The sequence below is a fragment of the Periplaneta americana genome, chromosome 15 (assembly GCF_040183065.1).
Source record: "Periplaneta americana isolate PAMFEO1 chromosome 15, P.americana_PAMFEO1_priV1, whole genome shotgun sequence".
Taxonomy (NCBI): Eukaryota; Metazoa; Arthropoda; class Insecta; order Blattodea; family Blattidae; genus Periplaneta; species Periplaneta americana.
Window position 1 is genome coordinate 65,569,992 of NC_091131.1, and position 72,089 is coordinate 65,642,080.

General features: G+C 36.5%; 2 protein-coding genes across 2 annotated transcripts in view; both read right to left on the minus strand.

The window, feature by feature from the left end:
- Positions 1 to 23,334: 23,334 nt before the first annotated feature.
- On the minus strand, positions 23,335 to 49,908 carry LOC138715041 (uncharacterized). Its single transcript, XM_069847477.1, has 3 exons — positions 49,539 to 49,908; positions 36,937 to 37,118; positions 23,335 to 23,534 (listed from the first exon to the last, which is right to left on the minus strand). The coding sequence occupies exons 1-3, from the start codon at positions 49,795 to 49,797 to the stop codon at positions 23,403 to 23,405; spliced, it is 573 nt and encodes a 190-aa protein (XP_069703578.1). The 5' UTR covers positions 49,798 to 49,908; the 3' UTR covers positions 23,335 to 23,402.
- Positions 49,909 to 63,245: 13,337 nt separating this feature from the next.
- Cht2 (Chitinase 2) overlaps positions 63,246 to 72,089 on the minus strand; it is a 27,006-nt gene continuing 18,162 nt past the window's right edge. Inside the window, exons 4-7 of the mRNA XM_069847478.1 lie at positions 70,779 to 70,994; positions 67,636 to 67,824; positions 64,045 to 64,164; positions 63,246 to 63,976 (exon numbers count right to left, since the gene is read on the minus strand). Coding sequence (XP_069703579.1) covers positions 63,689 to 63,976; positions 64,045 to 64,164; positions 67,636 to 67,824; positions 70,779 to 70,994 — 813 coding nt within the window. The 3' untranslated portion in view covers positions 63,246 to 63,688. The remainder of the gene's footprint in view (positions 63,977 to 64,044; positions 64,165 to 67,635; positions 67,825 to 70,778; positions 70,995 to 72,089) is intronic.

The window sequence follows — 72,089 nt, forward strand, 5'->3', positions numbered from 1 at the left end:
GCCTCTGCTGATGATGATATGTGCGAATATTCGAATTAGTAAACTTGCGAATCCTCATTTTAAACACTTCTTTGAAAAGTAAATCAATTATACGTCTAGAAAATTGCCGTCTCAAACAACCATGCATACATAGGCCCTAATACTTACCATCGTATTAAGAAATAACTTTAAATTCTATACGACCAGCTGTTGATAACAATAAAAGGATTGAACTAAAATTGAAGAGGATTCTTGAAAAACAAATCCTGCATATTCGAAACTGTGTGAAGTGCAATATGAATTGAATAGTCAACAAGCATAAGATAATACACATCATTATAATAAATATAAATTATTTCTAAAAGTTGCACTAATAACATTGTGTAATTTCGAAAGAACATTTCCTTATTTGAGTGACAATTGACGAATATACATAGAGGTACATTGCAACAAAATTAGTGACACTTAAAGTACATAATTTATTTTTATTTAAAATGTATTACCATTTTCTGCTAAATGTGCGTTATACTCTATTTGTTTTAGTTGCCTGAATATACCGAGCAATGTTTCGATTCAAGCACAGCAGCTCTCTGTAGAAGCCCTTGCACTACTCTGAGTTGATGTAAACAACACGACTTGTTTAACGCGCGACGTAGTTAACTTCATAGGTTCGGTGTCCAAACATCCATCCCTAATAACATCCGGTTTGTTTGGAGTCGAACCAGGCGTTGGGACCGGAACCTTAAAAAAAAAAAATCTGTTGTTTGTAGGCAACTGTCCAGCACACCCTGTGCTTGAAGACCTTGAACATTAATATCGTGTTTCTTCTTTTACACATTACAAGCATATCGCAGCACATAGATCAAGGAGTAATAATAAGCCTCAAATGTCACCACAGCAAACTCGTTTTATTAAGAATGATTGAGTATATCGAGAAGAAGAAAGCTCACATTGTAACTCTGGCGGCAGCAATCCAATGCATTGAAAAATCATGGAGACGAGTAACTACCAAAATGTTCCTAAACTTTTCTGCGACATGGGACTTTTTTTATCAATTCAAAGAATAAATGTCACAAAGAATGAAGATGACTTCGGTGATTATGACAATGATAATCTGCCTTTATTTGAATGGCTCTGAAAAATCTATCGTGTCACCATGATTAGGAAGCGTAGCATTATGCAATAATATAAGATGATATTGTTACAATGGAGGTACAGGTAGAGAACGGTGTTATAGAGAAGTAAGATACAAATCACGAGGATTTTAAGAAGAAGAAGAAGAAGAAGAAGAAGTGTCAATCATCACTGCGAGAAAACTAGAATTTATCAGACTTGTGAACCTGTTCTACGAAATCATGGACGGGAGTAGCGACATTATGAGCAAATTATGGACAGAGAAGTTAATATAGAAAATGCTTATTGGGCAAGCAGCATAATTTCATTCTGTAGACCACTGCTGTGGAGTAACGATTAAATTTAAAAGAAATCAATGCAAAAATAATAATAAATATTCACGCGAATAGCCCAAAGAACAAGAATAAATACCAAAATAATAAATACCCTGTTGACTATAAGAATATAAATATAAAGTATAAGCAGCACTAAAAAAGACAGAAAAATTGAAGTGTATATAGTTAATCCAGACCAACCCATGCCTGACTGTGAAACGAGCGGACCCGCGTTTAAATCCTGGTTGGGACAAGTTATCTGGTTCAGGTTTTTCACGGGTTTTCCCTCAACCCATTAAGAGTAAATACTGGGTAACTTTCGGCGCTGGATCCAGGACTGATTTCGCCTGCATTATCACCTTCATCTCACTCAGAAGCTAGATAACCATAGCAGTTGATAAAGAGTCATAAAATAACCAACTGAGGAAATTATTTTGTAATCAAATGTGCATTAACATTCTGAACTAACTCATCTGCAGTTAAATAATATAAATATTTGTTTTGCAAACGAAAGATGTAAGGATGACAGGTGTACATAAAAGGACATCATATAGTAGTAGTATGCGTTACAAGAGCGGTATGTTGAAGTTTTCATGTTCGAGGAAAAGTTTGAAAAAGCGAAACGTAGTTGAGTTTTTTAATTTCCGAGAATTGAAAGAAAACATACCGCTCGTGTATCGTACATTGTTTTGTGCGAAGATCGTTTATTACACACCTGAAAGAGGAATTTCTAATTAGTTGCAATGAACTCTCCATCTTGCTTTCTGTTCAATGACGGCAAATTTGCAAAACAAAAATATCTATCTTCAACATTGTTGCTTTAAAATGTTTTCTGTGTTTACTATACTCCAGCAGGCCGTGATATACGTCTGTCTTTCCCCCCCCCCCCCAGTATATGATGAGTCTGGAATCTTGTTGATTTTTTCACGGATTCCTTAATGTTACTTGCATCACGAATGCAGTAACTTTAGTGGAGTTGTAGAGTTTACTTAATTTTTGCAAATATTTAAAAACAATAATTAACAGTGCAATTTAGGTGACATTGCAGTGGTAAGTTTCCAATTTATAATTATTACTATATTGAACGTCTCTAAAAATAATGTATTAAAAGCCTAAAGCAGTAAAATCAATATGTCACTTAAGCGGTAAGAAGAGGGAAATTGTTATGTGTGTTAGGTTGGGAATACTGAATGTGGAATTTTTTGTGCGGAAACCAAGCAAATATGCACGATCTCGCACAAAAATATTTTTCAACATTTCGAAATTTTGACTTTATCTTATGAATGTACATTCTTTTTCCGATTATGTTTTATGTTAAAAATCAATAGGCCCATACTTTTACTACTGATCAGAACATTCATAAGTTTAATACAAGACACAAATCACATCTCCATCTATCTTCTGTTAGTCTCAGCTGTTACAAAAAAAAATAAGTTCGTTGTTTATGTATTACAATCTTCAATGCATTGTCTAAATATCTTAGAGCTTTGAAGAGCTAAGAGGAAAGGTTTAGAACAGAATTAACAAAATTTCTTTATATTCACAGCTTCTACTCAACTGATGAATTGTTCAATGTTCATGCTTGTAAATTAAATCAAACTTCTTACTACCATGTATTTTGTATAATACTTTACTTGTGCCACATCTCAAAGGTACAATGCTGATTTAAGATCTATGGAAAACAACAAATGAAATGAAAAGAAAAAATAACATTATTTTACTTCTAACAACATACAACAAATATTTAAAAATAAACTAAAAAAAATCGAATTGTTTCATAAAAACAGAACAAAAATTTTTAAATGATCTCAATAAGAACACACACATTTTACCCATTTCTCAACAATAAGTCGTTTGTCATGTTGCATAATATGATAGACTATTTCTGATAGTCAATTTTCTTGAACTATTTATTCGAAAGACTTCCACATAGCCTACACAGTGCCGCCACGGTGGTCTAGTGGCTAGAGCGCTGGACTTATAGTCTAATCCTGTGGGCCTAGGTTCGATCTTCGGCGTACCCCGATTTATAACGTGTTTGGCAAGCTTGTGGTCCAGGTAAGACAAAGGTTTTCTCCGATAACTCTGGTTCCCCTGTGGCATCCCAATTGACTTCATTTGTGCATTGTACGGTTTAAGATAAGGTAAATGTACTATACATGCCATGATGCACATAGGAGCACGGAGATAGAAATCCACTCATTCTTTGACCTCAGCATTTGAATTAGGTGATTTAGTCGGCACCATTCATTTGTCTATTGTGAGTACCATTCTCTGACCACCTTTTTACCACCCGCAAAGACTCGGTACTCGATTTAATAGGAAGCTGATTGAACCTCGGCGCCGTTGGTCGCGAGGAAATCCCGTCATCCACCCGGATCGAACCGCGAATCTTCCAGTCTACAGCCAGCTGCTCTACCAACTGAGTTACCCAGCTTGTACGATTTAAGCAAATGTAATATGTATTGCTCAAATTTACATAAATAGCTACACGTATAAACAAATGACATAATTTTACTTTCGATTTACGAAAATATGAATGTAAAAGTTATTATACATGATATGAAAGTTACAGCATGCTTGACCTTGCTCCATTGGTTCACTCATGCGTTACAAATGCATTTGCAATCGAGACGGTTCGAGCAATGAGGTCGCGAAAACGAGACGTACAGTACAAATAATACATTTTACATGTAATAATTAATTTCTGTTAGAAAACCATCTGCTCATCGATCTCCTCCATTATTAGTGATCCAACGTATTAAAAATGACGAAGACTAAATGATCTGAATATGTTTTAGAGAATTAGAGTAAAATATCGTCGTTGTGTGTTTTTATTTCAAATAAAGATTCATTACTTTTATATTAAAACTGTTATATTTTATTAATTCCCGAATGAATTGATTCAGAGAAACTGAATGAACAAAATCGGTACAATACTTTGTGTAGAAGTAGTCACAGTCTACAGACAGACAGATGGATAGATAGACGGCATACCCAAAGCACTTTTTCGGTATCAAAGGTGCTGAAAAAGTGTATTTTCACAAACGTTTCGAAATCGATTTTCGCAGCATTACAATAGAACCTTTTTTAATACTTTGTATAATGGGAAAGTGAAAATGTCTTTATCCCAGTGTCTGCACACTTAGAGTATTTAATACAAATATCTTACGAAATGTAATAGGCTGTAGTAAGTAAGACGAACTGACAAATATACAGATTTCAGTGTCACAATTTTCAGAAAGATACAGTGCTGCCTTCTTCCGGTAAGAATGCGACTGATTCTCCAAGGTAACACATCGCCGTGGGAACATAACTGCATCACATGTTTGATGGTCCGATAGTAAACAAACTGCACATGCGCACGGCCTCTCACCTTGAGACCTCATTGGCACGTCTGTAATGCTACTCGCCCACCTCTTATTAAATTAATTTGTGTGTAAAAAAAAAACACCGCAAAGTTAATGTAATTTGAGAAGGACAATGCTATAATGTGAACTAAATTCCATTTTGAACGCAACCTTAACCAAACGGCTAGAGCATAGGTTTTCCACACTGGAGACACGAGTTAAAATCCTGCGAACACAACTAGAATTTCCGGTGGACAAAGATTATTATGCCCTTTCCTTTCTCAAGGCACCAGCTTCAAATACCGAACGTTCTATTATTATTATTATTATTATTATTATTATTATTATTATTATTATTATTATTAGAGTCTATTACTTAGAGGGGGAAGGGTGAACCCTAGCGTTACATCGGAGTGAACTTTACGCTGAACTCTAATTAAGAGAATTTCCAACGCACACCAACTCACTGTGCTTAGGTTCATTAAGTGTCTAAATTTCGAAGTAGGTAATTCTATTCGATATGTTAATGTCTATTAGACGCATGACAGTGATAAGCCTAATAAGATTAGGTGGAGTTTAATAAATTAATGACAATTAGACGCACTGTCGATTTCAACGATATTCCCTGGATCACATCACAGTTCTCCTTCATTTCACTGAGATAACGTGTTATGATATCTTCGAAAACGTGTAATTTCTTTCAGTGCATTAAAAAAAACCGCCGTTATACTTCGTAAATCTTGAACTTAATGCAGTGTATTATTAAAAAAATACAGTTACGAATTTTACTAGCAATATTTCGAGTCTCTTTTGTTTCACATGGCTCGGTGCGGCCCAGGCATTAGTGGCGAAAGCAATCTGTGCTACTATACGGTCCGCATTATCCAGTTGTTCCATAATTTAATATACACACAAATTGAGTGAACGCTCGTTTTCTGAATTTGTGTGCATGTTAAATTATGGAACAACTGGATAATGCGGACCGTGAGCTGTTCACTTATGCGTTACAAATGTGTATATATGACAAGGTAATCCTAAAACAATGATGCAATCTTCACTTAAGCTAGTGACTATACATGGGTTGGCCTAGTGGTGAAGCCTAGAAACTTCGGTACTGTGACAAAATTCGCAACAAGAAGTATAGATAACTATTTTCTCCGAAAAATAGAGATATGAGCTCATATTACCCATCTCATTATCTCTTCATTTTACACAAAAAACGAAATTGCGTTTAATTTCTGTATAAGGTTTTTTTTTCAACAATAGGGTGCGCGGCTTATTCGAGGGCGCGGGGTATTCGAGAAAATACGGTAGATTCCAAATAGAAATATTTCAATAGAGCTCTTGCTGTAACTATTTTGATATGTGGAGTTCAGATCCGTCTGAGATCGGGGTGATAGGCAGATAGGTTATTTCGCTGACTAGGCTCGCAAAAATTTTGCCCAAAAATTATAAGTTATGTAGCGAATTTGGATAGATTGACATTTTATAACCACGGCCAGAGTTTTGAGAACATTGATTTTTATGTGTCATTTATGTAGCGAGTACTGTACAGACAGGAAAAACGCGTCGCAATCGTTGGATAGCATTCTGCAGAATTGCTGCTCTGGAGGCCAACGCTGTGTCTTCTGCATACTAAAAAACGCGAATATGTAGAATCGCAGGAAGTCGACATTGCAGACGTTGCATAAGAGCTTTGCAAGAGTTGATTTCTCCGAAACATCTGCGTGTACTTATTTCCTTTGTTGTGCAAAATATGCCGTCAGATTTAACTCTGTATATTTTCACGTTCATTGGTTGACTTTCAAGATCACAGATGTCGACGTAGTGGGAATTCGTACCATAATGGCTAAGGCCAATAAAAAAGTAAATACGTACTTATAAAGAGTTATAAGTAATACATACCCCTCACATGGCTGCGTGGTCTAGACCATTAAACTATCAAGCAGAAGATCCGGTTTCAATTGCCGGTTAAGCCTAGGATTTTTCATTGAGAAATAGTGTTCACAGCGCAGCGAGGCCAATACAGGCACCGACAGCATTTCGTCAGTATTTATAAATATCATCAGCATTTGTCCGATCACTGGTCGGCGATCTGCGGAGGAGGCTGGTGCAGGGGGCCATGTAGGAATCTGGATAAACAGCGGACCTTAGCGCAGTCGTCCAGAATGCGTGAAAATGCGCTTAGCTTAGGAGATCAAGCGCAATATGTCAGCGTTGGCAGGCATCCAAGCCAGAATAGCAGGCTCACCCCCCCCCCCATTTGTAAAAAAATACTTTTCAATATGTGTTCCTATTAGTATACGAAATAATTTTGAGTGAATAAAAGATTGCATTTACTTGTGTTTTATTGAGAAAATCCAGTAAATACTTAACTTTTGTAGATTCATATAGTAGCCCATGTTACCTATACAGAATTAAATTTATAGTAGCTACGTAATGGGTGATATTTACTCGTTCAAACATATGAAGTACCAGTGTGAATATCGCAAATGTTTATTTATTTATTTGTTTACTTACTTAATCATCTATCTATCTATCTATCTATCTATCTATCTATCTATCTATCTATCTATCTATCTATCTATCTATCTATCTATCTATCTATCTATCTATCTATCTATCTATCTATCTATCTATCTATCTATCTATCTATCTATCTATCTATCTATCTATCTATCTATCTATCTATCTATCTATCTATCTATCTATCTATCTATCTATCTATCTATCTATCTATCTATCTATCTATCTATCTATCTATCTATCTATCTATCTATCTATCTATCTATCTATCTATCTATCTATCTATCTATCTATCTATCTATCTATCTATCTATCTATCTATCTATCTATCTATCTATCTATCTATCTATCTATCTATCTATCTATCTATCTATCTATCTATCTATCTATCTATCTATCTATCTATCTATCTATCTATCTATCTATCTATCTATCTATCTATCTATCTATCTATCTATCTATCTATCTATCTATCTATCTATCTATCTATCTATCTATCTATCTATCTATCTATCTATCTATCTATCTATCTATCTATCTATCTATCTATCTATCTATCTATCTATCTATCTATCTATCTATCTATCTATCTATCTATCTATCTATCTATCTATCTATCTATCTATCTATCTATCTATCTATCTATCTATCTATCTATCTATCTATCTATCTATCTATCTATCTATCTATCTATCTATCTATCTATCTATCTATCTATCTATCTATCTATCTATCTATCTATCTATCTATCTATCTATCTATCTATCTATCTATCTATCTATCTATCTATCTATCTATCTATCTATCTATCTATCTATCTATCTATCTATCTATCTATCTATCTATCTATCTATCTATCTATCTATCTATCTATCTATCTATCTATCTATCTATCTATCTATCTATCTATCTATCTATCTATCTATCTATCTATCTATCTATCTATCTATCTATCTATCTATCTATCTATCTATCTATCTATCTATCTATCTATCTATCTATCTATCTATCTATCTATCTATCTATCTATCTATCTATCTATCTATCTATCTATCTATCTATCTATCTATCTATCTATCTATCTATCTATCTATCTATCTATCTATCTATCTATCTATCTATCTATCTATCTATCTATCTATCTATCTATCTATCTATCTATCTATCTATCTATCTATCTATCTATCTATCTATCTATCTATCTATCTATCTATCTATCTATCTATCTATCTATCTATCTATCTATCTATCTATCTATCTATCTATCTATCTATCTATCTATCTATCTATCTATCTATCTATCCATCCATCCATCCATCCATCCATCCATCCATCCGTCCGTCCGTCCATCCATCCATCCATCCATCCATCCATCCATCCATCCATCCATCCATCCATCCATCTATCTATCTATACTAACGAAGTTAAGGTCACAGAGCATTCTCTTATATTTCATAGAAATACACAGTACAATATAAGATATTTAAGCAGTGAAATGAAACGAAAAGTTAAAAGAACAAAAATATTGATATTTTACCAACTAATAACAAAGTTGGTTTAATACAAAATGAAAATTATGGCATAATAAACAAAAAGTAAAATATAGATCTGTAGATTGGAATACTGTAGCCTGTGCACTGTACAACATAGTTAGATTAACTGAATCATTACAAATAGTGCAGAAGGAAAACATAGTAGGGAAGAATACAAACAATGGAATGGAATAAAATAATCAAAACTAAATATAAATAAAAATCACAACGGAAAAAGCTATGATGATAAATTAATCTGGTGTTCAAAGGACTGTAGTGTTGGTGAAAAAAAAAAAATATATATATATATATATCCAGCATCCAAATTAGGGCCTACTACCTATATTAACACCGGTATGACCTTTATAATATGTAATTAATATGATTGTCTCCATAATATGTTTTCGGTCACTACTTCTAATAAGTATGAGTGCAATCTAAACTACTTGTCCAGTATTCTATTTTCTCTTTGCTTCGTCAACTTCTTCCAGCCACTTATGGACTTTCTCTCTTAGTTGAGTGGAAGAGAAGGGATCATTGCCTTAACTCTACCAGGCAAAATAAAACTACTACCACTACCACTACTACCTTATCAATAATAATTTTAGAATATGTCATGTGGTGAATACCAAAATTTTCAGTGACACTAATCTGCAAACATGGATTTTGCATTGAGTTGAGTGACCCACCTCTTGTTTCATTTCCTTCAGACAGAAAATAATGTTTAATGAATTCAATGCTTTCTCTTTCAAATGTTACAAGCACTTCATACCTAATATTACCGTAATGCCATCAAGTCATATTTAAATTATGAATATGGACAAAACTTTCTATTTTACATATTGAGTTATTTTAAGCAAGATCAAACTCAAACTGATAAAACACATGATTTACTTGATATTATTAGTAATGACATAAAATGAATAGAACATTAGAATTTTTAATTACCTTTTTTTAATGTTTATTGGGAAAATAAGTATTTACTTGAAATACATTAGTAGTTTATTCATTTTTCTACTAGTAGTCCCACTGCTTTGAGACAGTGTAAGTGAAAGGTTTCAATATTTATGGACTTCACCCAGTGCGTTCATACCAGTTTTGTATGTAGGCCTAGTCACTATAACTCTGCGATGGCTAAGTGGTTAGGTCTTCAGCCTGTAATGCAGGCGGCCTGGGTTCGAGTCCCGTAGATGCCTGGAATTTTTCATTGAAAAAATCCATAGTGATACTTGAGTGGACAAGATCGCAGTTCGGGATTTTCTCGGTATTCTCCCGTTTTCCCACATTAGGCATCTACATCATTCCGTCAATATTTCTCCATTTCATCATCATTCCATAGCATTCCCCGATCGCCGGCTTACGACGCATGGAGGGGGTCACTCTAGGGATGAGTGGGGTTGCCTGCTCGAAACCTGGCTACGCAGTGAACCTTAGTGTAGTCAGCTGGTGTGGCTTTGAGAATGCTCCTAGTTTGAGGATTAGCGCAATAGATTTTGAAAGATCGCAGTGCCCCTCTGTAGAAATTCCATTTCATTCCATGTAGTTATCATCAATGTCATAGTCGCTGTTAAACAACACTATATATTTTGTGCGAGATCGTGCGTATTTGCTTGGTTTCCGCACAAAACCAATCCGCGGTAAGTCTAAAATTCCACATTCAGTATTCCCAACCTAACACACACAACAATTTCTCTCTTCTTACCGCTTAAGTGACATATTGATTTTACTGCTTTAGGCTTTTAACATAGTATTTTTAGAGACGTTCAATATAGTAATAATTATAAATTGGAAACTTACCACTGCAATTTCACCTAAATTGCACTGTTAATAATTATTGTTTTTAAATATTTGCAAAAATTAAGTAAACTCTACAACTCCACTAAAGTTACTGCATTCGTGATGCATGTAACATTAAGGAAGCCGTTTGTTTTAAATTCACATTTATAGACTGGGGGGAAAAAAAAGACAGACGTATATCACGGCCTGCTGGAGTATAGTAAACACAGAAAACATTTTAAAGCAACAATGTTAAAGATAGATATTTTTGTTTTGCAAATTTGCCGTCATTGAACAGAAACCAAGATGGAGATTTCATTGCAACTGATTAGAAATTCCTCTTTCAGGTATGTAATAAACGATCTTTGCACAAAATAATGTACGATACACGAGCGGTATGTTCTCTTTCAATTTTCGGAAATTAAAAAAGCTCAACTACGTTTCGCTTTTTCAAACTTTTCCTCGAACATGAAAACTTCAATATACCGCTCTTGTAACGCATATTACTATTATTTACCAAAATACGTCATTACAGGACGAAACTAGAAACTAACAACATCCTATATGTTTCTGAAGAATCAATAGTTAGATATCTCGGAATAACATTTGACTAACATAGAAATTGGTCCCTGCGGTAGCTGCGTGTTCTGGAAAATCGTCCTGTCACGCAGAGGTCCGGTTTCGAGTTCCGGTGACGCCCGAGATTTACATTCACAGCGACACTTGTCACAACAAGGACGAAGTTCACTATGATGGACGTGGTGTCATGAGTTCACTCGTTATTCCTTCAAGACATCAACATGGAAACTGCATATCATTAGTATCACAACAAAATGTCACAGTTGATTTCACTCCCTTCATCCTTTCACACGTGCCGCGTCTATGAATCTGCATAGCGCACTTATTTTCCATCCGGGAGGCTCTGACCAGGTATGTCGGAACTTGTGGTGAACAAAGTATGCATTGCAGAGGGTTTTTCTCGGGATACTCCCGTTTCCGTCTATCATTCCAGCAACATTATTCCACTTCCTCCTCACTTTATCTATCATTTGTAATAAATTATTAAAAATGTGCTTGGGTGAAGTCTGTAGGGTAGTACGGATCTCCGATACCGATATAAGATGAAAGGGCTTGTGGCTCAGGGCCCTGGGTCTTTTCAGATATTCCTCTGGGATGGTACTAGAGTTGGGTCGATTCGTGAACGAATCGTTCATTCGAACGTCTAATAATAAAGAATCGTAAGAATCGATTCGTGGTATCAACGAATCTTCGTTCAAAAGAATCGTAATGAATCGGCGTGGTATCGTAAGCCACGATTCTATTTACTTGTTTGATGTAACCTGTCAGCGGACATTTCCGAATCGTGCCGAATGCTCCCGAGCGAGAGTGAAATCAAAATACTGCATTTGTTATGTGTGAAAAATAATGAACACGAACCTGAAATTTGCATGGTTAAATAGAGATGTAATGCAAAAAATGTACTTGATAATAAGGTTCAGTTGATAAATTATAATTAAGTTTTGGATAACTTTGTAGACTAATGGAGGTCATGATGAATGGTTCTAGCCAATGAGAAAGAGACAATTCAATATCTCGCTTCTTATGCCATCTATGCGAGAGATGTAGAACGTTTTTGTTCTACCCGCGGTTTGCAAAGAAGTGTCCTGTGAGTCGTTCGTTGACGATTCAAAAGAATAGTTGGAATCGCAGACTGGGGAGAATCGTAAACGAAACGTTCGAATCGATTCGTAATGTATGATTGAATCGTTGGAATCGACTTCTGAAAAAGAATCGTGTTGTCCAACTCTAGATGGTACTAGTACAGCTCGCGCAAGGAAGGATTAGCGAAAAACAGTGGTGGCGTTGCTGTCTGTTTTGACGTGTGTATGTAGGCACGCCGAGGGAGCGAGAGATGCGGGCGGATGGAAGTATTGCCTCCTCCAAGAAGATGAATAGATGGGGACATCGCCTGTGGAAATGAAGAGCATAGCAAGAGAAAAATTCGAAGCGAACTAAATGCACAGCATTATATTTACGAATAAAATAATGATACTCTGCGAGGGGAACGCTCTATCACTACATAATAAAATAAACGCACTTGGAACAAGACACGTATTCACATGCAGTGGAACTGAAACTAAAACCATAATGTAACAATCACAATGCAAGACTGATTCTATCGATGTCGTTTCTCTTCCGAATGTACTCTTGAATATCATTCAAGTTATCTCGTGACCTTTCCTGTCGCCCCCTCTTCCTTTTCGAATTGTTTCGTTCGCATTCCTGTCGTCGGTAATCCCTGCTTGCGAGGCCTATAGTAATCAAGTTATGTTACCGGCACGGAGTTCAAGCGGGAAGTGACAATGTGACAACAGCGTACAGTGACAAAGCGTAGAATATTGATGTGATTCGAGGGATCTCCCAACACCTCACATCCACGTGATATTACGCATGCGCTTTGGAAGAATCAGGTATATCTTCCCAAGCTACAATTAATTACATGATGCTGTACACCAGGCATGTCAAGGACACGGGCAAGGTTACGAAATGTTGTCTATCAGAGTGCACTTTGCGAGCTCTCTAGTTTGAGTGAGCTTAAGAGAAACCCTCAGTGAGGGGTGTACGTTCTACAGAAAATAAGTTACTACAGTAATGTAAAGTTATTAGTAGGCTATACATAGCCCTACTAGAATAATTTATTTAGGAAATATGTTTCGACAATAATGTTAAATATTTCTTGACAATAACTATCAATAAAAATAATTTCACATTATAACACAAACAATAAGAAATATCACTATATTGTGAATGGCACTATCCAGCCATGAATAAATGCGAAGTATGCCATAACCTCACATCTTTTGAAATTGTTATTTATTGGCGAATTTTTTAAATATTTTAAATTAAAACTGAAATAATTCAAATCTCTTTTGTTTTTACACACATATACAAACATCCGGGTTTGTCATTATTCGTTAAATTTTCAATCTTTTAAATTTTTGTGATGTTCTCTAGCAATAATTCTTCCAATGTTAGTCTTGCTGGAAACTACCCTCATAATGAACTCTATGTGAAAATCTGTCAAATATGGTCTTCGCCTAGTTTTGTTGAGATTAATTTGTGAAAAAACTGTTGGCGCCTATAAGTGATCCTAAATATTCGCATTACTTCTGCTGCAAACTAACGAGTGGGATGAAATTTAAACAAATAAATAATAATCACAGTAAAGGTTTTTAAATTCTTTAAAAAAAACGCGATATAACTTCCAGTTAGATTTAGTAAAATTGTTTACTAATAGTTTCAAATGTTTACATATAATCAATCAATTTCATTCTATCATTTTCCACTACGTTCTTGTATTCATAAGAATTCCATACATCGTAATGTTGCTGAACATTAAATTTCTTACAGATACAGTAATGTGATTGCGGCATGAAAGTTTAAGTAGCCATTCTTCACGCTAAGATTGAATAATAGCTACTGTTGATTACAGAAGTACGTATATAACAGTGCGATTTAAGTGTCAATTAATAGTCTTCATAATTACACTGATATCCCTAACGTAATTTAATCTTATAATAAACACAACTGGACCATCTTCCCATAAATAAACGTATAAATATAAAAAAGAATTGGTTAATTTTATTCTTCTCATTACCCCAACAAAATAAATTATACAAGCCATCGTGTTGTATTCAGTAGGTATTGTAAAGCATGCAATCGTATGTTTCTTATTAACAGTGTACTTATTCACTCCTGCCACCCCGCTTGTGGGGCAGAAGAGAGGTAGAGTACAGGCGCCCGAGTGCACGAGTGCTTGCACTGCGGGCGAAGTATACACGGCGTGTTGATGCTGACATGACTGCTGTACACCGATTCTCAACCGAGGCCTCACAGACCAGTTGATGGGAGAGCCGCGAACAAAATATCTAATAATAATAATATTTTATTTTTTTATTTTTTTTTTATTTTGGTAGGTTATTTTACGACGCTTTATCAACATCTCAGGTTATTTAGCGTCTGAATGAGATGAAGGTGATAATGCCGGTGAAATGAGTCCGGGGTCCAGCACCGAAAGTTACCCAGCATTTGCTCACATTGGGTTGAGGGAAAACCCCGGAAAAAACATCAACCAGGTAACTTGCCCCAACCGGGAATCGAACCCGGGCCACCCAGTTTCGCGGCTAGACGCGCTAACCGTTACTCCACAGGTGTGGACTAATAATAATAATAATAATAATAATAATAATAATAATACAATTGTTTGGGGAGGGAGTCTGTAGTATTTGGTTTGTACGACAATCTGTTGTTGTTATTATTATTATTATTATTATTATTATTATTATTATTATTATTATTATTATTAGTATTATTATTATTATTATTATTTATTTATTTTTTAATTTTTCTATGAATATTTAAACATACGACTATTTTGTATACATATAGACATAGGTAATTGAATTTGTTTATTTTTAAATTGATAGAGAATTTCAAAATATTCTGTTCTAAATTCTGCTCCAGTGTGTTTCTCAGCCTTTTGGATGAAGTCTGTCCCATTTCCTCTAATTAGTTTTCGTATGAAATTTGGTTTATTAAAAAAAATAACATTACAACGATCTAAATGGATTAGGATTAGGTCATTAGGATATTGTTAATGAATGTGGGTCTGGAGTAACCTGCAATGTAATTGTCTTTTGCCAAATACTAATACCCAAACATATAACATGTGGTGCTTCTTGAAGAAATTGAAATAACATCACACAATTCTGACAAAATTAATTTTCCGTATTAAAATTACAGAGTGTAAATTTCACTTGGACGACGTTGACTTAGGGAAATTAAAGGGGTTCCGAAACAAAACATCTGAAATTCGAAAATGGTTAAAAACTTTTGTTTTTTGGTCTTTTCTATTTACCAGCATCATAGGTATCACATACTCCTTCAGGAGTACGGGTAGTTACGTAAGAGTTGCCATTATTTTGAACAGATTGTGTATTACTGGAAGTAAGTCACTTTTACAATGTTGCAGAGCTTAAACGGCGTTTCGTTTTTTTTTCTGTGGGGCTTTGGCGGGAAGTTTACCCCCAAAATCCCGTTCGTTGTGCCAGTGAATATTACACTAAATTTAAAACATTGTTATTATTATTATTATTATTATTATTATTATTATTATTATTATTATTATTATTATTATTATTATTATTATAACTTTGGTGATTTTTCGAGAAAAAAATAACAACTATCGACCTTTATTTTATATAAGCCTATTGGCCGGTATTATCAACGTAATAATCTTCAAAATTCATGCTTTACTTACCTATATTTCGCAATTACAAGCAAGCTCCCGTGATGGAAAATCGGCATATTAAGAGTCATTTTTGTACATCTTAATTTTTGCTGCATTTACTCACATTCAAATACTATAGGCTTGCAACAAATTTCATGCTAAGAAGATGAAATCTTTACTGCATGTTCTGAAAAGTATGGTTCACAAAGCTACAGAGCCTTCTTCCCTTTTATATATATATATATATATATATATATATATATATATATATATATATATATATATATAAAATGAATACCATATCTTTAAAAAAATAATAATAAAGTATATTATACGGACACTAAAGAAATTAATTTTTTAAGCTGACTTTCAGATCACTTATATATTCAAAATTCAAATTATGACTCTGCTGTTAAATTATTATATGCATATCAAAGATGCCGTACTTTTTTTTTCAGTTTTTATGTAACTTATATTTTGTGCGAGTAGGCACACTTAGAAAAAGCAAAAAATTAAAAAAATAGTGTGTGTATATATATATATATATATATGTATGTATGTATGTAATAACTCAGAACGTATTAAATTGATACCAATGAAGTTTGAGACATTAATACTAATAACAAGATATTATTGTATAGAAAAAATTAGGGTCTATGTCTCTAGCTTAAAAATGTGGAATTTCACCCATTTCATCTCTTAGGACCTAACTGATCTTTGGTCTCCCACATCTTGGGCCAGGATAACGCACTAAAGTAGCCGATTGTTCACAGAATAGGAGTGGTAAGCACAATAAGCCTCAGGCTGCAGTGCAAGCCTTCGGGTCCCTCCTCCGTACAAGAGGAAAAAAAATAGGAAAAGTGGGCCTCATCGTCATCATCAAAAGGTCGAGAACATTGCTCTACACTATATTTACTTGCCAGGCATGTGTCGCCATCTATTGCAGATCAGTAGCACTACTTTCACCACAATCGTTGCTCGCAGTGTACCCTCGTGAGGAAGTTGTGAAGTTCAAATCGAGTTGTGTTCTTTGTTTTGTTAATTTTTCATTATACCAAGTATAAATAAAATAATGTGACGTAGAATATACTATCAGAATTCTACATGGAAATACATGTTCCCATCATCTCTAACATCGACCAATTCATTTTGGGCTTGTCTTCTAAATGCTTGCGTACGACGGTTTCTTCTACCAAAAAAAAAAAAAAAAAAAAAAAAACCACATCGGACCGATTCAGCATCTATGAGTGAATTCAACTGAACTATTCGAATGAAATGCAATCATTTTTAGGCACACATTAAAGGGTCTTTATTCGAAATAAAACTCGCAATAACGATCTAGTCGGAACAACAGCCTTTAACGGTTTTTTTTCTTTTTTACTTTGATTCTTTACATAAGATGAAGTGATAAGCGAAATTATGCAGTCGGTATAATATTCTAAAAAGAAATTGTCTCAGAAAAATGTAGGCCTTTTGTTCTCTGATACAAAAATTGTCCTGATAGAAAACTTCTGGCTTTGAAATATCTATCGGAATTGCTTTGCAAAATTAATCTATTAACCTCAACGGAGTTAGAATGAACAACATACTTAGCTTTTCTTTCAAAATTACTGTCTCTATAATTATACGTCCAATTGAGGATTTCGTCATACACAACTTTTAGGGTTTTAAGATATCTACCAACAGTATTCTATTGCAGCACTAGTGCGGGAAGGCCTTCATTGCAAAACAAGTATGAAATTTGGAGCGCGAGCGCAAGCGAGTGCTCCAATCATACGAGTTTTGCAATGGCTCTTTCCGCAAGTGTTCTACACGCTATTTTTCTACGAAAATATTGCAATTAATTAATTACAATTGGAAAAGTATTTTTAAAAACGTTAACTGACATTGGAAGTACGATTTCCTATACTCAGTGCGGAAAAATAGGCTACAGTCTTCTCTCCTAAATGAAATATGAAACGCTTCACACGTATATGAAGGAGTGAGAACTAGAATAGATTAGCCACCAATTTAAATAAAATGAGAAAACATAATAATTTCAACCCTTCATACTTAAGAAAGGAGAGTTGGGGAACACTCTGACATTAGTTTATGAGTTACGAATACGGTACTTCTTTCATTATGTCTAGTTTTCTCTTTTTAGTCCAGCCGTAGTTCAGTTATATGTCCCTGTTTCAATCCCCAGTCAGGTGAGGGGCAACTCGGTTGCCAACAGGTCTGTCTCAGAACTGATTTCCACTATTATTTATTGATGTTTGTTTCTAGTCGCTCGGCAAGTCACGACACTGAAAACCACATATTCCTTTCTTTTACCTTTAAACTTTAGTAAGCCAATAACTTGTCACGCATGAGTGAATAGAAGCATAGGAGGTTTAAGGGAGGATTTATTTATTTATTTAACTATTTATTTATTTATTTATTTAAGTTAGTACCTATAAAGTCATCTGGCCGGAGTGGGTGAAAAATTATATGAATTCACAATGAAACGTGTAAATATTTACCTATGCATATAAAACTGTATTTATCTTAGAAAATAGTTCCTTGTTTAAAACCAACTAGACCGTTTCTTTTGTCAGTTTACTGCATTAAGTAGGCCTACTACAAATATCTAACAAAATAAATTGTCTGATGTTTCTCACAGTGAATCGCCATTGTTTGTTTTTCATTCCATATAATTAGGACTAACCATTCAGTTTTCACTAAAATTATTACGATTCATGGGTATAACTCGTATATACCTAATCGAGTGAATAATCTCCCATCCGAAACGTGGCCACATTGTCATCGGCAAGCGACAGCGTAAAATACAACGCAGGCCACTCGGAGTCTCGGTCGTGACTCACGTGACTTTTGAGTACAACCCAAGACGATACTAGTTGTACACTCCTGTGTTCGTGATTATAGTTTTAGCTTGAAATGGCACACATACAGTATTGCACAGCGAGTGTTTATGTACGGTAATGATGTAGTCTATGTGTTAAAAAATTTTACCCGTAGAATTCAAAGACGCTAGCAGAAAAATTATCTGGTGTTAGCTTTTCAAAGCGTTTAACGACCTATAATTTTGTGAATAAATTCCGGGAGACGAGAAATATTATACGTTAAGGGCCAGACAAATAAAATCGTACGAAATTAATATTGTTTAGAAAATTAATAAGAAAATTAAAATTCGATGAAATTAAAACTGAAGAGGTAAAAATTGACAATGGCTTTGTGTGTATGGAGGGAAAAGGCAAAGGTCCTTCTGCATGTAAACGGTTTATGTAAGGTGCTTTATGCATACATCTTCCAGGAGGAAAGGATGAAATGAATTAGGAAACAAAGGATAACTTTTCATCTCTGGAGATATAGCAGAGCTGATTGCAGGTCCATAACGTTCACCAGATATTTCAGACCACTCTCAAATACCAGCCGGGCGCTACTTAGATGGCCTCTGTCTAGCACCATGGCCATACCTCGCGTGCTAGTGACGCCCGTAAGTTTTTTAATCGCAGGAAATTATACCAAATCAAACGTCTTGTAAAATGGCGTAAGTTAAATGAAAATTTGAATGTTGAAGGAAATAGGGGAAACTCGTGGGAAACCTTCATCCTCCGATATTATCACTAGTAATTACTCCAGTCAGTTCCGGGGATCGAATCCAAATTAACGTAATGAAAGACCAGTAGGCCTATTCTGTGTGTCAATGAACAATCAGAGGCACGCTACAACTGCTCAGTCGACCTGACTCGGGATGTTGCCGATTCCACGTGCATCGGCAAATATCTCAGAAATACGTAGTTTTTTTTTAATTTGCAACGCGCTAAGTTTCTTTGGCTAGCAAAATCGACGTACTTAAGTGAATGGGCCATTTACCATAAGACGAAGCAGAGTTAAGGATTTTCTTGTTGTCTAATGACAAGACCCTTAACTTGCCGTTATTCGCCCCGACTATACGAGCGTATTCATTAAAGTAGCTAGCGAAGCGTAGATCACTTAGTTCGTCGGAGACTAGCCAGAGTGCATCACAGGCGGTGGGTCCACACAAAGACGTTATATAGTATAGTATAGGCCTAGTATAGTGTAGTATAGTATAGTATAGTATAGTATAGTATAGTATAGTATAGTATAGTATAGTATAGTATAGTATAGTATAGTATAGTATAGTATAGTATTAGACCACATAGCACTTGAGTAATTATGGAGAAATGTTGGGATGTCAAAAGGAAACCGAAGTACTCGGAGAAACCCCTGTGATGTCTGGACCACGGGTTTGCCCAACACAAGTTATAAATTCAGGGTGGATCGGGATTTGAACCCGGGGTCCCCGACTTATAAGCCCAGCGCTCTAACACTGAGCTTAAGGATAATATACAGACTATTATTTTTTAGAGTTGGAATATGACATAGGCCTACTTTAAATGGGCTGAGCTCGGAACTGCAACAAATTTCTATTGTGGCCTACGTAAATGCAGGATCACCAACATTTGGGAAACAATAACATTTGGCATTTTATAAAGAAAAGTACATTAATAATTGTATAGAATGAGAATTGTATAACTATATAACGAGTTCACCGGGGAGCCCGGTGCTTTAGGGATCAGATGTGCTGAACCTGTTGACAGTATTACCGTTTCTTCCTCGTCGTTTAAAGTGTTTCCTTTACAGTATGGCAATGCTTACTGCTAACTACTAACTAATTTAAAAAAAAACTACAAATAATGCTCAAGGCTTGTCAGTATATTTTTTTCATTAATAATCTTCCTCGTATGTAATCGTGAAAACTTTGTAACTACAGTAATTCAACAGTTCATAGCATAAATACACGTCAAAAATGACTTTCATACTCCATCGGCAAGTCTATCGTGCTATCAAAAAGGACTGCGTTATATGGCAGTAAAAATTTTTAATAGCCTCCCTATCGATATAAAAAATGAAACTCAAAACATAAGATTATTTAGGGCCAAATTAAAGAGGTACCTAATTTCTCACGCCTTCTATTCTGTAGGTGAATTCATGACATTCAACAACGCTTTGTGAAATTGATAATAAAACTTTGTGTTTACAGTAGACTATATTGTAAACCTCGTCGTATATATTTCATCTAGACTGTGATTATAAATTAAGACTTTATAATAGTATTAAGTTTTTTGACTTGTTCCATATTCTAGCTGTGAAGCAATGTATGAATGCCATGGAATGTTAATAAATACAATACAATACTAGAACTCAGATTTTGAAGGCCAAAATAGACTCATGAGTGAAATAGTATTAAAGTGGAAACAAGGTACTCAAGTCCTGTGCTTATAGTAAAAAAAAATGTTATAACATTGACAATTGACCTGTTGTTACAGTAGCAACATGCTGCAATGTGATATTTAGTTTTTTTTTTTCCAATCACAGCTCTAATGTCATATTCAAACACACTAAAATAGGTCTACTGCATCATGAAACTATCAGAGACATTCCCTGCTTGGTTGATCTATGAAAATGAGAATACGTGTTCAAACATATCATTTACATAATGGATAACCCTTAAATTTTATTCAGTGATCTTCAAACACTAACATTCTATAGCATATTATAGTTAAATTAATCTAACCCAGATCAACCCAACCCATTTTAGGAAGGTTATTGAACTTATAGCAACAATTATGGATAACGAAACAAATTTCCGTATCATCGAAAAAAAAAATCGGAGTAGTTTCTATTGGAGAAACAGCCGCAAGTTTTATGCGCTGATAGGATTGCTGCTAAGGTATAAACTTCAGCAGTGACAATCAACATCTCCTCTTTCCAGTATCTTGAAAACCCGTTATATCTTCGCTATGCTGGGACTGCTGGAAGTAGCCATTTGTATGCACTGAGAATAAACATATCGGTTGCTATAGTAATCATTGTGCTCTATCGCTTTATACCCGTTGCTTAAACACTCCATATGTCTCAGTAATGTGAAATTTCTCTCTTCATTCAGCTTCACTTGCAAATTGCTCCAGTTCAACTTGTCGACTTCTGATTGCTGCTCAATTGAGATTGTAGCCTAGTTCGTTACGAATCGTTTGACACCTCTGCAAACGTTCTATCGCTTTGCATTCTCGAGTTACACTGCCTCTACTGTCGTGCGACCCGCCAATTCGTGTCTCAATTTCCCCCTTTTGTGTATCGCTAGATGATGCTACTTGCTCCAACTCTAGGTCACGTTGGATACATTGATCCTTCGTCTGTTCATCGCCATTTACTTCATTGAAATGTGTTGTGTAGTTTAGTAATTATAGCCGTGACAAAACTGGGCTGAAATTGTGTCAGTTGACTTTCTGGAATGGCACACTAGTATTTGACCGAACTTATAGACGTATTCACGTCAAAAAATTATATATGTAATTTATTTACTTACTTACTTACTTACTTATATCTTCAATATAAAAAGTTTTCCAATAGAAAACTTGGGGCTTTGAAATATCTATAGAAATTTATATGCAAAATTAACGTAACCATTAACCGCAACGCAATTAGAGCAAACAACATGCTTCGCTTTCCTCTAAAAATCACTAAGTATCTCCAATGGAAAATTTCTTTAGACATAAATTTTAGGGTTTTAAGATAGCCGATCTACATAAATTAATTTTCAGATCTAACGTACAGTAAGTTAATTCTAAAGGTTGCGGAATTAACAAAACGAAGAAGAAAATAAAACAAAAGTATAATTTGAGGTTTGAGAGATACATATGCGGTATATGTCTAACAAATATAAAATATTATATGTACGTTAATATTGGTTACTTTCTCGAACAAGATGGTGGTGCGTTGTTATTGATAACGAAAGAATTCGAAATTGTGGTGGAAACCTAAGCCCAGTAACTAAACAAAACTCTGCAATGGGATGGATCAAGTCACAGACCTTTCTCTACTTTACGTTTACGGGAACTGTCGAAATTCGTATGGAAATTGTGCCCATTTACCATCACTCTCAGGTCTGAACTACGTTTGTCAGAATCATGTCAATGGATATGGACAGTTCTATAAACCTTAATACTTAGTCCAGTTAGAATAATTTGGCTCTTGCTCGAGTTACCTTGGTCAAAGATTCCATCACGCAGTAATATTCACATCATTAAGAAAATTGCGAAAACATAATTATATTATTCAGCAAACATCATACTGTAGATCTATATCTGTTATTCCTGCTGAAGTCTGGAGGTTTTTCTTCTTTTCTTTACTACCATACCTAAATGGAGAAAGTGAAGAAGTGCAACATCCTCTCGTGAAAACCAGAACACAAGATGGCGAACGAGTCACGCGTCTCACTCACCTGACGACTGCATTGCGACAGAAGCTTGCGCCATCTCGGGACCGTAATTAAAATAATCGCAGCTTGCAAAACGCGGGCGCCTGTCTGCACTCGTTTGTTTGTTCGCTCGTAACAATCGACGAGCGCTACAAGGACGAAAAAGAGCTTGTGTGACAGAGAAGAGTATTTATTGCTAGTTTCATGTTATAAATAAATTAAACAAGTAGCGCGGGTCTACAGGTCCTCCAGGGGCACTCCGCAGCGGACGTTGTAGAACTGATCGCACACCTTGAACTGCTGGTGGAACAGCGTTCCATTCGGACAAAGGAAGCTGCGCACCAGGTGGCCCTGGCACAGGTGGAACGCCTGCAAAACAGAATGTAGCAATGAATGTTCCAGTTATTATTTAATACGCACGTGACTTGTGAGTTGCGAAGACAGATTTGTTTATAGCCACATTACGATTTGAACTCAGCAGCCAAGAGTTTGTAGCACTTGTAAGGAATAATAATAATAATAATAATAATAATAATAATAATAATAATAATAATAATAATAATAATAATAATAATAATAAAATATAATATAATAATACAATAATAATAAAATAATATAACAATACAATCATAATAATAAAATAATAATAATATAATAATAATAATAATAATAATAATAATAATAATAATAATAATAATAATAATAATAATAATAATTCTCATTCTACCTCGCTTCGATTATTGCGACGTTTTGTTCAGTGATCTCAGGATTGATTCCGCTCAGAAACTACAGCGTGTTCATAACGCGTGCGTCCGCTTCATTTGTAATGTTCGATACTATGATCATATCTCACCTTCTTTCGAGAAGTTATCATGGCTTAGGTTACATGAGAGGAGAAATCTGCACTCACTTTCTCTCTTATATCGAATTATGCACACTTCATCCCCCTATTATTTATTCGCTCGTTTTCATACTCTCTCTCACTATCATAATATTAATACTCGATCACAACGCGATAACACGCTAGAAATTCCACTTCACACATCATCTCTGTATTCCTCATCTTTCATGTTGCTACCTCTCGTCACTGGAACTCTCTGCCGCCTGAAGTCAAAGGCTGCCGAACATTGAAATCTTTCAAATCCAAGTTAGAAAATTATCTTATGACGAGTTGTCAAACTAACTTACTATTATGACAAGTGTTGTATTGCATGTTTCCACGTATTCACATTTTTTTATGTTCTAGTGATATTTAACTTATTTTATATTTGTTTTCATATTTTCCGATAATGGTATATCTCTAATGTGATAAGTTGAGCTATATATAATCATAATTTTCCTTACTGTGTGTACTTAAAAATATTGTATTCATTGTATGCTTTGTACTGCACTATTTTATTACTACTATTATTATTATTATTATTATTATTATTATTATTACTATTAGGCCTGTTATTATTATTGTTATTATCATTATTATTATTATTCTTATTTATTATTATTATTATTATTATTATTATTATTATTATTATTATTATTATTATCAATAATTGTCTTATTTTTTTATACTTTGTATGCCTCATTTATTTTTGACCTGCTGTTCACATTTTATTATGCTTTTTTCTTTCTTTCTTTCTCTATGTTATATATTATGTCTGATTTCTTCTTACTTCTTGTTTACATTTTATTATTATTATCTTATTCAGTTTTGTGTGTAAAATTGTAGTGTACTTTATAAATTTGTAGTGTTTTTGTAATGCAGTTTTTACTCCTGGTTGAGTGTAAGAGAAGGCCGTATGGCCTTAACTCTGCCAGGTTAAATAAATAATAATAATAATCATCATCATCATCATCAACAATAGCTCGTCATTAGATGAAGTTCCTGTGCTTGAAACCAGCACGTCCATTCAGGAAAATGTCCACTGCTGAATGTTCATGAACAAAAATATCCAACATTTTCCAATACATTGTTCATTCATTACAAACCCAGCATTCTCCAGTTTTTGTAGAGCTTGTGAGGAATAATAATAATAATAATAATAATAATAATAATAATAATAATAATAATAAAAATAGCTCGTCATTAGATGAAGTTCCTGCCTTCCTCTTAAGGTATAGTTTATTTGCTCATTAATTTTAACACTGCATTAGATATGTTTATAAAGCGATCGTATCGTTTACTTGAGATAATCACTCTTGTATCATATGCAAATAATACAATGTTAAAATTGAAATATACCGTCTATACTTATCTAGTTTTTATATAATTGATTATAACATAAACGTTTTCGGCACTAATGTGCCATTTTCAAATGTATGAAAATTTGCCTAATTACATATTCAAATAGATGCACATGAACTGTGTGAATGAAACATATAATGTGTACCCTTGATGATCTCATATCACATATTAAACAATCTATATGTAGATAATTAAATAATTAAAAATTAAAAACACACACTTTTTACTAACATTTAAAATCTGTTTCGATTTTCTGCTGCAATTATCCATCATTTGGTGGAACACTGGGGTTATCTTGACGTATTATGTAGTCAAATGCAGTTATTCAATTACTTAAAATGTTATAAACTTACACCGAGATACTAACTGTTAAAATATTAAAATCCTTTATGTTAATTCATTGTTATTGCACCAAGGTTCCTTGTTTTTTGTTCACTTTCACATATTGGAGCACTTTACCATGATCGAATGTGGTGCGTAATATAAGTTACATTGATACCTGGCTATTGTTTTCCTTCGGTTTGCCGTGGTTGGATTATTACATATTTATGGTTGTCACCGTCCGATTATCAGTCAAGCCTTTACACTGCGAACATAAAATATTGTTGTTACGTATTTGAATATGCTGATGGTTAAATGCATTGAATTGGGCTAGTGACTTACGTACAATGGCTGGACATGTTGCGTGCTCGACGTTGGCCAGGCTACGACTGAGAGTCGTTCGATGCTCACAATGGTTCTTATCTTAATGAACATCTGGCGGAACCGGAAGTAATGTGGGGATGGGGGGATGTGATGTAATAAGCTGAGATGATGTAGTCTGATTTTTCGAAACTAATTTAAATAAATTGAATAGTGGGTTCTTGGGATTAACTATTTGCTCGTTAGAAGTTGGTTCCCTTTATTAAAACTCTTAGCGTTGTAATATTGTTCTGCCATGTCTATTATGGGGCTGTTAGTGACTTTAATAATTTTTAGTGCATCTTTTATATTACATAATTCATGGCCTTCTTCAATAAGGTGATGAGCATATTTCGACTTGTTTCTATTGTATTTGAAATCTGTGGCGTGTTCTTTGTATCTTATTTTGAAATTACGGCGAGTTTGACCGATATACTGTTTGGTGCAGTTCTTGCATTGCAATTGGTATATACCACTATTTAGGAGAGGTTCATTGGTGTTGATTTTATTGGGGATTATGTTACGAAGCATGTTATTGGTTTTGAAGGCTATGTTAATATTTTGTTTTCTGAAAAAATTATTAATTTGATTTGAAATTTTTCCGAAATAAGTCATGGTTTGCCATTTTTTATTAGATTTTGCATTTTCTGGTTCCAATGTAGTGCATTTTTCTTAAATAATTTGGCTTTTCTATTTTTCAGTAATTTATGAATTAAATGTTTTTCATAGCCATTTTCTGTTGCAAGGTTTTGAATATAATTGAATTCTTTTTTGTAATTATTCCTATTCATTGGAGTCGTGAGTAACCGGTCAATTAGGTACCTAAATTTGCTGACTTTATGTGTTGTGGGATGGGTGGAATTATTATTGATAGAGTGTGTGGTAGCCGTTTGTTTTCTATGTATATTGAAGTCTATTTTAGGGGGTCTTACAGTAATATTTAGGTCTAGGAAATTTATACTCTTGTTAACACTTGTTTCCAATGTGAATTTTAAATTTTGATGAAGGTTATTAAATTCTTCTAATATCAATGTATCCTGATTTTTGTTATCCTCGTAAATAATTAAAGTGTCATCAACATATCTAGTGTATGTGACGAAATGAAATTTATTAGTTAGGGTGTTGAAATGTTCTTTTTCAATATGCTGTAAAAATATATTAGCTAAGAAACCCGATAAGGGATCTCCCATTGCCAGTCCTATTGGTTGGGCGTAGAATTTGTTTTGAAATTTGAAGTAATTTTGTTTTAATGAAATTTGTAAAAGATTTATTACTTGTTAGATTATATTATTATTTAATTGGAGTTCATTTAATTTAGAGATTATGACATCTAAAGTTTCATTGATGGGGATATTTGTATATAGGTTGGTTATGTCAAGTGATAATAATTTCGTGAATTTTGTGGTTTTCTTTTTTTTTTATTGGGTTATTTTACGACGCTGTATCAACATCTAGGTCATGTAGCGTCTGAATGAAATGAAGGTGATAATGCCGGTGAAATGAGTCTGGGGTCCAGCACCGAAAGTTACCCAGCATTTGCTCGTATTAGGTTGAGGGAAAACCCCGGAAAAAACCTCACCCAGGTAACTTGCCCCGACCAGGATTCGAACCCGGGCCACCTGGTTTCGCGGCCAGACGCGCTGACCGTTACTCCACAGGTGTGGACGCGTTGTGGTTTTCAGTTTTCGTAATTTATTTATCAATTGCCTTGTGTTTTTGGTGGTGTGTTGGCTTTCTTGTATAATGGTTGTTTTCAAGAAATTGTATAGAAATTTGTTAAGTTTATGGTTAGGTGCATTTCTGCAGTTTACTATTGGTCTCATGGTTAGTTCCGCTTTGTGTGTTTTAGGTAGTGTTTTCAGTGTGGGGGCTTTGGGGTTTTTCATTATTATTGTATGGCTATTATTTGTTGGGATTATGTCTGGTGCATTTTTGATAGCTGCTTTAATTTGTTTCTGATATGTTTCAGTTGGGTCGGTTTTTAGTTCAGTTATCTGATTATTGTTGAAGAAAGTGTTGGTTTTGTCAATACCATTGTGAGCATCGAACGACTCTCAGTCGTAGCCTGGCCAACGTCGAGCACGCAACATGTCCAGCCATTGTACGTAAGTCACTAGCCCAATTCAATGCATTTAACCATCAGCATATTCAAATACGTAACAACAATATTTTATGTTCGCAGTGTAAAGGCTTGACTGATAATCGGACGGTGACAACCATAAATATGTAATAATCCAACCACGGCAAACCGAAGGAAAACAATAGCCAGGTATCAATGTAACTTATATTACGCACCACATTCGATCATGGTAAAGTGCTCCAATATGTGAAAGTGAACAAAAAAACAAGGAACCTTGGTGCAATAACAATGAATTAACATAAAGGATTTTAATATTTTAACAGTTAGTATCTCGGTGTAAGTTTATAACATTTTAAGTAATTGAATAACTGCATTTGACTACATAATACGTCAAGATAACCCCAGTGTTCCACCAAATGATGGATAATTGCAGCAGAAAATCGAAACAGATTTTAAATGTTAGTAAAAAGTGTGTGTTTTTAATTTTTAATTATTTAATTATCTACATATAGATTGTTTTATATGTGATATGAGATCATCAAGGGTACACATTATATGTTTCATTCACACAGTTCATGTGCATCTATTTGAATATGTAATTAGGCAAATTTTCATACATTTGAAAATGGCACATTAGTGCCGAAACCATTTATGTTATAATCAATTATATAAAAACTAGATAAGTATAGACGGTATATTTCAATTTTAACATTGTATTACAACTTGCTTACCGGATAAACCATACAACATGAAATATGCAAATAAGATCTCTTGCTTTTATTTCTCTGCATTTTCTATCTTTTCTTATCTAATTTTATTACCTCCTTCTTTCTGCTTTGTTATTTAATCTCTTTATCTTCTCTAATTTACTCGCATTAATTTCGCCTTTCCTTCTTTCTCTCTCTTTTTTTTTACTTAGATCTACGTCCTCCATTTATTTCCCTACTTCCCTCTTCACGTTCTGAGAAGTAGGGAAATAAATGGAAGACATAGGTCTAAAAAGGTAAAGGTATCCTCGTAACATGCCATGAAGGCACTTGGGGGGGCATGGAGGTAGAGCCCCATGCTTTAAAAAAATGAGAGAGGAAGGAGGAAAGGCGAAAATGCGAGTAAATTATTGCCTATTTCAATATAGCCGTTGCTAAGCAAATTCGGAATACTCGTTACAAACTCCAATTAACATAATGATCAAATCATTCGTTCGCAGAAAGAAAAAAAAAACAAAACATTTTAGTAAATGATAGATACATGTAGGCCTACCACTATCGCTCCAGAAGTAGAGATGGCAATAAATTATATTGGCGGTGTGTGGAAAGAGAAAATCTTTTAACGCAATATGTATAAGCAGTTCAGATCTGGATAACATAACGTTGTTAGAAGATGAACGAAGACAACATTTTCATGGAACAGATCTTGCTACAGTTCAAGCTCTGCGGGTCAATGCGATACTAAGGGAAAGTACTCCAGAAAGGCCACCCAAAGGATCATCCAGAACTGTAAGAGATCGGACAAATTGAAAATGAAGAAATTTTGACAGGGCTTCCTGAAAGAAACAGACTTAAGAGAAATGTAAATGCTGAACAAAATAGAACTCAACGACAGAATATCCAGAACGAAATTATAATAACGCAATTCCAAGCAGGTCACGTAAATATTAGGCCTCCTATAAACAGGATTATTATATTGCCAACCAAAGGAGAATAGAAAACATAGTAAGCAAGTAGGCCTACAATGAATATAAAAATAATGACGACGTTAAACGCTATTTGCGTGCTATACCACACATCTTAAAATTTCGTATACAGTCAGAGGCAAAAGAGGTTGAGTAAAATTATGAAAAAGATAATGGGCCTTTTTTACATTGGACATTTTTGTAATGAAATTAGTGGACAATGAATAAATTGGACTTTTTCCAGTGGACATTTAATTGAGTTGACATTAATACAGTGCGGACATTTTTACGTATGGACATTTCTGTATATGAACATTTTGCATTGGACATTTTAACCTCCAACCGTTGGTAGTTGTACGCCAGAAAACATGACCTGCAATATTTTACTTAACAATGAAGTAAACAATTCCACAATATGGATAATCAATTTCCATTGTTTGGACCAAAAAATGATTTTTTACTTTTTGACATGAGACATGAGAGGTGCAAAAGAGAAAAACTGTAACTTTTGACACGAAAAGTTTACTTTGTCATCACACGTGGTACCATAAAAATCAGTTAAGTGGTTTCCCACACGGTCAACCTCTCTCCATTCTTTATTTAATGTGTATCGACGTTTTCAGACAATATTAATGGAAATAGTGGGTGTGTGGATTATGTATATACCAGTATGAATATATAAAATAAAATACACTGCAGTGTTAGAGAAAATAGAAATTATTTTATTTTAATACATTAATTCATGTATAGACGTTTTCACCATGTATTGTGGGTCCCTATCACCACGGCATGGCGCGTCCTCAGGTTGCGGATAGAGGAGACGGCCTCCAGATATGGAGGGTAGCTGCGAATATATTGAATACGCAGTCGTGGACGGCCGATAACGGTTGGTCCTCCAGCTTGGGGGTTGGGCGAAGGGCTAACAACCCATCACCGTAAAAAAACAGCTTGTTACGAATCCATACAATAAGCCTCGGAATGGGACTGATTCTCTGACACGACCGCAGCAAAGGAATAAGATCCAAAGTTTGAGATGGGCAGGGCATGTAGCACGTATGGGCGAATCCAGAAATGCATATAAAGTGTTAGTTGTGAGACCGGAGGGAAAAAGACCTTTGGGGAGGCCGAGATGTAGATGGGAGGACAATATTAAAATGGATTTGAGGGAGGTGGATATGATGATAGAGTGGATTAATCTTGCACAGGATAGGGACCGATGGCGGGGTTATGTGAGGGCGGCAATGAACCAGCGGGTTTCTTAAAAGCCATTTGTAAGTAAGTATAGACGTTTTCACGCAATCATTGGGATTTTCTTAAATCCCCTGACAATTTTTTTAAAGGACCAGATCACATTATCGAACTCTTGTCTTTTAAGAAGTAATTTTTACATGAAATAATTGCTTACTTTGCTCATACCATAATTAATCTTCAGATAACTCACAGATGGCTTATACTTTGCTTTTTATTACGGGACAGAAAAAATGCATCGTTCATTACTGACTGATTTAAAAAGCCACATGTGAATTAATAATGACTTTTGGTCAACCAATTAGAATTGAGTAGCCATATGGTTCAAGTCTTAATATACAGGAACTGTCAAGTGGCGCGCTTTCTCGTGGCATTGGATTCTTGATCTTATGAGGGGAAAATATGAAGATGACCTCTACAAATGGAGATGCGCGTAGACGATGAATACCGGATATCATGGAAATGCCAAGGCTGCACGGAGAAAGTAAAGATGCAAGAGAAAATACGTGGATTTATAAATAGCCGAAGTGAAACAACGAAGGGAAAAATAAGTAGTTACAGTAAAACCTCCCTAAAACGAAACGCGATCGTTGTAGATTTTTTTTTTTTTTTTCAGTTTTCACAGGTTTTCGTTTTACAAAGGGTGAGTTTTGGCAAAACTAAGAATAGACTACTGCAATATGCTCACTGTAGGAAGAACACAACGAACAAATAATTTGAAATAAAAGTTATTACAGTACATGCAAAGTGAATTTTATTTTCATAATCATTAACTTACGTAAGTGCAGCCTCTCTCTCTCTCTCTCTCGCTCTCTCTCTCCCTCTCTCTGCGCCCTAGTTTCTTGGCGATTTTTTTTTGAAGGGAAGGATTTCCTTCGCGTCCTGCATCAGTTCAGAGTGTAAATTGCGCGCGGTTGTGTAACAAGTTGTGTTTTGTGGAAAATAGATTAACTTCACTTTAGACAAATCAATCCTTGGATGGCAGGTAGCATTGTCTAAAAACAGTATGACCTTACGACCTTGACGTTTCATTGCTTCATTAAAATTATGAAGCCACTCTTCCATAATAGAACTGGTCATCTAGGCTTTTTTTATTAAATCGCACAGTTGTACTTTATTCGCACTGTTATTTAACAATGTATTGGCATATTAACACAAAACTCAGAATAAATAAACGGAAATGTGAAACTAAATTGACACTACACTACAATTATTCGCAGTTTTATTCGCACTGTCCACTATCACTGTATTGGCTTGTTAGCACAAAACTGAGAATAAATGAACGAAAATGCAAGAGGGTTGAAAGAAATAACGGTACAGGAGGTCAGTAACGTGCCCGGTTCCTTGACAATAAGTACAGAATAGTGACAAAGAATAGCGAAAGTCTTCCAGATCATTGCATGTACAGGCACACAAAAAATTATGCCATGCTTCGTACAGTATTATTGCAAAATTAAAAATGATTTGATAGAATTTAGCAACAGTTACGCTTGAAATTACATTTGTAAGTATTACTGATTTTAAACTGTGATAAGTCAATTAGACTGAACTCTAAATAAAATTATTAGATTATATTACATTATATTGACTATCGGAATATCTCTATCATCATGCTTACTAAGATAAATAAAAAACATTCAATTGAAATAAAAAGGAAATAGAAAAAAAGGCAAATGAAATGAAGGCAGTGAGTGCGACCTTTCTTCTTATTGGCAAGGCCGCGCGTCACACTCCAGTTGTCATGCCGTCCGGTCCACATGCAAATGCAGGGCTCGGACAGGCGACCCACATAGCTTTCCGACCCTACCGAGCCTCACATGCCAGGTAGCTGACCCTACATTGCCTCACATGACGACGACGACTGGTAGCTACCTGATCATGGATGGATGTAGTCCATCCTGGTTTGGGTTTCCATACGCTCCGTAAAATACAATAACATCTCTTTTGTGACTTATGTGTCCTGTTGTCCCAAAAGAGGTCTTCAGGATATGTTTTTGTCCTATATTTGAAAATTAATGTGTGAAAAAACAAAACAGTTATTTTATTATAATCTCCATCACTGTCGGTAACATTGGAAGTGACACTGAATGTATACAATATTTTGTTTAAACAGTTCATACTATGGAGCAAGCTGCTACCAGATCAAACATTGCTGAATCTCATTTGTTTGATCAGATAATAATTGTGAGAATGTTCTGAATTCCAAAGAAAATAGTGAATTGAAGAAAATTCTTAAATCAAAACATTTAGATGAAGTCTGGGTTGACCTGTTCAAAAGTGTTATGAAAAGCTCCCTAATTTAAAAAAGTGAAAGAGTTCATTATGTGTTACAAATGCAAATGTCGAAAGATTGTTCATCCGCATGATCTAACTGTGGGCTGATAAAAAAACATGTTCCATGCAAAGACAGTAGAATCAATGCTTATCGTGAAATCATCTTTCAATCGAACTCCGGTCTCCTGCGCGACAGACGAGGATAATTTTTCTTTCTTTGCTGGGTTATTTAACGTCGATGGAATTGGTGATAATGAGATGGTACTTGGCGAGATGAGACCAAGGATTTGCCGTAGATTAGTTGACATTCGTCTTATGGTTGCGGAAAAACTCGGAACTCCGGATCAGCAGGCAAACGCGCTAACGCCCGAGCTATACCTGTGGCTGGTAAGCTAATGATTAGGATTAGCATTCATATACAAATGCATAGACCTAGATACTGTATTTACTGGTCAGTTTAAGGCCATGCAAAGCATTTTTAGACAAGGTTTGAACGCCTGTACAAAGTTAATCATGCATTTTTTTCTTCATATTTTAGGTATTCCTAGATGTAATAGACTCTTGTGCATTTATTGTAGCATATTTTCAGGATTTGTTTTGTAGAGACCCCCAAATTTGCATATTTTATATAGGCCTAAAACAACTTTTTTTGATTGTCTGGTTGTTAGCTCACAACATTTTTTGGTTGACTGTATTCGATGGCTTGAAATTCCTTGCACAAGAACGGTGGCTGTGGAAAATCCAAAACAACTACTCCCTGTCTTTGGTCCACTTGCCCTCCAGTCGGTAATGAAGGACACTGAGCTACTGTACAACAAAAAACATTTCCAAATATTCATATTCATCTGACTCTGATACCCCCTATCTAGCTTTTCTCTGTTTCACTTATTCTCGGTTGGTATGCCAGCAGTTCGTGTGACAAGTGAGTGATTTTACTGTATTTTGTGAAAGTTCGTGATGCCTACCTACTTTACTTTATTGTTCACTAGCTGAAAGCATCCGGCGTTGCACGGGTTTTCCTTTCTGCTTCTATTTTTAATTAAACTGATTATTGCATTTTCGGAAATCTCGGAAACCTAACTATAGACAAAACGAATTGTCTTTAATAAGGTAAGATGAAACTTTACTTAACGTCACTTACATGAATTGATAAACTTCTTAGCGAATTGTCTGCCAGCGTTAACTCAATATAAAACAGTTCTAATCAGGCACCGAAAAGAAAACATGTCTCATGTGCCTGACGTTCGACAGTTTTTTTTAAATTTATATATTTATTTCTTTTTATTTATTTATTTCTTTCTTTATTTTCGTGTAGTTAGGACCATTAGGCCTTCTCTTCCACACCGCCAGAAATACAAATAAAATAAGAGAAAAATCAAACTATGAACAAAGTAAAACCCAAAGAAAATACGATTCCTTTTCCTCTTTCTGATCAGTTTCAGCATCGAATCAATATGTAGGGCCTACTTATTGCACGAATTATCTAGTTTTAGCCTTCATGATGTGTAACAGCAATGTTATTTAATTTCGTGTTATAATTTTCATGCCCTCGTGAAAGTCGATGTTGAATACAACAGACAATAGACTAATAAAAACAATTGACTATAGAAGATTACATTTTAGTATTACACATAAATGTTTGATCGTATTTATTTTTATTCTTTATTTTTTAATTAATTTAACGTCCATTTGCACAATTTTAATATAGCCTATGTTTTTCTCCTGGTTATGAAGTTTAAATGTACAAACTTTGGCACATATCGGTCAAAGCGTGTAGATTTGTATAGAGAAAAAAACGCACGCACGCACACACACATTCACTTTTATATATTAGATAATCTCTGATGCAATAATGTGCACCAGTGGTCGTCAGCACTCGCTGAAATGGGTTACGGGTAAGCAATGCATGGCAACATACACCCTCGTGCACGCTGGTGCTGTAAGAGACTTGGGGGTAAGAGACGCTAGCCCGAGAGTGCAGTGTTCTGATGACAGCTGATGTACACATTGGTTTCGTCATTGTCCTTACATATTTAAAAATGTAAAATTAACTAGTAAAAAAAACTCTCCAATGAAACATTACTTCTAAAAAGACACAGAAGTAATTCAACCACCCTATAGATTTGTGCACAGAAAAAAATTTTCTCAGAGAAAAACAAAAAAAAGTATCACTCCATTTTGAGCAAAAAGTAACATTTTTTTATTTCACTTTGCTAAAATTAAAATTCTGAATTATTGTTTATTTAACGACTCTCGCAACTGCAGAGGTTATATCGGTATGCCGGAATTTTGTCCCGCAGGAGTTCTTTTACTTCCGGTAAATCTACTGACATGAGCCTGTCGCATTTAAACACTCTTAAATGCCATCGATCTGGGCCGAGATAGAACCCGCAACCTCGAGCACAGAAGGCCAGCGTTATACCGGCTACGCTACCGAGGCCGACTTCTGTTTCCTCTGAAATCAAATATTTCTTCAAGCAATAAATTTCAACATATGAACTATCTTCATCCAGGTGAAGTCCATCTACATTTGAAAAAAATAGTCTATTGTCTTCAATTTTTTCTCTTTCTGGTGGAGATCTTAGTAATATACATTCCATAGATATTTAGGCTATGATTGATTATCTCGATCCTGAGGTATTCAAATCATTTTCGTAAAATTATACTAATAATTAACACTGAAAATCGGGATATATCTGGGGACAAATTATTAAGTCCGGGGACATTCCAGGGACGAATTTTATTCGGGAACTATCCCCGAGAAACGGGAACATCTGGTAACCTTAACCCAGTTGAACATACTTTGCCTTACAAGGTAACTATCTATTACTGTCTCATATGGCAGCGACTTGACCACAACATTCCTCGCAAGCAATTCTCCGACCCAACCCTTACATTCATATTACTGCTTTCAACCCTACATGGAGCTAGCTGACCCTACCTTACTTGACAACTCGATGGCCCAGAACCGGACTGTTCCAAGTCCATTTTACTATTTTTTTTTCAGGAGAGCTATTTTAAGCTCCTGACATTCAAAGCTTCATGAAACAATTTGGAATAACTTCATAGCAATCTTATGGAGAGCAATATTTACAATTTTGTTCGATTGATATATGCAGACAATAACTGCAACACAATAAAACACAGATTTCTTTCTTATAAAAAGTTGGACCTAGAACAGTCTGGTTCTGAGCCATCGAAACTGTTATCCGACCCTAGAACTTTCCGTATGTTTCATTGCAACTATGTAATCCTATTTTACTCGCAACACAATTATTGGATCTCAAATGTTTGTTGCACGACTGCTGTATATCTCTCCTACCAGTACCGCATATGCGTGCTCAACTGCGATTATCTCTCTGGATAATCACCTGAAAATATTGTCGTATCTGTACCTTTTACACTGTCCATGTGTTCACCTACTCACCTGACAGTATCGTCTACCTATTTATCTGACACTCTCCTGCTTTGTGAGCACCTGGAATTACCCCGCTACTTGTTCACCAGACAGTAGCCGTGAACATCTCACCTCACCTGTCAGCTTAGTTTATCTGTTTACAGCTAATTTGCTCACCTGGCAGTACGCTTCCGTGTCGGCATGCAGCCCCCAGTCTCTGCCATCACAATTGAATGAAGTTTGGGGTACGCTGTGCAGTGTGGGGTACAGCGGGGGGTCGTGCGGCAAGTGCAGGTCGTGGTAGGGGTCGTGGGGAGTTCCGTCAGCGTTCAGATAATGGCCCGCTCGCACCATCAGCGCTAGAATATAACAGAAAACACGTCCTATTATTTAGTTGTCGTCGATGTTGTAGCTTGCTTCTATATCCAACTAACATATCCGTTCAAAATCCATTCAAGGATCAGGAACGTTAGGCGATAAAAATTCTATAGGCCTACGCGACTTTCATCGCATACGGAAATAATGCCAATGGCTCCATAGAACATATTGCTTCCAATGCAAAGTTCTGCGTTCAATTCTGCCATTAAGCCTACTGCTTTTTCAATTCTTGATAAGAAGATAATGAATGATCTGAAGACAGAGAAAAGTGGGAACATGTCCATTCGAAATTTCGCTGGTTGAAAGAATAAAATTCTGTGTGCAGCGATACTATCCGACGAACAGTAGAGGAGACAAGACGTATCCTGTGACCTTATCTGTGCTGTGGCTATATCACCAATGGGTATGGAAGGGGAAGATATGTTTCAGTCAGAGATGAACTTTCGTGTTGGTAGAACCATGAAATAGACACTCTTTCTAATAACTCATTCTTTCCCCTCTCGCACAGCTCACATGCCAGGTCTCGCCTCCTCATCTGTACAGTACAGTAGTGGCAAAAAAAAAAAAACGGACCGACCCTTGTAGCCGATTTCAGAGCCTTGTTCACTCCAGAGCACGATAGACTGGTAACTAGGACTTTCGTGGTTCGAATCCTGCCTGGGAAGGAAACTTTTTTTTTGTTCCTTATTCAAATTTATTCCCAAAACTTCTCGATTGCAGAGATATTTTACTACTTAATTAACTTATTATTTCCAGAACATGACAGTGTCGCTCAGATTAAGCGTTTATTCCGCAGACAAAATGTTTCCAGGCAGGTGGATCGGTCACACAGACCCAATCCGTTGGCTTCCGCGATCACCTGAATTGACTCCCCTGGACTTTTTCTGGGAATTCATTAAGGATCGTGTCTATTCGACTAAGCCACACACCATTCCTGATTAGTTTAACGAATTGAACACACGATACAAATGGTTATGCTTGACATGCTCACCACAGTCCATGAAGAGTTGATAAGTCGCTTACGTTTGTGCATTCAGCAGAACGTAAGACATTTTGAAAATTGTACACCATAATTTGTCAACAATTGAAACTTTTTTTACATTTATGTCCTTTAATAAAGGTTTAAAACACTAACCATTCTTTCGTTTAATAGCTCTGGCGGCGAGGGGAGGGCGTGTTTGTTTCCAAATCGACTGTACGGCACCGGGAAGGTTTCTTTCTCGTGAAGATGAACATCATTTTAAAAATTATCCAAAATAATTTTTTTCGACATTTTCGTTACTTATGAAAGATCCTGTATATCAAGGGTATATGTATATACCAGGCGTAAAGTTCGAGTTTCCGATGTTGTTTGGAGATATGACCAACGCAGAAGATGCAACGCTATAATAACCCTGACTCCAGATAAAATATATGTAATTGAAGGCCCTTCTGAAAATCCAAGTCATGGTTCTAATTGGGGAAGGATTCATGCCATTGAAACTGTGGAGGCAATTAAAGAAACTGCACGAACAGCAGATGCATCAGCTGCAGCCATTTTTCAGCGTCACGCAAGAAATGTTTCGAGTGAAGCAAACCTGAACCTGTCTTACTTATTTACTTAGTTACAAATGGCTTTTAAGGAACCCGGAGGTTCATTGCCGCCCTCACAGATGTCCACCATCGGTCCCTATCCTGTGCAAGATTAATCCAGTGTCTATCATCATATCCCACCTCCTTCAGATCCATTTTAATATTATCCTCCCATCTACATCTCGTCCTCCCCAAAGGTCTTTTTTCCTCCGGCCTCCCAACTAACACTCTATATGCATTTCTGGATTCGCCCATACGTGCTACATGCCCTGCCCATCTCAAACGTCTGGATTCAATGTTTCTAATAATGCCAGGTGAAGAGTACAATGCATGCAGTTCTGCGTTGTGTAACTTTCTCCATTCTCCTGTAACTTCATCCCTTTTAGCCACAAATATTTTTCTAAGAACCTTATTCTCAAACACCCTTAATCTCTGTTCCTCTCTCAAAGTGAGAGTTCAAGTTTCACAACCATATAGAACAACCGGTAATATAACTGTTTCATAAATTCTAACTTTAAGATTTTTTGACAGCAGACTAGGTGACAAAAGCTTCTCAACCGAATAATAACAGGCATTACCCATATTTATTCTGCGTTTAATTTCCTCCCCAGTGTCATTTATATTTGTTACTGTTGCTCCAAGATATTTGAATTTTTCCACCTCTTCGACAGATAAATCTCCAATTTTTATATTTCCATTTCGTACAATATTCTGATCACGAGACATAATCATATACTTCGTCTTTTCGGGGTTTACTTCCAAACCTATTGCTCTACTTGCTTCAAGTAAAATTTCCGTGTTTTCCCTAATCGGTTGTGGATTTTCTCCTAACATATTCACGTCATCCGCATAGACGAGAAGCTGATGTAACCCGTTCAATTCCAAACCTTCTGTGTTATCCTGAACTTTCCTAATGGCTTATTGTAGAGCAAAGTTAAAAAGTAAAGGTGCTAGTGCATCTCCTTGCTTTAGCCCGCAGTGAATTGGAAAAGCGTCAGACAGAAGCTGGCCTATACTGACTCTGCTGTAAGTTTCATTGAGACAAAACATGAACATGCCAAAGGAAGAAACCATGAAGAGAACTGTCCGAAAAGTACGAAGAGTAAATTTGTCACCTAAGCTCCGACATATAGATGAATTGGAAGACATTGATGATCAATGAGCCATTGGACACAATTTTGGTGGCAATTTTGAAACATAAACCATATAACATTTTATGCAGTGTGGCAATTTTGAAACAATCACATAACATTTTATACCGCGTACCTATGGATATTTTACCTGTCAAAATAAATTACTATTATTTTTAAGAAAATGTGTACTGGTGACCAAAAAGTCGAAGTGACCAAAACACCGGGTGACAAAATGGCAGTGACTAGTTGGTACAATTACGAGAGTTCTGGTGACGAGAATTTCGCTTCCCCGATCAAACTGGTGATAACGAGATCGTATATGGCGAAATGAGGCCGAGGATTTCCCATGAATTACCTGATATTCACCTAACAATTTGGGAAAACGTCAGAAAAAATCCAATCAGGTAATCAGATCTCTAACTCAAGTCCGAGCGCAAATCCGGAAAAGCGTGCAAACGCTCTACCGCCTGAGGTACGCTGGTGGTTCATGTAACACAAAAAAAAAATTTAAAAAAAAAATCGAGTCAGTATTCTTAAGTTATGTGCTTCTGATTTCAGATAATGCCCATTAATCTTTAATAACAATTATTATATTTTCATGTGTTACATTCCCGGATAAACTGACTTACAGATATTAAAAATGAATGAAATCTAACCAGTAGTTTGAGAGAAACCGCTGTACACAAACTGACAGGAAGACAACTTGCACATGATTAGGCCTACTTTATCGGTATCCGAGATTTTGAAAACGTCATTTTCATCAACATTTCTAAATTCATTTTACAGTATCACAATATTTTCTCTGATGACATACACCTATATTTAGACTCAAATATTAAATTTTAAGACAGTTGGTATGCTTACAGATTTAACCCGGACGTGTTTTAAATGGAAAATATAGCCTAGAAATTTTAAAAACTCTCTGGACATAGCTCCGGGACGCGGGGCGAAGCCTGAGTATTAATACTGACCGGAAAAATCGGGATGTTTGGGCTCACTATTCCGTAATATGATATAAAACACTATTACGAGTTAAAACGTTAGAAAGTGTTACGGCAAGCTGTAACGAAAGGTTGCGATATTTCTACCAACTGAGATTCCGATCGCCGGTGTTGCAATCTCGAAACAGGACATAGCATGTCAACAATTTTCCCAACAAATTTTTGCACTTTAATAATTACTGCTATTGGTGTGACTACGTTGCAATTAATTACAGTAAGTACGAACGATAATACACTTGTCATAAATCGCGAGATTTTACGAGAAGCAGAGGGAAAGTGAAATGTAATACCACACAATTACAGCTGTTATTGACATAGTAACCATACAATCACAGGACCGAATACCACAAGAATTCAAATTAAATTTATCATGTAATGATCACTAAATTACAACACAAGTGCAAATTGAACTCTAATACGATGGTCACTGAATTACGCTGAGTAATTTAAAATTAAAATAGGTGATATGATTGTCGTTGAATGCACAATTACAAGTTAAAATGGCAATATAATGATCACAGAAATAAATGAATAAGCTACATACTAATTAAAACCCTGACAACAGCTGGAATAATAGTTGTGTACAAGCATACGTGTCCCGCGCCGTGGCGTCGCGGTCTAAGGCATCCCGCCTAGGACTCGAGTTATGGAATCCGCGCTGGTTCGATTCCTCATGGGGGAAGAAATTTTCTCATGAAATTTCGACCAGTGTATGGGACCGGTGCCCACCCTGCATCGTGATGCACTTGGGGAGCTACAATAGGCAGCGAAATCCGGTTGCGAATACCAGCTATAACGGCTGGAGGAATCATCGTGCTAACCACACGATACCTCCATTCTGGTTGGATGATCGTCCACCTCTGCTTCGGCATGTGGGCGTGAGGCCAGCAGCCGGCCGGTCGGTCTAGGCCCTTCACGGGCTGTAGCGCCACGGACAAGCATACGTATCTTCAGCTTCTACGAGTGTGGAGTACAGCTACCCAACTACAAAATCTCTTCGAGGACAAACGTTTAGATATAGTCTACCGTTAGTCAAGGTAAAACACTCCACATTTAATTCAGTTGACTCCTTACTATTAGTGATGGATTTCTGTAAGCATCGAATATTTTATCAACGTTTCCAACTCTTCCACCCACGCGTGGCGGCTATATTTCGAGCCAAATCTATAGATCTAAATGTAAATAAAGAAGACTAATATCGGTGTAAACGGTGAGATTGATAAGTAATTATTGTGTACGTAAATTATATGAAAATAAAATGACAATACAGTTGGTTATTGAATCAAGAATTATTTTCTTTTTCAAAATGACATATGTGAAATCATAAAGTACATAGTCTGCCATTTAGTCTGGAAAAGAACGCCTTTTAAATGACTATTACTGAGAGGGAAATATGCCGCCGGCGTAGTTTAGTCGACTGAGACTCCTGCCTGCTGATGCGGAGTTGCGCTTGGGCGTGGGTTCAATCCCCGCTTGCGCTGATTACCTGGTTGGATTTTTTCCGAGGTTTTATTTTTTATTTTTAATAGGTTATTTTAAGACGCTTTATCAACATTTTAGGTTATTTAGCGTCTGAATGAGATGAAGGTGATAATGCCGGTGAAATGAATCCGGGGTCCAGCACCGAAAGTTACCCAGCATTTATTTACATTGGATTGAGGGAAAACCTTGGAAAACACGTCAACCAGGTAACTTGCCCCGACCGGGAATCGAACCCGGGCCACCTGGTTTCGCGGCCAGACGCGCTAACCGTTACTCCACAGGTGTGGACCCGAGATTTTATCCAACCGTACGGCGTATGTCAGGTAATCTATGGTGAATCCTCGGTCTCATCTCCCCAAATACCATCTCGTTACCACCAATCCCATCGACGCCAAATAACTTAGTAGTTGATATAGTGTCGTTAAATAACCAACTGAGATTGAAATATACTTCGTCACACACGCACAAAGTGTCGATAAGTCTTCATCTTTATCCATGCGATTGAAAATCTCCTCACAAAACACCCTTCGGTTGAGAATATTGTGATGTTTAAATTTATTTACCGCTTGAACTTTGTGCGGATGAAAGTGTAAGTCGTATGAACAGATGGGACGGGATTATGGTACCATATATTAAAATGTCGAAATTAATATCAAATAGCTTCAAAACTATCGTCGTTCTTGTAAAAGCTTTTAAATTGCAAAAGCACGTTGTTCACCGCTCCATCTTTCCATGATGACTAAATGGCATTGTATTGGCAACATAATGTGCGTGCAGTTTGTCGCCCCTCAACTGTGCTGTGAAAGATACTCACTTGAGGAACATATTATCAAAGACAGCTCCAGTTTTTGCGATTTCGAGATATTGCTTTCATAGAATTTTTTGTGCTGAATGCGATTCTGGAACTGTTTATGTTCAAAAACGGACAGAACAGGGCGAAAATAGCACTTAATTGTGCGCTTTAGAATCAAAATGTAGACAACTCCACTGTGGCTTGGTTTCAAATTAGGGCAATTCCTTCAGTAACAAATGAGAAGCCCACATTCGTACCACATTTCCCCATCACGCATCGCGAATCCATCATGGCTGATTGTTTTTCTAATCCGTTTGTGGATGAATAAGTACTATTTTACGTAAATTTGCTTTCAAACCGAGTTAGAAGAGACTTAGATTCAAAAATAGACAATTTCACTTTAAATATGGCTTCATTTGGTTTCAAAAACAGACAACTCCATGACTTAGTTTCAGAGATGGACAACTGCAATTTTTAAACTTAAATTTCGATCTGCATATTAATTTTAATCACATTTTGAGACTGAAAAAATATTCCTATGACCCATGAATATATTTACGTATAACGGTGACATTGGTTTACAAGAATATAGTTTTTCGCCTCTCCTGTAAAAAAGCAAAAATGAAGTTGTACAATTTTGATGCCAAACTCCTCACTTACTCACTCACCCACCCACCCACCCACTCATTTATTCAATCCATAGTTCCGAAGTCGGAACATAGGTACTCGCCTAGGGGAGATTTCAATACCTACAAGGAATGTAATTTTATTACACTTATTTATGGACAAGGTACAGAGGGACAAATGGTAAACTCATCGCCACAAACGCCACCTACTGTGAAATTAAAGTATTACTAGGACGTGAGAGAGGAAAAATTTAGTCTAGAAGCTCTAATTTAGGCTTGGAGGTCTTTAATGTGCCGAAAAATTCCAGCACGGAACACAAGGCTTAAAGTCCCTCCTGGAGAACTTGCGCTCCGAATATCTGCGTCCTAAAATCCATTGACCCCAGCCGGGTTTGAACCGCAACCCTTGGGTCTAGAGGGAAGAACTTTACTCCTAGACCACTCTGAGAGTATTTGAGAGATATACTCTCCTTAAAATCGTTCGTTTCTCTGCCGGACCCCATATTAGATAAAACTAGGAATGAAGACGCAATTTTCAATTCACTGATCAGTAACCAATAATAATAGGGACCATACAGTGTAATAAAAGATAATATTAAAAAGCCTTCCTTTACGAATAAAGTAATAAATGATACCGGTACGTAGATAACAGGAAGTTTTAAAAATAGCCTATGCTGTCTTCTGCCATATTTTTTTCAAAGGGTAGGAGAGATGAACTTTCTTTAGCAAAAAATAAGACAAATTCATTGTGTTTCATTGGACACGTTTCATTTCAGATGCTTCCTTTCCAATATAAAGTGACAACATGTAACATACGCCAGTTATAATTGTAGGAAAGATTGAACATCAAATTTCTTCATAAAAATAAAGACTGCACAGAACCAAAATGGTTTGGCGACACTGTTATGAGCATTTATCCCCCTCATATCAACAGGTTATCTGTTACCAGTGTATTATAGAAACATGCTTTAGCTGTCACATGAAAATTCAGACTCTTATGTGTGTAAAGGCTGGTCCACAATGAACCGGGAACGAGAACGATAAGTAGAGAACATGAATTTGAAGATTTTTTATTCACAATAAAAAAAAGAGAGCGAAAACGACTATGCATGTCAATAACGATATTAGGCCTACGCATTCCAATGTCATTTATATATAATTGACCAATGGCAGCCAACATGAACACAGGTTAACAACTTCAAAATTTATGGCGCGAATTATTTAAGAATTCAATTCAATTGGTAGTCTGGTCACATATACACGTAGCACGTACTGAAAATAATTCTACTGAATTTCTGGGTTAGTCAACAAGCAATGGATGAAGAAGGCATTATGTCACGGCCTCCTTGCTACAAAATATAACACTAAATAGCTTTTTGCTGGCAGTAGAATAAATCTAGTAGACTATGATCGGAAACGAGAACGGCAAAGTTAAAACGTGGTCAACGTTCCCGTTCCCGTTCCGTGCTCCGGTAAGGTTCTCGTCAATTGTGAATGGTCACATCTAAATTTATACATTTATTTTGACAATATTTTCGTTCTCGTTGTCTCGTTTCCGTTCCCGATTTATTGCGGACCAGCCTTTAGTTGTGTAGGAATTACGTTGAGAAGCTCCAACAGGGCGCCTCCTCATCTATAGGCCTACCAGTGTTGTTAATTCAGCGGTTTTCCCGCTAGATCTGGCGTTTTTCTGTGTTAGTTTAGCTGGCTAAAATTTATGAAATTTGTATTGCTGATATAGGAATTTAGCGTATTTCGAAAAAAGAATTGCAGAAACTTGACTGTGTACCGCCGATCAGAAAAAAAGTTACGCCACATGTGGATCACTTTGGGGCCCTTGTCATCTATTTACCCTATGCATTATATTAATAATTATTCCTGCTTCGGGCTTACATTTGGATCTACTGAAAACTTACAGTACGACTCCAATTCTCTGAATAAAAATTTCTACCCGGCTTTATTAAAAATGAGTCAAGTAATAATTTTACATTACGCGAATTTCACACTAAAGCTACATGAAATCAAGAAAATCACGTTCAATTAATGTTTACAATCCTTACAAAACAACATACGTATCCACATCACTTTAAATATTTATATATCGCAAAATGGAAAATCAGTTCTTGGAATAGTTCGTGTGTTTGGATTTAAGATCACAAATGATATCGCTTGAATACAAGCGCAACATATTCACACTAATTAAACTAGTGAAACTAATGTTGTAAACTGAGCAGGAGATAGCAACAGTCTCTAATTCATCGAAACCACATGCGGATACTCGCTCGGTGTTATTCCAACAAAACTTAACTTTTGGAAAATGAAACAACATACATAATATGTATTAAATATACTATATTATTTGGGAATATTTACTGTCATCTATTAAATTTTTTCATTGGAAAATTAAACACATACACAGACGAATTGTCAGAACTACAGAAAATCTTCGTTTTATGTTTCAAATTTCACGGCAGCAGGCGTGCTTATCAGGAACACAGCACGAGCAGCTCGTACTGACAGGATAAAATGGAAATGCGCGCGTGAGTGCGTGTGTATGAGTGAGTATGTATGCACGTGCGTCCAAGCTATATTGAATATTCTGCCGCCCCGAGCCATTAAAAAAATGCTGTCTCCTCAACACAAATGTTGATCTAAGAAAATTTAATCGAAACGAAGGTAGAGAATTGGATAATTAATATCCAAATGATAGCATAAAAAAGGAAATTATGTACACACAATTAAATATAACTTTAAATATCAATAATGATGTAGTGCAGTACTCCCCCCCCCCCGATCACCGTCCTCCTTTTTGCTGGATCTGATATCTCCCAAATTTTGTTTCGCCCCCTGATTGGTGAAATAGTCTCTAGTTGCTCCGTTTTTTGCCCAGAACGCTGGATCACCACTAATTTAACTTATTTCACTTCCACACTCATTACTGTCAGCACTTTCATCAGATGAACACTGATTGATATTGCCATTAATTTCACTTTCGTGTTGTTATAATAAAAGTAGTAACACACAACACATTAAAGACGTATTCACATCGGTCTCTGAAAGAATGCCCCCTCCCCCTTTTTCATTTTTAGGAACTTAGAAGAAATCCTATTTTCTGTGTCACCTTAAGCATTTTTTGTTCCTTTTCGTCTTTTTATTTTACGTTTTGACTGTTTTCTTCATTCAGACCCACTTAATCTTTTTGCATCCTAACTTAATAATTTTAAAATGTTATAATCTAGCAATAATTTTAATTGGTTATTTCACGATGCTTTATGAACTGCTTTGCTCATCTAGCATCTGAATGAGATGAAAGTGATAATGCCGATCCTATGCCGAACGTCATCGAGCATTTGCTCAATGGATTGAAGGAAAACCCCGGAAAAAAACTCAACCAGATAACTTGTCCCAACCAGAATCTGAATCCAGGCCCTCTCGTTACACGGTCATGTATGCTAACCGGTACTTCACAGCGGTGGACTCTATCAGTCATAAGCGCCACTCTTAGCATCTTGTTAAAGTCGAATAATTACTTTTCTAACAAACTGCATTCTGTAAATTTCAGATATTTAATGAATAAGATGCCAATGTCAGCATGCAATCTGTGTCATTTTATTTTGAAAGAACATGAGCTATCATGTAACAATAAAATCAAGGAACTTAACAAGCTTTAATTCTGTTACTCACGTGCTATACATAATAGTCTTTTGACTGTTATAATCAGACAACAGCTGTAGGCTCATTTTCTGTTGCGTGTTAGTTAACTACCTGTTGTTTGGAGATATATATATATATATACTGCTGTTGATCGATCAAAATATTTAATCGATAGATTAATCGAGTTCTGATCGAATTCAAAAAATGTTTTAATATACTGTAATATACAATTATTGTTAAATTTAACTTGTGTTAGGTGGTAAGCATAAGTATTAAATGTTATATATCTGTATATATTGTATCGTTATATTACAAAACAACTATTTTAATTACTTACTAACATATTTATTATGAGGCTTATAATTTATTGTGTCAATTTCTCTGGGAATTTTTAGACAAACATTTAATAACAAGAAGTATGAAGACTCCATGACTTTAAACATGTGAGTGCATTTACATGCTCCGAAGTAAGTGCCGCTTTAGTAAAAATGTTTCCTGCATCACTAAACACTAATAAAACTTTTTTCTGTCAAGCACTTCTCCACGATCGTTCAATTTAAATCCAAACGTTTCACCGAGTTTACTTCTCAAATTCTCATATGATATAAAGGAGTTTACACTTTTCACAAACCACAGAAAACTGATTGTTTTTCTTTACCAAACTAAACACACAACCTTCATATACAAAATCAGTACAAAAACTGCAACTGCAAAAGTATAGCGGTCGAAACAGAAGACTGGCACCTATTGTAATCGAATTACCAGATTTTAGAAAGAGAAGAAGGTAGTTACCCTCTCACTTGCACACAGTGTAGACATGGCTATTTTATAAGGGATGAGGGGACGAATCCCTAAAAAGTATGTATTTCATATGCTAGGAAGATGAGCTGACAACTAGGTGGAAGTTTTCTTGGAAAACCATAAAACTTAATAAGGGTTTCGCATTGTGTTTCAACTTTCAATAGGCTAGAGGCAGTCTAGGTCACTGTCTTCATATCTCCATCTCTTTCTGAAGTGTTTGTGCAAAGATTTTCCCTATTCTACCTGGTTTACAGTTAGAAAATAGCAGTACTATTGTGCTTTAAAGTAAGCAATTTCCGAGAGAGAAATATTGTCGAAATTTTTGGTATGACTTTGTACTAACAAAATAACAATTAATATCAACTACAACCGATTAATTTTAATCGACACTTTTTCTCCAATTTTTAAGTTGAGTGTCCCCTTAATTCTGCTACACAGTTTATTTCAGTGTTTAATTAATAGTTCATAGTATTTTGTTGTTTAATTCGTAAACAACTCTTGTATACATGTAACTCTCATCTAAATCAAATTGTTGAATTCTTTGTAAGTTCATGCATATGTATATACACTTTTTGCTGGTTGAGTGGAAGAGAAGGCCTTACGGCCTTAACTCTGCCAGCTAAAATAAATCATTATTATTATTATTACTATTATTATTATTATTATTATTCGATTAAATATTTTGATCGATTAATCTTACAACAGAAATTGATCGCTCAATCGATTAGATTAATCGATTAAATCCCACTTATATATATATATACATATATATGCAAAACGTTTGCGTCATATGCGCGCATAGGCCTATATTATATTTCTCAAATTTCAACAGTTCGAATACGGTAGAAAAAAGGCTAGTCCCAAAAATTTGCCACTCCCCAAGACTTGCCGCCCTGCGTAAAAACTGTCTTGTGTATGTGTGTGTGTGTGTGTGTATGTATGTATGTATGTATGTATGTATGTATGTATGTATGTATGTATGTATGTATGTATGTATGTATGTATGTATATGTACGTGTGTAATAAGTATGTATGTATTTATATGTGTACGTGTGTAGTAAGTAAGTATGTAAGTATGTAAGTATGTATGTATGTATGTATGTATGTATGTATGTATGTATGTATGTATGTATGTATGTATGTATGTATGTAAATTCTATTTCGCCCAGTCGTAGATCAATGAGTTACATTTTGACCGGGTAGAATTTGCGACAAGTCGGACGAGGAGCAAGCACTTCGGTCGCACTTGCCGTTGTAGCCGTCATGTCACTATCCCCTGCCTCTGTAATTGAAACGGGAAGTTAAATGAAGACTTGCACTTGGATTTGTAGTGACTCACCGGCCAGCAGCAGCAGCAGTAGCGGGCTTGTCTGTATGTTTGTGAACATTGTTGCGGTTTGTAGCGCTGGACAGCGACAAGTGAGTAACGGCACGCGAGGCAGCGCAACAATACCGCGCCGCGCGGCGCGGCCCCTCCAAGAGCGTAACTGACCTCCACCCCCACCGGCAACAAGTCGGTGAGTGACGTCATGCCGTGGAATTTTGGCGCAAAAGGGCAGAAGCGAGGGTCCGGGCTTGCGTCCTTGGCACTTTCTCATCTCGGTCCGATCTAAATAGAACGCCACACAATTCCTCAAAGTAGAAAGGCGCCAGCAGTGGCCAATTTTTTCGCACCGAAGGTCCGGTGTGGGTGGATGGCGCAACCGCTTGCCCGGGTTTCGCAGTCCATCTTCAGCGCCCGCATGAACCGGCTGACGTCACAAAAGGCTGCCTAGCAACAGTAACCCTTTGAGTGACAGTGGTTCGTGTTCTGTCCCGGCATCGTAGTCTCCACGAAAGAAGTGGGGCGAGGCGACGAACTGACCCAGTTGAGCGGAATGTGGTCGCCGCTCTCGCGCAAGGCCGGACCAGCGCCAGCGCTTTCGTCACTTGGTCCATCCGCAGCGAACCCCGGACCTCCACTGCGAAACAAGTGCCTCTCCAAGTGTTGCCAACCTACTAAAGTTAAATTACGATAACGCGACTACTTGATTGTGAAACCCTTACTAAATTGTATTAACTTATGTTTAGGATTTAACATCATCGACAAGACAATAAATTTGATTTTATAGTAGTACTGAAAACTTTCACTCTGCTTATACCATTGCATTTCATGTTACATACTTCAATACTGACCTCTTATGGTTCAAGTGGTTATGTACTCCGTGGAACGCTCGATATACTTATAATACTCCTGGGAATATGGCAAAAGGCACCAGTTTTCCGTTGCTACGCTACTATTGAAATACTTTCGATATTAATCGGTTATTTAACAACGCTGTATCACCTACAATGTCGATGAAACTGGAAAGCAAGCTGACATTTTAGCGAGATGAGTCCAAGAATTTGATAATGCGATTACCTGAGATTCGCCTTACACTTTGAAAAGATATCAGAATTTATGCATGATCGATAACCTCAGACAACACCGACGACCATAATTGAAGATAAAGGTGATTGTGAATGATAGAAGAAAAGAAGAAAACACTCCGAACAAAAACCTGACCCAACAACCTGTTTACCGTAGAATCCTCTTGCAGACTCCCTAATTTTAAGTCGGGTTTAAGCGTGAAGAGCTTATTAACTTTTAAGGTTATGGTTAGACTGCTGAATTTCATATCTAAAATAAAAAAAAAAATAAAAAAATGCATATTTTTGCCGATCATGTCTTATAGGTTAAAATAAAGTTGCATAGATGTTGCATACTTAGCATGTATTGGTATTGTTTACTATAAATACACATTTTAATTTATTTTGCATATTTAAGAGCTATCTATTTTTCCTTCTCAAAAGGTAAGGTGAAGAAGTTGCTTCGAGATTTTGTGGTGTATTGGAAGATAATCCTGGATTTGGGAAGTTTCGAACAACTGGGAACATTTTAAATGTAGACTGTAATCTTATCAGTAGGACTAGGATTTTGATAACCTATAAATCATGAAAAAACGTCCTAAAAACAATGTATTTACGACCTATAAATCTATCAAAAATGCACTTAAAATGCCCTAAAAATTGATCTTACATAATTGGATTAGTAGGAAAAGAGGTTTTTGTACTACTTAATATTTAAACTAGTATTTAAATTAAATTTTACGTAATTTTTTCTAAGTAGTACACTTTAATTAGATATTTTACCTTATATAGTTTCCATGTATGATCGTTCACCTCTGCTTCAACATGTGGACCTGAGGTCAGCAGCCGGTTGGTCGGTCTTGGCCCTTCATGGGCTGTAGTGCCATGGATTTACTTTACTTTTAGTTTCTATGTAGTCTATCACAAGGCCACTCTTATCCGGAACTAGCAGGTATAGAGGAGTGTATATTGAAGGGGTGGTTGGACTGATCCTTTGCACGGGGTGTACTACGTTAAAATGGCAATATTTGTGTAGAAAAACGATTAAAATATTATAAAAAATAATGGGTATTAATGGACAAAATATGTAAAGAAAATATCAAAGGAAATAAACATTATTTTACATTAATAATGGGGATTTACTGCCAAAATTAAATGAAAATGCCTAGAAAATGACTGAATAAAACAAAAGATGCTCTTATGAGTTGAAACAGGCAAAAAATGCAAAAAAATGACCTAACAAATATGTCTCAGAACACTCAGTTAATTACATAACATATAAATACTAAAGCGGCTATGTTTCTGGCTTACTAGAAAAAAGATGCAATTTCATCAAAATCCTAGCCCTACTTATCAGTAATGTACACGACGTCAGTTCGTACATAAAAAGTTCCAATCACTTCCTGCGATGTTGAGACATTCTTCTCACCATACAACCTACAGTACTTTAGTTTCTATAAAGGAGGCATTTCACATTGGAAACCGTTGAAATGGTATTAGTTGTATAGGCCCACTGTCATAAAAACTACGGTACCTACTTCAAAAGTTGAAACACTTTTCATATAGAACATTAATTGAATAATTTTAATATAATGATATTTACATATATATGTACATATATATATATATATATATATATATATATATATATATATATATAATGCTATAATGTTGTCACTATTTTAGTGCATTTTTTTTAGCTTTCAGTGCATATTTCAACAAATTTCAGTGCATAAATGCATGCATATTTTTCAAGTTTTCGTACATAAATATCCACTCTAGTTATGAAGCACTCTTTTAATTCCCATACAATTATGTGGTGCGTAGGTGGTTGAGATATTGGAAAAATTTCACCAATGTATCCTGTTTTGGGTTGGCCAGGGTTTGAACCCGGATCTCCGTTAAGTTAGCGACCCTCGACTAATCTTCTCAAGCAAACACCAAAACAATATCTTATAAAACAGGTTACGCCCGACTCTTAATTACAAGAGCTGGATATTCACTCTAGCGGAAAATATTACTACGCCTCTTACAGGGTGGACATGTTTGCAATGCAGAGGACCTCCCCGTCCCTTCTCCCCTGTTGTCAGCGTTTTCAACACACTATACCAGTGGTCGTCAGCACTCGCTGAAATGTGCAACTGGTACGCGGTGCCGTCCCCTGCGCACCGTCGTGCAACAGGGAGAGATAGAGAGCATACCCGCTAGCAGCTACGAGAGCACTATAGTGCACTGCGTTTTCCGCGGGTAAGCGAGGCTAGCCCCAGCGTGCTCTGTGCTGACGACCCCTGCTCTATACCGACGGGAAGTTTGTTCCTTGTGAAATCCTAAGAGATTTGTGAGGTCGTTGTGAGGCAGGTTTTCTACGAGTACTTCTCTGTTCTCACTCTTATTCCTCCATTTTTATTTCACGGAATTTTTGGTTAAGAGTGTAGCGAAACAAAGAACTGGTACAATGTTAGCCAAACGAAAGCCTGTAGAGTATCAGAGCTGAGGTACCAAATTAAAATCTGTGAGTCAAAGTGGAATTTGTGATTGACAAAAACGGTATTCCAGTTTCTTTCCTGGTCACAGCACACAAAAAAAAGGTAAAGGTATCCCCGTAACATGCCATGAAGGCACTTGGGGGGCATGGAGGTAGAGCCCCATGCTTTGCATGACCTCGGCACTAGAATGAGGTGGTGTGGTCGGCACCACGCTCTGACCGCCTTTTACCCCCGGGAAAGACCCGGTACTCAATTTTATAGGAGGCTGAATGAACCTCGGGGCCGTTCTGAAAGTTTGGCAACGAGAATAAATCCTGTCACTACCTGGGATCGAACCCCGGACCTTCCAGTCCGTAGCGAGCTGCTCTACCAACTGAGCTCCTTTATTTATAATTCGAATAGGCATTTATTTTTATGAAATATGTATGAAGAAAACGATGGAGAAATGCTTCATCGCGCCGAAATTTTGTAGGATATCTTTGGCACACGCTCCACGAAACGAGTAACCTTAGGAATTCCCGAAATTGACGCCGACACCTGAGTCTTCATATATCGAATGATAACTATTAACTTAAATACTACCTTATTTACAGCTTTCATTTATCTCATCAGCTTGATCTGAGTTTATATTTCTACTCTGGATTTTGCAGAAGCAATCATCGCTTCTTGGTCGGAACCCTTCACTGTTCACACACGGAAGGGTTCTACGCTATGACAAATACTTTCAAATTAATTATATGGAATTATTTGATTATTCAAAACACTACAATTTTTGGATAATTTAGAAACAATGAAATGAATTCATTTGTTTACACATCGGAATTATCGAACTGATAATTACACAGTTTGATCGAGTAATAGTAATTTAATCTGTAGAGCCCATTACTGATGGACAGCGTGCGGTTAGAAGTTTTGTACATGAGTAGCGAACGTAGGCTAGCCAAATGTGCATTCTGCTACTTAGCAAAGTTCTTCCACCGGTCTTCCGTCTGTCTTTGATCTGATTAAAATAAAAGTAAGGCATCAAAATATTTTACTGATGAACAGAGGGGCCAAGACAGTCGTACGTACTTAGGACTTGCTTGCTGGTTGGCCTAAAACGAGAAACGAACTTAAGGCAAATTATATTTTTGAGGTTTTTCGTGGTCTTGCCCAATTGTAAGGCGAATTTAAAGTAATCCCAAGGAGAATCCTCGGACTCATCTCTGCCAAATAACACCTCGTTATTATCAATTCCGGTTCTGTTATCAACAGTGATGGTAGAATAGAAGAAGAAATCAATAATAGAATTTCAGCAGCAGGAAGACTGTATTATATATTAAACAAAAATTTTATTAATAAAAAAAAGTTTCCAAGAAAACTAAATTAACAGTATATAAAACCACGTATATCCCCACATTAATATATGGAGCCGAGGCATGGTCTCTGACCTCCAAACATAAGAGTCAACAACAAGCTATGGAAATGAGATATTTAAGAAGAATAAAAGGAAAAACTAGAAGAGATAGAATATGGAACCAAACAATAAGGCTAGGTCTAGGAATTGATCCTCTCGTAGAACAAATAAAATTATCATAATTAAGGTGGTTTGGACATCTGGCTAGAATGAACAATGATAGATACCCAAAAATAGCGTGGCAAATTAGAATGGAAGGAAAAAAGACCTAAGACTGGAATGCTTTACATGCAGACTTACTAAAGGCTTTACCAATAACCAAAAATGTATTTAAAAATAAACTTAAAGACTTTACTAATATACGGTAGTATATTATACACACTACTTAAAGAATGTAATTGATATCTTATTTGAAGTGTTCTATCAGTGAGGAAGTGTGTTGTGTCAGTGAAGTGTATAGTGTCAGTGAAGTCTATTGTATAAGTGAAGTGTGTAGGTGTCAGTGAAGTGGCTGTGCAAAGTATTTGAACAGTGAAATGGTTAGAAGTGTTAGTGAAATCAGGTAGAATCAGTGCAGTGAGTGAGTTGACAGCGAAATAAGTGTAGTGCCGAAAGGTACGTGTGCAGGTATGAACCTGTCACACTCGTGGGTCTTAGTTCGAACTTAGGGTTAAGATACAAATTAGATTTACTTTAAATGTTATTTTAAGTGACCATGCTTCATTTAATTTAGGATGCTCCTTATTATTATCATTATTATTATTATTATTATTATTATTATTATTATTATCATTATTATTATTATTTATTATTATTAATTATTAGTTTTTATTAGTTGTGTTTATTATTGTTATTATTGAGTGTAATTAGTTACCACTGCCACCGGGTATACACCCATTTGCAGTGTGAACAAGGAATCCAAGGTACCATGCGGGAGAAAGGGATCGAATGGAAAGAGGCAAGGTCCATTGCTCAGGACCGTGAGAGATGGAAGGCTCTTTGTAAAACCTCTACATCAGGTGGTAGAAGAGGATCGACTAAGTAAGTATTATCAATTCCACTGTCGGTAGATAATCGCGCAATTGACAAGGTGTCGTTAAATAAGTTACAGTAACAAATAATAAGATAAATCTGAATACAAACACTTTACCAAGGTACAGCGACTTGTAAAGGCGAGACCAAATCGGCAATTACACACGCGAGGCAGAGAAGCAGATCTTCGATACGGCGGAATTAATGATTGTAACAGTACTCAGCGATAGCTCATGATGACTCAGCAGCCGGTAAGGTTACGTTTTTAGAGATGATGAAAAACTGAGGAAGTGGCTCTGTATGCTGCAAGCAATAAGGTGAAAGCCCTATCACCGTGCTGTCTTTGAGCGCCCATCCATATTTGAATATCAACGCCTCCCGGTTTTACCGGTGGTAGGGGGAGTGGGCAGAAGGTTAAGTCGAATTATAAGAGAACCGCTCTGTAACCGACACCTACAATTTTTCTCCAGTTCAAGACGTAAGTGAAATGTAGCCATAGAATATTTATTATATCCTACTTGCGGCTCTATTCAGTGATTCCGTACATTACTTTTATGGGGATTATATATATTATTTTCTCTGAAGTTTTAAAAGGCGTTTCTTTTTATTTACTATTACTACTGCTGATACTGACAATGCTACCACCACCACCACCACCACCACCACAGCCACCAATCCTATTACTGATGAATTACCTATTAATTTATTTAAATTAAATAAGTAACAACTTCACTGTTTTAATATTTTAAAATGTGGTATGGACTAGTTTCTATGTTCTACCCACATCCTCTGAATTCTAGTAAGTTCCCACGCTATTTTCCAACTTTCTGTTATGTTGGGATAATCCCTATGTTCTTGATTGCTAGTGTTGTATCGAAAAGGGGGTGTATTCTGAAATTCAATTGAATGTTGAGGAAGTGTTGTGGGTGTGTTTTTGTTTCGTATTGTTCTAGAGCAGCCATTTTCATCCGGACTGCCACGAGAAAATGAAAATAATAAAGGTTGTAACAAAAATTGGAAAAATAAAAGTGAAAAGAATAATAATAAAAAGCTAGTCCATAAGAGCAAACGCGACACAAGTAAACATCCAGTAAACATATTTCCTCCTAAAATCCTAAAAATTGCCCCCCTCTCTCGATTGGAAACCATTGGTTTAGACTATATGCAGAGTCCACTGCAAGAATGATGGATGTCACTTTCTTGTCGAAAATGAACCAAGACTGTCAATGCATAGCTTAAGACATATAGAATGTACATACAGAATTATATGGCATTAACACTGATAGTCATTGTTCAGTAATGATCGGAAAATCACAGTTAAGCTTTGAGCGCTAAACATTTCAAACTTTTAATTGCCTCTCCTGCAAAATGTATTCCAAATGACATCCATCATTCTTGCAGTGGACTCTTCATATGTGTGTGCCGCGAGATTTTAAATTACACCTTTACTGCGCCAAAGGTTGAAAAATGTTGAACAATTCTGTTCTAGAGTATTGGGTTTCTGGTTTTTTGGTTTGATGTGTAGTATTTTTACGTCAATTTCTTTGTTGCTATAGTTGTGGTTGGAGTTTGTGACGTGTTCATGTGGTTTAGTTATGGCTGTAAAATGTGTAATAATACTATTACATCTATTACTACACCACCACCACTACCACCACGTTCGTAGTGATCATATTATTGTGACAAACTCTTTGGATAGTTATTCGGAAGCAGCAATTAGTTTTTTGTTATTTTGTAAATATTTCTTTGTCATAAATGTTATTGTATATGAAATTATAGTTTCTGTGTGTGCTAACCAGTGTTACAATTCTCTGTATGCCAACAAGCTCAAGCACAGTGATTGGCGGGTAGGCCTATATAATAGACTTACCTCTTTTTTTATGTGTTTTTTTATCTGCATTTAGTCTGCTAAGCGTGGAAAATGATCTTCACCGCTTCAGCAGTTACCGATGGAATAATATAATGCCAGTGACATGATCACAAGAAACATGTTATGCATATTACCCATAGACCTACCAAATATGAGTTACCGATTATTTTATCTGTTAGTCTTCTATCCAGACTACTAAGCTATTAACACAAAGTCTGAAATACACTACTTTACTGCCTGATGCTTATCCGTGTGTTTATCTTTCCGAACGAACATAATTCGGTGGACTGTAAGTTTATTCAAATAGTTTAAAAGAAAAGCTTTAAATAGAAAATGAGAGGCAGGTGTTCTCCAGACATGAATGCAACACAAAAATCCAAACGAAAACATCACTCCACTTATGTACAATAAAAAGTTTAACATAAATACATAATATGGCAATAATTGCGTATGTAGTTAAGGTTAGGAACGTTCTTTTCTTTTCCAAGTCTCCCATTTGGTAAGAGAAATTCATTGGTACAGTGAAATTGAAAGATTTGTAGACATTTTAATGTGTTAACAAAAATAATAAAAATGTTACTCAGATCAACAAAGCTTAAGATCTCAATGTCTTCTGTACTGTTGGTGAAGTACTGCAATGTTAAGTCATGCGTTGAATCCCAAATATCTCCGCAGTGCATATGAAGAAAAGGCATATGTCACTGTTGATAGTGATTCGTCCGTCGAACGGGGACATTACGCCTGCGTGCCGACACCGGGTTTCCCCTTTACCCTTACTCCTCCTCCTCCTCATCATCATCATCATCATCTCATTCACTGCACTTACACAAACTGACTCTAATACACGACATAATTCTCCACAGATACACATCATCTACAGCGTGGCCCGCCGAAGTGGTGTGCAACTAGAAAAAAAAGGGTCACAGTCCTGACATCTATCCGCAATATGCGGAATCCGAATCACGTAAAGTGAAGTGAGTAGGCATTGTATACATACATACATTACACACATAGGCATTGTATACATACATACATAAGTCATGCCATACCCATCATTATGAAAAAGTACTCTTAAATAACAAGTAAAAATGAATAGATAGTATGTACTCAGTAGATAATTGAGATTTCTGTACAAATTTACGATTTGGTATCAGTTCGATCAGTTTCAGCATTTGCTCGGCATAATGAAATGCGAGTGCTGCACAACTTGACGTTAAGTCCTTACTAATAGTTACAAGCTTCAGAAACTGGTGAACATACACAAGATTCAATTTATTAGAGTTCAAACATAGACTGTTGTGTAAGCTAAACCGTAATAGGCGATGGTTATTTTCCGGTATCAATTTGTTAACAAACTAAAATGAAAATATAATTACTTCTGATGTGAATGAACGAAATTCATTTCTTTTTGACGACATGCACTAGTTACGCCCGGTTACCACGAAGCTTGTTTATGTGATGGATTGCATGCTGGGAGCGCTGATGGCAGCTCTGCATGCATGCTTGCTTGCTTGCTTGAAATCCTCCCCCCTAGTGGCTGCTTTATTAGCTATCATGCTGGATTTCGAGATCAGGTTGCTTGTTATTTTTCGAATTGGCTTGTATGCTGGAACCAAAGATGATAATATAGTATCACCGCTGGAACAGTGTTGCCACGTTCGTTGTTTTACAACAAAACCTATTTTTTTTTCTGTATTTCTAGTTTCTAAGAAACAGCAATTTAATATAGGACTTTAGCTGTTTACACTTCTTGTTTAATTACCTTATTACATTTACTATTATTATGTAGGACTTTAGTTGTTTTCCACTCATGGTTTAGTTTTTTTTTTCATGTCGAGTGTTGGTAACAGAGGAAGCAGCAGATGATTTTCCAATTTGAACTGTGAAAAGAGTTAGCTGCATATGAACAGTAATCAAAAGAGACAAGAATTACATGCAAATGCATGTTTTTGTAGAAACATAGGACATAGTGTCTGGTAGAGTTCCCGGGTAGCTCAGTTGGTAGAGCGTTGGTACATTTACCCAAAGGTACCGGGTTCGATGCCCGGCCCCGGAACAATTTTTCCCTCGAAATTATTCAAATCAACTTTACAGGGAGTTATACATGAAAGCTTGATTTGCAACATAGGACATAGCTCAACCTTAGTACTTATCCATTTCATTACTTTCCGGTTCCAAATGTGTGTACTTTTGGCCTTTTTGGGAATAAAAACATGCATAATGCATATTTAAACAATTTTTAGCTTAATAATGCATATAATATACATTATATTCAGTTTAAATCCATGTTTTAATTGTTTTGACTGGACACTTCAGTTTCTAGATTTTTATGTCCCTTTTCGCATTAGGAATCAGGACTGAAGGAAAAGGATAATTAATTAAATTACGATATCCGTTTTTAAACCGTATCTAATTAACCATAAGGCATATTATAATTTCAGATAAAATGTAGTCTACTAAAAAAATTTCAAGTCGCATCTGCTTCACATATTGCAAGAATGCAAAAAAGGAAAGAATCTGCAAAGAATTCCATAGATCCCTCAGTTATGCCTGTGGGAGAGTGGGTGCAGCGGCGAAAAATAAACTGGACAAGGTCATAAATGCGAACCCGGACTATGGATTCTAAAGAAGGTTATTTGTGGGGAAAACTTGAATGAAGAATTTTAACTGACACTGTTACAAATATCAAATATGTTCAAGTTTACACCCATTACTTCTTGCAATGTAGAGAGGTCATTTTCTCCCTACAAAAACATATTGATTGACAAGCGAAGGAACCTCACAGAAACCAATTTAGAAATGTTGTTAGGTTGTTAACTGTGCAAAAACAAGTGAAATGAAGTGAAATAAGACATTGGAACAAAAATGAAAGTGCATATTTTAATGTATTTTTCGCTTGATTGTGCATGTTTCATAGGTTGATAGTTCATGGATGCATGCATATTTTGGGACTCTATAGTGCATGAAATTCTCGTCTCTAGTAATCAACATAGTAACAAACGCGGAGCCAACAGCGTACCCATCAGAGCACCAAGCTTGCTGGCCAGCAAGGAAACAAACAACGTTGGAACTGGGCTTTAGTTGTCAGAAGACTAAAATGATCGATTTTCTTCAGTTAGAGGGAAATCTAGCACTATATAGGCTTACAATACACTATATATGGTTAATAAACGAATGCTTACGACAAAATCAACAATTAACTGATAGTTGTGCACATGACAATGACGAAAAAGTTATATCTGCAATCCGGGCTCCAAAATTAAACAAGTTACAGCCTTCAATCTTTCTATCAAACAAATCAAAGGGACACAGTGTACACTAAGGTTTGGTGAGTATCAGTAGGGTTCGTGCTCGGAGGCTGCACTCTGGCGTTGGTTTGAATCCCGCTTGGACTTGTTAAATAGTTGGGATTATTCAATCCACATTAGATACCGTAACGACCCAGTTAATACAGTGTTAATAAAATGGAAGATTTAAAAAGGCAAATATTGAACGTTTCCGGACTTGCGTAAAGTTTATTAACACGAAGTTTTCCATTTAATTGCTATAGCTATTTTATATTCATATACAGACTTTCTTACATAATTGTTAAGAAGAATAGAGAGATGAAAAAATTAATATTAACCATATACTTGTCTCCTCTGGCACGTAGTAGGCGCTCCATATGTGGGCAGTTATTAGAACTGAACACAGATGAAGATAAATATAAAGATGATTATCCCAATCCATTATAGTTCGGAAGCCAGTTTGTGCGTTGAGACTGGATTCCTTCTCACTATGCTGTAGCTTGGTGTCAAATTTTCACAGCTCACAGAAGCAGGGAGGTAGAGCTTCCACACGTTCCGATATATAATCACTTAAAAGAAGCTTGTATGTTCTTTGCCTCTCTCAAAATGTTTTTCTTCAAAGCAATGTCTAACTCACCCATCCTTCTAAAATATGTATCCAGAAAGGCCTGGGACTAAACACGTCTGCCGGCGCTTCTCCACAGCTTATCCTCATTCTTATCCAGCCTCATTGAATTTTCTCTAGAACGGATTTTGAATTCGTTCAGTGTTTGGTTTTACCCCTAGAGAGAATCTGGATCAACTCTATCGCCTTGTGTTTTTCTTAAAAACGGTTCTGAAACTATTTTGCTTTCTGAGTTTTATCCGGAAGTGTCTCCCTTAGTTTATTTTCAGAATACTCCTGAGATCCTCAAGTCTCCTGGAAATTTCCTCCAGAACAGCTCCGAGAACTATCTAACCGTCTAAGATTTTCCCTCAAGATGGTGTCAGGTTCTACCCAGTTCCCTAGATTTTGCCTTCAAGACTGACTATACCAGTGGTCGGCAAAGTTTGCGTCACATAAAATGCAGCCTGCAATACACAGCAAAGGGGAAGATAGGAGAGGAGGATACCCGAACTCTTTAACGTTGAATAAACAAGTGATGGCTAAGAGAAGGGAGATCATGCCTTACTCCTCTGCCTTACTTATGTATTAAAGGGGTTGACTCGCGATTCAAAAAATACCAACCATCAGTCTCTCCAGAGGCTAACTGTGAAAGACTCTGGAGTTTTATCACATTTGGTCTAAATCCTTACAAACGTTTCGCCAAGATAATTTTAGCGTCCCTACATCCTCCTGGAGTTTCATCCTCAGACAAATTTTACAACATAGAGCACAGGAAGAGAACGTGCTTTGTCCATTTTTTAAAATGAGTTACACATGTTGTGTGGAGTAGAATTTCATGAAGTTTAATGCTGTGAATAAAACAGTATAATATAAGCAGTCAAATTGCTATGACAGATTTCACATTTGGCATACAGGAAAGAAACTGCTAAAGTTAAACTTTAAATTGCCCTTCTGAAAAAATTGCTGAACTGGACAACCCTGGCACCACTCAGACTCTTAGAATTTTATCTTCAAAACGCTTCTAAGCTCTTACAAACGTTTCCTAAAAACAACTCTGGCACCCATTTATCTCTCTGTAGATCCTAAACTCGTAGGGGTACAACTGTATTTTCTAAAACAATTCTAGCACCCATTTAGGCCCCTAGAATTTTATCCCCATATTGGTTCTAAAGCACTAAAAACGTTTTCTTCAAAACAGTTCTGGAATCCATCTTCCTTAAGTTTTTATTTCCAGATCGGTTCTATAGGCTTATAAACGTTTTCTCCGGAACAGTTGTGACACCCATCCATCCTCCTAGAACTTTATCCTCCGATTGGTTCTAAACTCTTACAAATGTTTTCTTCAAAGCAACTCTGGTACACATCCGTACTCACGAAGTTTCATTTTTAGTTCGGTTATAAACCATTACAAATGTTTTCTCCTAATCAGCTCTGGAATCTTTCCAAAATAGTGAAATTTTATTTTTGTATGGTTTTTAAGCCCTTACAAACGTTTTCTTCTAAACACCTTTGACACCCATCCATCTTCGTGAAGTTTTATTTTTAAGTCAGTTCTACACTCTTACAAATGATTCCTTCTAAAGTGCTCTCAGACCTATCCATCCTCGTGAATTTGTATTTTTAAATCGTTTCTAAACTCTTACAAACGTTTTTCTTCAACACCTCGGCAACACAGTGGTTTTATCTTTAGGTCGGTTCTAAGTTCTTAAAACATTTTCTCTTAAACAGCTATGACAGCCTCGTGAAGTTTTGTTCTTAGATCAATTTTAAACCATTACAAACGTTTTGTCCAAAAGTATTCTGGCACCCAGCCAGTCTCTGCGGTTTAATCCTCAAGTGAGTTCTAAATTTTTACAACTGTTCCCTGCAAGAGAGCTCTGGCACATTATCTTCTTGGAGTTTCTTTCCTCAGATCCGATCTAAATCTGTTTTCTACAAAACAACTCTCATATCACCCGTCCTCCGGAGTTTTTTTTTCAGTTTTGTTCTAAACCTTTATAGCGGTTTTCTTCGAAACAACTCTTACACCCCTCCAGTTCCTTAAGTTCTTTTGTCAGATCGGTTCTGAAACCTTACAATAGTTTCGTAAATGAAATCCTTCTCGTACCCCTCCATCCTCATTCGCTTTTCCTCAGTTCGGCACTAACTACCCTTACTACAATTTCCTCCAAAACAGTTCTGGCACCTACCCAACTCCTGAGTCTTCCTAAAATCGGTTCTAAACCCAAGCAACCTCTTATTCTCTACAATGGCTTCTGAAAGAATTCTTCTCCAGAAAGATTGTGAGATACAACCAGTATCCTGAAGGTTTTCTCCAGAATGACATTGGTGTATGTCCAGTTCCTAAAACCTTCGGAGTTCTACCTCCCTGCCCCACTGACAGACATCATACTCTGTACAATGCTGCCTATATCACACATTCCTCAGTGCCACCTAAGTGTGGGCAGCAGCAGAGCGAGCAACCACGGGGCAGCCCGGACTGAGTCAGTGCTTCCCGATGGCTCTTTCTCCTGCTGAGGAGGGGGCGTAGTGGTAGAGCGCTGCTCCTGTTCGCGACGCTCCTGCAGCACATCTGTTATGGTCTTGCTTATGGTGCGCATCAGCGGATAGTTGGAGCCCCCGTCACTGCCTACGCAGTCGCCCTGAAAGTCGTCGGTGTCGATGGACCACACCATGGCGCCTGCTAAGTCCAGCTTCATGGCGAACCGCACCTACCAAAAACCAGCCATTAGCCACTTATCGCAAGGGGGTGAAGTCTGCAACCCGTAGCACAACTCACCTTCTCTGCAATGCTGCGATCGTCATCGTATGTAATCACTTTGTTGCCCTGCACTGCGTATGGGGTCATCGACTCCTCATCCCAGAACGTCTTCCAGCCAGAGGACACGTTCAAGCAAATCTAAACATAAAAAATCCAGTGCTTGACAGTTCCTAGTCACGAAGAAAGCTTTGCAGGGTGGTCATCGTCATTTGAGGGATGAGGGAGAGGCTCTACCAGAACTTGAGTTTCAGGACTGCCATTAGCATGTAGAAACATATCCCCGTCTAGTATATTCAAATATAAAATATCAGGTAGCAGCGGCGATAGATTTTCGAGGAATATTGCAATGAGTCTATGGGAATGCACCTTTATCTCCAATTCTGCGCTCATTCACTATAAGGAAAACAATTTTAGTTGTGTGTAGGGAATATAAATAAACGCTCCTAGTGGTGGCGGGATTTTCTTGTCATCACAACTTCCGGTACGGTTCCGAGATACAGCCAGCCTTCTGTCACAGTGGATATCGGTCCTTTCCGGGATAAACAGGTCGCTGGAGCGTGGTGCTGACTGCATCATCTCGTTTTCGTGCCGATGTCAAGAAAGCATGTAACCTTTACTTCCATAATCCTATAAGTTACAAACGTCGGACCTCATGGGATATTTTTAACCTATCATATAAACATATACGCTTAATTGCAAATATGAAAAGAAAATATTTTTAGAACGACTAGTAGTTCTCATTATTTCATTACGTCACGCTGTGTAGCATTCCTTGTTGGGTTTTTATTCCGCCTAGCGTACAATATACAAGTTGGTTCTTTTGTTGTAACATATATTTTGAGAGTTCGTCCGCATTCAGCCCCGGAAGTATTTTGTGTAGGGCCTACAATATATAGAAACATTATACAATATAATAAAGGAAAAATAAGAAGACCAAGGCCAGGAATATGCGACAAGCGTTTGAATGGACTGCAATAAATAACATTGGTACTCTTCTTCCTACTCAATGGATGAATATATAGGGCTATTCCAGAAGTTTCTTTCGATATGGGAGCGAAATAATATTGTCGGTCGGTATTGAAATTGACGAAATAAAGGTCCAGTGAAAAAGAACAATGTTGGTGCAAACTTCTCGTATGAAAGGTTATTACAGATTAAAAACAATATTTTGGATCAAGTTATTCAGTACGCTAATATTTCAGTAAATTTTGCATGCACGTGACAATATCATAGAACAGAAATACGTAAAAACTGATGGCACCGTTCCGGACGTACTTCATCGACCGGGTTCTGACAGTAATTGTGAGGAGACCAGCAGCTCCTAAACTTCATTGGAAGAATCCCAAGTAACGTGGCATAATAGTCTTGCATTAATTACGTAGTATACCTATGCAAGAAGCACTCTTCGCCTGCTGTCTTCACTCACAGTCCTGTTGTCGCTCTAAATGCCATCAAAGTTTGGCCCGGGATGCAGAACTTTGAACCGAAGCGTGCTTTGTTTTCCAGGACTTAGTCTACAGTCTCACCAGACAGTTCTGCAGAAACATCTACAATCTGAATCGAGATGTTGACCTACACAAACACCTTCCGCTTAACAGAAATACTCGTGGTTATAAACAGTTGGCCGGTGGATTTCGCCTGGAGTCCTCCCACTGAGGACTGAGATCTAATTTGCCACAAGTCTACTACAAGACATCCCCGACAATATGTCGGTTTACGATGTCTTCACATGTTGAATTTTTACAGTAGAATGTAATTACATTTGCGAGTTGGGGAAATACCTACAGTAAAGCATAGACGAGAATGACGTCTAGCAGAGCTAAATATTGACTCTGCCGACAAACGGTAAATTCTGTAAGGGTCCTCTCATTCAGGGTGTAAATCTAGGACACGACACATCCGGCTCTACTTCTCTTCCGAAAGAAGTTATAATAAGCACGTCTTAAAATTCAGTGCCCTCTACCACATTTCAGCCCGCAAATTCGGATCTAATGGTAAATCAATAGCTAGTGATGAGAAATAGAGTGCACATATTTTACCTTTTTACGCTCGCAGATGTAGAATGGAAGTGACAGTGCACATATGCAAACGTGGAAGGATAAAATATATGCACTGCATATACAAATGTATATTCGTATCTTAATAAAACTTAGTAATTAAGGGCCATATTCATAAACATTCTTAGCGCGGGCTTCCGTTGGATGATCAGCGAACTAACGTTTTTCGTATTCATAAACCAGTGTTATATGATATATGATATGATGTGATATGATATGATATGATATGATATGATATGATATGATATGATATGATATGATATGATATGATATGATATGATATGATATGATATGATATGATATATGATATGATATATGATATGATATATGATATGATATGATATGATATGATATGATATGATATGATATGATATGATATGATATGATATGATATGATATGATATGATATGATATATGATATGAATCCTGTACAAGATATGATATGAATCCGGGGCTAGTTTAGCACGCTCGTAGAGCGGCATGTTTCATGTTTAATTAAGATGACTGACATTGTTCGTGCATATATTAGACGTTGGTGCATATTTATACGTTAAGAGCGTATTTTTCATACATATTTTAAATGTATTTATGACGAAAATTGTTTTCTAGTTTTCTGTTTTCTAGACTTTGGTAAAACATGTAACATGTTAAAGGTCGCATTAGCGTTGATGGGCAGTTGCTATACAACAGAGCATCTTTAGTTACAAGGCGGAACCTTGGTAAGCTTGGCAACGCTGTGTGGTGGTGGCAGTAACAGGAGGAGAACAACTTTCCAACTGCTTGATGCTGCTGGAAACATAGGGCCTGGAGCTTAGGGAAGGTTGAAGGTGCTCGATGCAGGCATCAGATATGTGGATGCAGCAGGCGGTAAGCAAGGTGGTGTTGTATAAGGTAAATTGGCCAACGTCCTCACAAAGAATGATGGTCTGGAGAAACAGAAGGAAATTTACAGAGTACTTCAGAGATACGATAATGATGTGAATGTTCATTCTATCGTGTTACCAGATTGTAAGTTCTGTCCCCTCAGTTTTTGTGATGCAGAAATAATTTTTTCTATGAACAAGTTTATTTTTACTGGCAGGAGAAGCAAGTCCGATCTTGAAAACATGGAAAAGATTATTGTGTTACTCGTACAAAATTTCATACAGCCATGAAAGAAAATGAATTGTCTGTATCAAATTGGTTTCAATTAAATTAGCAGTAGCCAATAAGGCAATAACTAAGAAATTGCAGTGACTATGTTTTCCTTTAAGTCAAATAATTTCCCATTACTTCGCTAGCGTTTTGTTTTCGTGGATTCCTATAGGCCTACTATGGTAAGTTTGCGGGCTCTTCAGTTTTAGTGAATGTATAAATGAATATTTCGGCATTTTAAGTGCATATTTCCATGCATATTTTAGGTTCCTATAATTCTCAACACTATCAATAACATTCTTAAAGGTAAAGACATCCTCTTTAGATGTGCCTGGGGGTATGGAGACAGAGCATAATGTTTTAATAACCTCGGTACTAAAATGATAATTACAACTTTACAATGACGGGTTAGGCTTACCTCGTTATAGCCCATGAAGCCTTTCTCCTTAGTGTAAGGACCGGCGAATCCCTTTGGGCCAGCGCGAGCACCCATAATGGTGGTTTCTTCCTCATTCTCCAGCAGAAAGGTGCGTCCGTACATGGGCAGTCCCATCACCAGCTTCCGAGCTGGAGCACCCAGCTTCAGCAAGTATTTGATGGCGTATTCCTGCGTGAGATCAGAGTTATCATCAGCTCCTTGTTTAGTCATCTTTCCGAAGATAGGCTTCTCAGAGCATGCTATGCTTGCTGCGCGAGCCCAATATTTTCGTAGAATGTGTATTTCCAAAATGGGATTACGTACATTAAAATTTATTTTGATTTTTGGAATATTGTATAGGCGTAATACCATCCGCAGGTTGCACACCGCAAGTATCGCAACGCTTGCTCGTTTCCCGGACCTACAGGAAAGACGTAGAAATAGCGAGAATATGATGCGCGCAAGTGCCTTCCTCCGTCCTAGGCCCACATGCTTCTGTTATGTGTTGTTTGAAGCTCTGGTCCGAGAGCTACACCAACGACTATTTATCGTTACACAAAGCAGTATTGACAGCGGGAATGTGCTGTGATTGCGAGTGCAATGTAATTGTATGAGCGGAATGCATGTGTTACCTGCTGCATGTATTAGGCCTATTAATTCTTAAACTTTAATTTGAAGTATTACAATGCGTTCGGAATTGTGTGTTATTGAAACCTTATTATTAAATCCATTTTCCCGAAGGACTATTCAAGAGAAGACAGACATTATAGAGAATATGTGCGCTCGTTCAGTGCAGCTCAATACAACAATATGCATTGGTTGGCAGGGTCGAAAAACTAAATAAACTGTTTGTTGGCCATGTTTGTTATATTATATCGAACTTCTACATCTGATAAGCGAATATGATCCATGACTCATAATTATTTCATAGTTATAAAATAAATTATTTATGTGGGTCTGATTATTTTTATTAATTATGAATTATTATATCCTCCCATCTTCCCCTATGAATAAAAGAGCAAGCCTAACTTTCGTGACTAGTATTCGCCCCTGGTCAGTACTAAGCCAGGTCAGGCCACTTCCCTTCCCCCCTCCATTTTGTAGACTACATCGCTGACTAGTAACATATCGAGGGCATCATACCAGAAGGACGTATCAACAAATGCAGCGTTATTAAAATATTTTAATAGAATCTATTTATGTTTTTAAAACAAACGTTTGAGAATTACAATGGGCATGAGGAAGAGTCAAAGAAAGTACCTTCGCAGTCTATATACAGTCACGAAGCTTGAGTTGTGAGGATGCTAGGAACAATAGACTGTGCCGGTACTATTTCGCATTGTCTGCAATGAGGCGATATTAATGACCCTAGTGGTTAACAACTATCTATGGATGCATTTTTACTACGTATTGAGCTTCGTGACTGCATATACTAGACTGTGGTACCTTGTTACGTAGATAAGGATAGGAAAAATTATTCTATACTGAAATGGCTCTAATGTAAAGTTTTGTTATTACGCTCTTTGGCATTATGCCCTCGATATTACGCTAATCAGACTTCACATTTACACAAACTATTATTGTTCTTCCTCTGACGTATATCGCGAAGAGAGATGTACTGCCTGATAATTGATATACTGTACATATCAGCCAGAATCTCAATCAGAGATAATCCTCTTCTTATTGCTTGTTTATCATACGGTCAACTGAACACCAATCAACAGCATTTAAGAACGAAATTCACAGTATTTGATGCACATTGATTTAACATTTACATACTACATTAAAATGTTACGTGTGAGTCGTTTTCACATCTCATCTTCCAAAACATTATTATTTAAAAGCATAAATTTAAAGTGCAATTTTAACACTGGCGGATATAGGAATTGGGGAGGAGAATCTGGGGCGGTGTCCTTCGTGTGAAAACAATTTAAAGAACTCCTTTTGTTTTGCTTAATTATTTCATTTCAAAGAAGTAAGATAAGTTCACTACTTCACGGTGCACTATTTGCGTTTTAAATTGGCAACAATTTTTACACTGATTTCTGATCCTAACTGAAGTCTGTCATTGCTAAACGTAACGAGCCGTCATTGATTCTAATTATTTATGTGGAGTGCTTCAGTCTACAGGAATAAAGTAACAGTGACCTCATAACAAGTAGGCCTAGGCCTAGATCGCTCAAACGAGGTGTTAGCAACAATGGCTAAAGGTAACTGTTCTGACGAGTTAACACTGGGTGCAAATTTGTATCTACTTTAAATTAAATTGGGTCTCTTGCAGACAAAATAGACTATACTAATTTTCTGTATATTTTTGAACCTATGCAAACATATTGCTATCTGTACAATGTTTTCGAGCAGAAAAACAAGATACTCGCCATAAGTGACTAAAATAGTGTTACAAAACAATCCTTCTTCTTGTAAATATTAATTTTTTGTTCATACAAATTATCTGTTACGGTTACCATTGGTTATTAATGGAGAAAAATTCGCTCCGGCGCCGGGAATCGAACCCGGGACCCCAATTCTACGCACTGGGTGCTACGCCGAGGCCCATCTTTGCAAAAACAAGACAATATCACCTGTTTCACCTCTAGTTTAATGTTTATCTCTTGAGGGTTCTCCCAATGTCTCTTTTAAGGTTGATAGTTTAAATGGGCACCTATTCGAGAAAAATATCCGTTACTAATTCTGTAATAATTTACGTCCATCTTGCACGTTAGCAACCCGCAATACATCACTATTGAAAAAAAAATTGAATATCATCGTATAGGCCTATTTCGTATGTATGGAATATTACATTCAAGATGTTTAGTGGCTTGAGCAGCGAATGCTGTATTTATTTTCTTAGTCTCATTACGACATCCATTAAATTTCAAGTTCTTTGTTTTATGATTATGCTAAGATGATTATCATCAAGCTATGAGATACCATTGTTTAACACCATCCATTAAAAACGTCTCACGCAATTATAGGGATCTACGAATTCCCTGCCATTTTTTTCTATCGTTTTATACATGACAAATCACTCATTACTTTCTTTTCATTCTGTTGTGGATTATCTTCTGCTGCAGGTTATGTCTAAAAAAGTTTAGTTCTTTCTGTAAAGAAGATAAGGCAATGGTTATGATGACGCCACTCACCACCGTGAGCTTGTCGTTGGGTTGTACGGAGTGAAGCGGAGCGTTGGCCCCCACTCGAAGGTCCCAGGAGCCGTGCAGGTCGTAGCACATGGCGTGCAAGTAGTCGAGGTAGTTGCTGAGGGATGGAATGTCATATGCGCCATCCACCGTTTCTTGACTCACGCCCAGCGCTGCTGTGAGAAGCCAACCAAACTTGTCAAATTCGGCACGAAGCTCCTGCAAATAATAACACGTTTCATGCTCAAAATATATATTGCTTTCATAAACAATTAATTGATAAATTTAAAGCCTAAAAGTGGGATGCTTCTGAAAAGTTCTCCGAATCGATAGAAAAAAAAAAACTCTAATATATTGCAGTTGGTGAGAACAGAATAGTTTGTACAGTTATTTTATCTGTGAATTCATATGGTTTCACTTTATTCTCTTACTTGCACATAACTATGTTTTGTACTGCTTCTACCGATACATTAATGAATATACTGTTCTGATTGTTGTACCAAATTATTGTTCCCATTTCTACTGCTGAAGCTTTAACCGTATTTTCATCAGTTTTTAACCAAATTTATAAAAATACGAGTTTCAAAATACAAGAGAGTCATTTTCTACTTATAGCTTCGGTTTACGTAATATCACATTAAGTACCTCCCTCTCTTTATATACCTACTTAACAACCAAATTAAAATCGTGTATTTATAAAATATCACAGTTTCTTTTCGAGGAAAGAATTATGTCTTCAAAATTGCTCGAGATAATGTAATTTTTGATAAAGATAAATAGATTAAAACTGGTCCCCATGTACAGCTCATGCATTTTGTCAAGAGACTCGCAATCTGCAGTACGGGAACAAAGTTTCTGTCGAGGGGATAGGAGTAGAAGGGAAGGTCGGGCGTGTCTCTACAGAGTTGAAGGCAAAGGCTAACCCATTCCGCTATAATTCGTAAGTAGACTCATCCGATCTCGTGCGCAACTCTGTAGAAAGAGTGGGGGAGTGTCTGGACTTAATGCATGAGCTGTACATGATCCATAAGCAGAGTAGCATTATGAATATATCTGCTTGTAGCATAATATGACCGAGTGTGTACTTCAAAGCACTGGAAAGTGTCGTCAGGAAGTCTGAAGTGCAAACACGGAGCAACATTTTTTATAAATCCACACAAATATTGGCATTTGCGGATGACATTGTCATTTTTATTGGCAGATCCATGAAATATGTAAAGGAAGTGTTCCTTTCCTTGGAAGAGGCTGGAAAAGAAATAGGCCTCATCATCAACGAGAGGAAAACAAAATATATGTTGGCAGATAATGGAAAGA

What these genes read in the sequence shown, in the direction of transcription:
- LOC138715041 (XM_069847477.1), bottom strand. Translation starts at nt 49,797, where the DNA reads ATGAGAAAGTGCCAAGGACGCAAGCCCGGACCCTCGCTTCTGCCCTTT. An exon ending in ACTGCTGCTGCTGCTGGCCG is followed by an intron (nt 37,119 to 49,538) that starts GTGAGTCACTAC and finishes GTTATATTCTAG; the next exon opens with CGCTGATGGTGCGAGCGGGC. An exon ending in ACACGGAAGCGTACTGCCAG is followed by an intron (nt 23,535 to 36,936) that starts GTGAGCAAATTA and finishes TCTGTTTTGCAG; the next exon opens with GCGTTCCACCTGTGCCAGGG.